At 37.7% G+C, this 72,089-nt stretch overlaps 1 protein-coding gene across 1 annotated transcript; it reads left to right on the top strand.

Annotated features, from left to right (window-relative positions):
- Positions 1-18,037: 18,037 nt before the first annotated feature.
- LOC137724353 (protein NRT1/ PTR FAMILY 4.4-like) lies at positions 18,038-22,380 on the top strand. Its single transcript, XM_068463091.1, has 5 exons — positions 18,038-18,167; positions 18,334-18,551; positions 19,153-19,608; positions 20,988-21,139; positions 21,489-22,380. The coding sequence occupies exons 1-5, from the start codon at positions 18,038-18,040 to the stop codon at positions 22,378-22,380; spliced, it is 1,848 nt and encodes a 615-aa protein (XP_068319192.1).
- Positions 22,381-72,089: the final 49,709 nt, after the last annotated feature.

The following is a 72,089-nucleotide window of genomic DNA, read 5'->3' as shown; positions in this document are numbered from 1 at the left end:
CTCTGAATAATTATAGTGGGTTATTCCCACAATTGCACACTTTTTCACTGTTTAGTATAATTAGTTCTAATTAGTTTTAAATTTATTCATTTTTTCACTTCACTTACCCTTATGGTTACATCACCTCATGGTGATGGCCAGCATGCTCCGACCTTCCTAGGTCAGGGTGTGTCAATAGATTTAAAAATGGTACATTACACTGAACTACCTCAACTATTGGGTCATTAACAGTTTTATACCTCGTCTTTAAAAAGTTTCAATGTCATACTTCATCTACGAATTTGTTACAATTTCATACCTTCCGTCAATTGTTTGTCAATTCCTCTGTTAAAACGCTGACGTGGCCAGGGCCAGTCCAGAGATTTTTGAGGTCCGGAGCGACGTTAAAAAATGTGCCGTTACTTTATATAAGAAAATTATTTGTTTTCACATGTAGGACATTGATAAAATTATACTTAGAAAAACACTTCAAACTTAATAATTTAGAAATAAGGAAAAACCAATTTATTTTGTATCGTGAGAAGGAACAAAAAAACTCTGGGTTTACAAGTAGATAGATATAAGTTTTGTTTTCCATCTGAACTTTTAAAGTGTTTTTGTATAAATTGTGAGATGTTTTTTTCTTATTTACTAACCTTGTCAATATGGGACTAAAAAAATAATGATATTTTTTATTCTTTAATTGATATGTATAAGTAATAAATTGGTACTAAATTAAACTTTTTGATGACACGTTATATGATTTGCAAATTTGGTCTAAAAATTTGGTCAACGCATTACTGTTAGTAGAAGATTAGGAACAAATGTTTAAAAATAACAACCCACATAGCTACTAGCTATTAATTAAAAATAAATTAATAACCAAACAAAAATTCGTAAAAATTGAAAAGAATAAACATGCACTTAGCATTTTGAACTTAGGATCTCTCGTTAATTTTAAACAACAAAAACCATTGATTCTAATTGAACTTCTTGATCATTTAGCCAAATTTTATATATTTATACTCTTATGAAACGAAATTTGTAAAAATTGAAAAACAAATAAGCACACATGTGTTTTGAACCCAAGAACTCCTTAGTAATTTCAAATGACAAAACCACCAGTTCTAGTTAAACTTCTTTGTCATTGAACCAAATTTTATAAATTTATACTCTTATGAAAACATATACAAATATACCACCCTAATAATTTTGGTGCCCCTAATTATTTTGGGTCCCGGACGGTCTTCCTGCTCGCACTGGGCTTGGGGCGGCCCTAGATGTGGCAAGTGATGAGACCCATTTTCTATTAAAATGTTAATTAAATATTAAAAAAAAAAAAAAAAAAAAAAAGGAAGAAGAAGAAAGAAACCGAAACCTAGATCTCATCCCCCTTCCCATCTTCCCCATCCGTCCCACCTTCCAAACCCATAACCCCCCCCCCCCACCCCGGTCCCCGACGCTCTCTCTTCCTCCCTCCCATGGCGCTCCTCCCCTTCATCCTCCTCCTCCTCCTTCTCCTCCTCCACCCTTGCACCCACCTTTTTCCCTCCTCTACACACCCTACTCCTTAAATCACACCCATTCCCTCCCATTCAAAACCCCCAGTTCATCTTCCCTCCACCTGAGTCCAACCTGCAACCCAAAAAAAAAAAAAAAAAACCCATATCCCTTCTTCCCTAATCCCCCCTCCCCTCCCTTTCCCTGCACCCACCCTCTACGGGAAGATGAAGATGGTTTTTTTATTTTTTATTTTTTTATTTTTTTTTTATTTATTTTTTTTTTTTTTCTGGGTTGCAGGTTTGGCTCGGGTGGGGGGATAGGTTAGTGAAGCAGGAGGAAGGGGAGGGGCGCCATGGGAAGGAGGAGGAGATGGAGGAAAAGAGGGCGCAAGGGGGGTGAGGTTTTGGGTTTGGAAGGCGAGGACAGATGGGGAGGATGGGAAAAAGGGATGGGTTTTGCGAGGGGGTAATGGATTTGGGTTTGGGTTTCTTTCTTTTTTCTTTTTTTTTTTAATATTTAATTTATATTTTAATAGAAAATGGGTCCCGTCACTTGCCACGTTAGCATTTTAACGGAGGAATTGATGGACAATTGACGGAAGGTATGAAATTGTAACAAATTCGTTGATGAGGTATGACACTAAAACTTTTTAAAGACGAGGTATGAAACTGTTAATGACCTAATAGTTGAGGTAGTTCTGTGTAATTTACCCATTTAAAAATTTAGTTGTTAGTTGTCGTTCAATTTTGCGCTTCATTCTTTTCATCGAATTTTGTTTCAAATTTTATCAGCAGATGCAGAAAGATGAATGGTTTGGATTATTAATATCACGTATAGAATTTTTCTGTTGGTGAAAATATTGCTTGGAGTTCATAAAGTCTCTAAAAATTATATAACATTGACTCATATTTCAGTTAATGGTAAATATCAAAATGTGATATCAACGATCCGAACAATTCATTTTTTTGCATCCTCTAAAAGATTATGTCTTTAAAAAATGAAATCTAGTGAGAAGAATAGAGCATAAACGCGGTTTATGGATTATGGTGTCAAATTTCAGAGTTGACATCTTCACGAAAGATGTAAAGCTTGTCATGAGTGACTGTATATATTTATTTATTTTTACATTTTCACACTTCTGCATTAATTATTATAAATTTCTATTAATCTTGCATTGAAACAAAGACCACTATTCATGAGGGTTCGTAGGGTTTAAAAAATCAAACGGCAATGTACCCATCTCAAAGCGTAGAAGATGCAATCACAAGTGTTTGCATATTTTTTTTTCATTTTTTACACTTGTAAATGAACTATTATGAATTTTTTAATGTGCTTTGGTATCTTTAAATTGCTTTGATATTTTTAATGTGCTTTGAATTTTTAAATCTCACTTATATGAGATTAAATATTGTAGCTATTGTAGTAAGGTTTTTTTAGTAGTTTAAAATTATCAAACAAATTTGGGTAAAGTACAAAAAACAACATCAACTATTGGTGTCACGACACTTTCATACCTCATCTTTTAAAATTGACAATGTCATACCTCATCTTACGAATTTGAGCCAATGTTATACCTTCCATTAGCCTGCCGTTAATTTGTCAGTTAAATGCTGACATGACTTGATTCAGGGCCCACTTTTTATTAAAAAAAATTAATAAAATATTATTAAAAACTAAAAAAAAAAAAAAAATCATTTAACATTTTTTAAATATTAAAATAATAAAGAAAAGTAAAAAAAAAAAAAAAAAAAAAGCCTTTCTTCCTTTTCCCCCCTCCTTCCCTCCCCCATCTACCTGTTGCAACCCAGAAAACAAAAGAAGAAGGAGAAAAAAAAAAAAAAAAAAAAAAAAACAAAAACAAAACAAAACAAAACTTCATCCCTACCCCCCCTCCCCCACCAGTCTTTCTCTCTTCTCCCCCATCCCCCACCCCCTCTTCTCCCCCACCCGAGCCCCTATATGCAACCCAGAAAAGCAAAATTTGAGAAGGGATTATTTTAAGCAAGATTAACTGACTAACCTCCCTCACATCCAGCACCAAACAACACCAAGTAACCAGACACAAAATTTAGGGAATGAGAGGCCCTTGGACATGGAAATCCCAATCCCCCATCTAGGTCAGAAAGTTTACTGCAATAAACAGAATCAACCTTAGAGACTTACTTGTAAAGCCTTATCCCTAGAGACTTACCTTGGTCGACGACGACAGGACGATCTCCGGTGGACACCATACTAGGAACGGGAGCTTCTGGTTCATCCCAAAGAAGCGGCGGCGTCGTGGATCGAGGTCGGTTTCCGGGAGGAGTAGTGAGCGGAGTGGGACCCGAAGGTGCTGCTCGGTTGGGGCTTCGGCGACATATGGGACTGATAGGAGCATATTTATGCGACTTAAATGGCTTGTTCTCGTACATTTACGTTATGTTTCTTTAGTTATTTTAGTACTTTAAGCTATTTTCGTGTGTTTGTAGGTCCAAAGGGCTAAAGGAGCAAAAAGATGCATTTTGGAGACTTTTGGAGCACTTTTGGGCTAAGGACGGATAGCTTATGCTTGAAGCCAAAGTGTTGGACGAAATTGAAGACCTAATTGGAGCCAAAGTGTTGGAACCTTGTTCTTTTTAGTTTTAGGACATTTAAACCTTTCCTAATCCCAATCATGCCATGCATAACACACATCCATTCTAACACATTGTCATTGCACATGCATTTCCTTCATTAGTTAACCCACATGCACTTATCACTTATCATCACCACATATCATATCACTTAATCACTTATCACTTATCATCACCACTTAACCACTTATCATATCATAACCACATATCATATCACTTGTCACTTATCACTTAACATAACATCCACCTACTTCACCTACAACATCCACTTCACCTACAACATCCACTTCACCTACAACATCCACCTACTTCACCTACAACATCCACCCACTTCACCTACAACATCCACCTATTTCACCTACAACATCCACCTACTTCACCTACAACATCTACCTACTTCACCTACAACATCCACCTACTTCACCTACAACATCCACCTACTTCACCTACAAATGACATAGCCATATGTTCCCTCCACTACTCCTATAAATACCCTTGCATTCATTCATTCAGATCATCTCATTTTTCATACACAACACACCACAAACACATCCCTTTCTCTCTTAGCCGTGAGTCTCCCCTTATAATCCAAACACCATTTTTCCATTCCCCTTCCACTTCTCAACCACTCCTCTTCCATTCCACACTTCCATCCCCCAAACCAATTATCCCTAGACCTTATGCTACAATAAAGAGGAAGAGAAGAGGGCCTAAACGTTCATACAATTCAAGTTTGAGTTGTTGGAATGTTTAGGCGTTTCTTTGATTTCAATGTTTAATTTCAATTCTCTTTGTTTTGTATGAGGAACTAAACCCCCCTTTAGCTAGGGGGTGATTCGAAATATATGTTTATACTTGCAATATAATTTGATTACTTCTAATTGCGTTTCATAAGTTGTGGATTCAATTTGTTTAACCGTTTGATTGATAACTTATTTATGTATGTTTATTGAGAATGCGCGCTTAATTTTCATGCATAAATATGACGCTAGAATATAAGTGAGTTTCACCTAATAGTTACGAACTTATATTCACAAGTAGTGGAGGTTGCTTATAAACAATCGCGTTAAATGAATTCTTGGCACTAGTTTCATGCGTATTCCATAGTAACGAATGCCTCGTCAACACTTATAGTTTTCATGATGCTTAATGATCTTTGATTGTATCTTTATTGTGCTTTTCACGTAAATGACTTTTGGAGAATGTTGTGAATTGCGTTGCGCTAACCCATCCAATTCATTAACTTAAGGAAAACTTGACGGTTAATTTAAGCGGACCTAATTGACCCAGGGCGTTGAGAATTAATGATTTGTTGAAACGCAATTGGAAATCTTTTTATTATGCAAGTGTAACATGTGTGGAGATGAACCCCTTGGCTAGCATCCATTCATTCTATTTTCATCATATTCATATTTACATTCTGCTTTAATTACAATTTGTTCATTTAGTTTAATTTCGTTCAAAACTCAATCCCCCTTTACTTTCTTATTCTTTAGTGCTTAGAATCTGTTTAGTTTATGTTTTAAAGCATTTTGAGTTTTTGGTTTGTCTTAGTGTTTTAAACTTTAGTTTTGCATTCTTTGAGTCTAGGATAGCGTTTTATATTGTTTTTACGTTTTTGTGTCAGTTTCCAAGAGATTTGCAATCCCTCCTAATCCCCGGTCCAGAACGATCCCTACTTGCATACTTACTACAATTGACAAAAAGAGGGTTTAATTTGTGTGCGTATAAATCTCGCATCAAATTTTGGCGCCGTTGCCGGGGATTAGCAACTTTGCTAATCTCTTGGATTGTTTTATTTTCGTTTGTGTATATATATATTTTTAGTTTTATTTTAGACGCAAGACATGGCACTTGATAGTGTTTCTCTTTTGTCACAGCTTATGGAAGAGTACCAAACGCAAAGAGTTGGTACATTTGATCATAATCAATCAAGGAACGACGTGTTTTCCAATACTTACAATTCCGATTGGAGTGATCATTCAAAATCTATATGGTGGGAACCTCAACATGTTCAAGAAAAAGGATATTGGCAGCCATATGAGGAGTTCTATTCAAGACCTATGCACCTACCACAACCTCATATTCAATATGCCCAACCAAATTTAAGTTCGTCAATAGATTATAATCAAAAGTTTGATGAATTAATTTGTTTGGTGCAGGGCTTACAAAATCAAGACAATGAGGCTCAACAAGAAGGATATTGGCAGCCGTATGAGGAGTTCTATTCAACGCCTATGCAGCCACCACAACCTGCCCAAAGTAATGTAGGTAATTCAAATGATAATGATACGATTTTTCAATTACTTACTACTCTGGAAAAGCAAATTGGGCAGATAGCGGAGTTCGAAGGACAATTTTGCGACCAAGGCGAACTCCCTAGTTCAACCATTGCAAATCAGAAGGGAGAATTTGAAACCACCAATGCTATCATGTTGAGAAGTGACAAGGAGGTTGGAACGGACCCTCAACCATCAAAATCAAATCACAAGGAAGAGGAATACACCCAACCCACGGAAAGGGTGGAAACACCTTTACCGCAGGCACCTATCGCTCCTACGCCATCTAATTCAGGTAAGGTTGTTCCAAATTGCATTATTTCTAACCCCGTTCCAACAAATATCCCTATTCCTTGCAGGTTCATGAATTCCAAGGAAGAAGAAAGTGAAGAAGACATCTTGGAAGCCCTTCCAAAGGTGCAAAGTATGGAATTTCATGAATTCATCAAAGAGGATATACTTGAGACAACAATTCCCAAAGAAGTTGGATTTTATGACACGAGACATGTCATAACTTTCGAAGGGGTGTTTATTCTTAAGTTCATTTCAGAGCACAAAGGTAAGCCGCCTCCCCGAATTTCAATTTTCTTTTATACTAATATGTTGTTAATGATTCAGGCATCCACTCTAGAATTTAAACCATTACCGGATCATTTCAAGTATCACCTTCCATTCAAAGATCAATTCCATGCCGTTTGAAAAAAAAAAAAAAAAAAAAAAAAAAAAAAAAAAAAAAAGAATAAAAATAAACATGGAGAAAGATGGAGCTTCACAAAGGTTGTTTACGTGAAGCCCCACTACGAGGCGTCGGAGCGGAAGGCATAGAAGTGGAAGGCATAGAAGCGGGAGGCATCGGCGCGGAAGCCATCGGAGCAGAAGGCATCGGAGCGGAAGGCATCGGAGCGGGAGCATTTCAGGCCCCAATACTTGGCCAAACGCTGGACGAGCCAGGAAAAATGTGCCTCTGGAAGTAAGCCGAAAGCCTTTGACGGTCACTTTGACGGTCACTTTGCATTCGAACATTGGATTCTTGCAGCTCATCAAGCTTCCTCTTCATGCCCGTCGAATAGTTGTTTGCAAGCACATGCAAACTTCTATTCTCATACTTCAGCTGCTTGATCTCTTGCTTGAGACTTTCCACCTCAGCCATCAATGATTCCACCTGACGGGAGCGGGCAAGTAGGCGTTGGCCCATATTGGACACAGAGCTCGCACACTGAACACTAAGTGCGAGGGACTCTTGAACGGCCAACTCATCGGACCGTCCTGACAGCAGCCTACTATCTTTTGGAGTGAGGAGGTTCCTAGCTACTATTGTAGCTGTTGTGGCGTCCTGCATCACGGAGTCTTCACCTGTGAGAGGACCGTTAGAAGAAAAGAAAGAAGGGCGCCATACGTTACCTTGACGCGGCGCGCCCGTATCACTGCTAAGGCTCAATTCCAAGCTAAGGTTCGATGAGTTTGCCATTTTTCAAAAGTGTTCAAAGAGAAGGGATGGAGTTAAATTTCAAAGGGCCGGAGTTGATTATCAAGAATGGGAAATCTTCAGAGTGTGTTTGTTGTGGTGATCGATAGCTCAATAAAAAAGCCAAGGCGACGCGTCCACCAATTCAAAAAGCCGGAATTTCCGGCGTAATTTAGGCGACGCTTTCTCAGCTTTTCAGAAGACGTGTTCAACTTTGTCAAAAGAGTTCTTCTTTTCAGACAACACGTGGAGGCCATCATCGCAACTACACATCTTTAGCCGACAAGCGCAAAGTTCGGCGACGCTTTCTCAGCTTTTCAGAAGACGCGTGCAGCTTTGTCAAAAGGAGCCGCATCTGCACTACCACGTGTCGTTCAGAAAGCGAAGGGGCGTCGTTCAGAAATCGAAGGGGCGCCTGCTCAGAAATCGAAGAGGCGTGTTCAGAGATCGAAGAGGCGCCATTATTTCAAAAAGCCGGATTTGCGGGATCAAAACGTTTGTCGACAAAGGTAAAAAGTACCACCACTTGATATTATCTCTATATATGTCGACCTTCGTCTTTTATGGCAGGGCAAACCTGAAGAAAATGCCCAACTCTCTCTCACCTCTGAGGGCGCACTCCCAGCAAAGCCTTTCGAATTACTCAATTTTTTCTTCTTCCCCAAAGATGATACCAGATGTCTGGAGTACATATGACCCAGGAGGAAACAGCACAACAAATACATGTGCTGATTCATTCACCGCTTCTTCAAAAGCAAAGGTATCTCATATCATCAAGGTCAAAAGCAAAAGTATCTCATATCATGCTCTTTCCCTGTCTTTTTCTTTGTCCTTGTTCTTACTCGCATGGCAAGGTAAAAGAAGCAATCAGCCGGCACTTGGAACCAGTCTTCCGATCTGGAGCCAACTGCCTGGAATCTATTCCTGATTGCTTACCTAGCATTGCTCTCGAGTAGTCATCTTCAACGGTTGATACACTTCCAGAGAAGGGACCACTCCTGCAAAGATTGAACAAAGAAACAGATAAAAGGGGAAAGCTCAGACCTCCGGGGGAGACCAAAAGAATCCTGTTGCCCAGTTCAAGAGTAGCACAAAGGAAAATCAACGATGGGAGGAACCCCTGTGGAATCAACAACATCAAGCCTCAATGAAATCAACAAGGAGAAGATGGAATGTACATTCCACAACCAGATTTGCGTCTCTAAACTCTTCTCTTTGTTATTTACATTCTGCCATGTTTAGTATGTTTAGTTGCTGTTTTTATGTTTACTTTTGTTTGGTGTGATTTTAAGCTTAAAACATTGAGGACAATGTTTGATTTAAGTGTGGGGGGGGTAACTAATGTTGTTGATACAAATTCGTGAGATTTTATCACCCATAACTTCAAATGTTGTTCCTTACTGTTTTAAGGCGTTTTTAAGTTGTTTTAGAGTATTTTAGTATGTTTTGTTTTTATAACTCCGAAAATACCATAAAAATTTGAAAAAAAAAATTGTTTTGAAAAGCCTAAAAAGAGTGTTTTGAGTCGTTTTTGTGTGTTTGTGTCTTAGGATACTTTCCAACACAATGACAAGGATTTGGTTTATAATTGCATGACGGTTAGAAAGAGTTATAAACATAGAGAAAAGTATGATTTACTCTTGGTATATGCTTGGTTATGGTTATAATGTATGACTTCACATGCAATCATAAAAGAAAAAAAATTCGTTTTTGTAACATGCTTGAAGGAAGGAACTCAAACAAACGCTACAACCCTGAGAGACTTGAGCCTATAACGTTCTTTGGAGAGTTTAATCTGTGATTTCTTGTTTTCTAAAGTCGTTGCATGATCTCATTATTCTTTGCTTGGTTACTACTTAGAAGGCGTTTCATCATATAGTTCCAAATGCTAGAACTCATGCCCATTTCATTCAAAGCATGTTATTGATTTGCATAACACATATTCAAGAAGAAGTTGTGTAGTGACCACCACCATAGCCAAATAGCCTTACTTCTCATACTTCGTATATGTTGTAAGTTTTAACCCCGTTGAGCCTTGTTTAGCCTTTATTCTTTGTTTACCCACATTTTCCTCACCTAGCCTAGTTTAGGACAATCCCCACCCTTGTTCTTAAAAGATAGTGAGCATGACTTAATTGAATTCCTTTTGAGTTACATTATGAAAGAAAATAAGTGTGGGGGAGAGAATGTTTAAGTGTTGATGTTTTGAGATTCAAAAAAAAAAAAAAAAAAAAAAAAAAAAAAAAAAAAAAAAAGAGAAAAGAAAAAAATGAAAGAATAAGTGATTGAAGAAAGGTTCCAAAACACCAATTCTGGGTGTAAATTGTCTAAACTCTCCCTTTTTGTTCAAAAGTTGAGTTTTCATTCAAAAGTGAATTCTAAAGTTGATTCAAATGCTTTGCTCACTATTTCTTTAAAAATCTTTGTTTTCCATATCCCTTCTTTGTTATCCACATACCCCAAGCCCCGTTACAACCCTTGACTTCTATCTTGAGTGTTGTGTATTTCAATTTGTGGAGTTTGAACTTGGTATGGGCTTATGGTGTCACTGGTTCTCGCGTCTAAGTAGTAGCATTCCATTCATGAGATCATATCTAAACATGCTTATTAACTCCAGAAAATGCTTTCCTTATTATAACATATGTGAGTGTTCGTCTACATGTTTACATCAATCTTCTCACATATACCTAGTGTAGGGTGTGTAGTCAGAAAATCTGTGTGAAAAACGAGAGTACATCTAGTAAGAAATTGAGGGAATTCTCTAAGGCATGTTACTACATTCAAAACATGGTTTTAAATGCTTAATTGTGAACTAGTATGTGGTGACTATGAGTAAGAATGTACTTAAGTGTAAAGATGGCTCAAATCTGTGAGAATAATGATTTTTAATTTGTCATGTGCATTGGAAGTCCCTGATACGATTGTTGGAAGGTGTAGGTTGTGTTTTGTTCGTTTTGTCTAGTTTCGTGTTCTTTTGTTGTTTTGTTTTGCTCGAGGACTAGCAAAAGCTAAGTGTGGGGGTATTTGATAGGAGCATATTTATGCGACTTAAATGGCTTGTTCTCGTACATTTACGTTATGTTTCTTTAGTTATTTTAGTACTTTAAGCTATTTTCGTGTGTTTGTAGGTCCAAAGGGCTAAAGGAGCAAAAAGATGCATTTTGGAGACTTTTGGAGCACTTTTGGGCTAAGGACGGATAGCTTATGCTTGAAGCCAAAGTGTTGGACGAAATTGAAGACCTAATTGGAGCCAAAGTGTTGGAACCTTGTTCTTTTTAGTTTTAGGACATTTAAACCTTTCCTAATCCCAATCATGCCATGCATAACACACATCCATTCTAACACATTGTCATTGCACATGCATTTCCTTCATTAGTTAACCCACATGCACTTATCACTTATCATCACCACATATCATATCACTTAATCACTTATCACTTATCATCACCACTTAACCACTTATCATATCATAACCACATATCATATCACTTGTCACTTATCACTTAACATAACATCCACCTACTTCACCTACAACATCCACTTCACCTACAACATCCACTTCACCTACAACATCCACCTACTTCACCTACAACATCCACCCACTTCACCTACAACATCCACCTATTTCACCTACAACATCCACCTACTTCACCTACAACATCCACTTCACCTACAACATCCACCTACTTCACCTACAACATCCACCTACTTCACCTACAAATGACATAGCCATATGTTCCCTCCACTACTCCTATAAATACCCTTGCATTCATTCATTCAGATCATCTCATTTTTCATACACAACACACCACAAACACATCCCTTTCTCTCTTAGCCGTGAGTCTCCCCTTATAATCCAAACACCATTTTTCCATTCCCCTTCCACTTCTCAACCACTCCTCTTCCATTCCACACTTCCATCCCCCAAACCAATTATCCCTAGACCTTATGCTACAATAAAGAGGAAGAGAAGAGGGCCTAAACGTTCATACAATTCAAGTTTGAGTTGTTGGAATGTTTAGGCGTTTCTTTGATTTCAATGTTTAATTTCAATTCTCTTTGTTTTGTATGAGGAACTAAACCCCCCTTTAGCTAGGGGGTGATTCGAAATATATGTTTATACTTGCAATATAATTTGATTACTTCTAATTGCGTTTCATAAGTTGTGGATTCAATTTGTTTAACCGTTTGATTGATAACTTATTTATGTATGTTTATTGAGAATGCGCGCTTAATTTTCATGCATAAATATGACGCTAGAATATAAGTGAGTTTCACCTAATAGTTACGAACTTATATTCACAAGTAGTGGAGGTTGCTTATAAACAATCGCGTTAAATGAATTCTTGGCACTAGTTTCATGCGTATTCCATAGTAACGAATGCCTCGTCAACACTTATAGTTTTCATGATGCTTAATGATCTTTGATTGTATCTTTATTGTGCTTTTCACGTAAATGACTTTTGGAGAATGTTGTGAATTGCGTTGCGCTAACCCATCCAATTCATTAACTTAAGGAAAACTTGACGGTTAATTTAAGCGGACCTAATTGACCCAGGGCGTTGAGAATTAATGATTTGTTGAAACGCAATTGGAAATCTTTTTATTATGCAAGTGTAACATGTGTGGAGATGAACCCCTTGGCTAGCATCCATTCATTCTATTTTCATCATATTCATATTTACATTCTGCTTTAATTACAATTTGTTCATTTAGTTTAATTTCGTTCAAAACTCAATCCCCCTTTACTTTCTTATTCTTTAGTGCTTAGAATCTGTTTAGTTTATGTTTTAAAGCATTTTGAGTTTTTGGTTTGTCTTAGTGTTTTAAACTTTAGTTTTGCATTCTTTGAGTCTAGGATAGCGTTTTATATTGTTTTTACGTTTTTGTGTCAGTTTCCAAGAGATTTGCAATCCCTCCTAATCCCCGGTCCAGAACGATCCCTACTTGCATACTTACTACAATTGACAAAAAGAGGGTTTAATTTGTGTGCGTATAAATCTCGCATCAGGGACGTGTTCGGATTTTCCGGTAGCAGTGGGGACGGACTCGAGTGGGGAGCTATTTGGGAATGGAGATGCAAATTGGGCGACGAAAGGTTTTGATTTTTGTGTTTTTTTTTTTTTTTCACTTTTCTTTATTATTTTAATGTGACAGCTCGTCCCAGAAATATTAAAACGTACGCATGAAAAGACGATTTTGCCCCTAGTACGTTTTCTTTACGTTTTGTGGTTGTTTTTGGTTCCTTGTTGGCATATTTTGGGCCACACACCATAACCTGCACCCACACCTTTTCCCTTACCCTGTACCCCTCTGTCCCGAGTCCCCATTCCTCCCCATTCTCCTTGAAACGTACGGACCACACCCAAAACCCATCAAACCTCCACAGATCGAAGAATCCAAGCACATATTCAGACTCGTGAGGCTTGTAGGAGTCCAACCATACCCATTTCAGGTAAGAACACCTTCGTTTTCACGTTGAACTCACGATGCCCGATTTTGGTACTGTTCATGCACACGTGATTTCTCACGTTTTAGGGAATTTCAAGCTTGTAGGAAGCTTGGTGAGGTCCCTAGGAGGCTCGGGGTGGTTCGTTTGAAGGTTTTGGACGTCGGAATCACTAGTTTTGAAGTTGGCCGGAGTTGGGTTGTTTTTGCAGGTGAGATTTCGTGAATTTTAGCCCTTGAAAGTAGTATGATTGTGTTCCTCTAGTTCTAAGCTTCATTTTGGTACCAATTTTGTGAAATTTGGTTGAAAAACGAAAAAGATATCAAAGTTTGGAATTTTCCCAGTTTTCCAGCGCCGGCGACGGCGCCGGAGGCTCGCCGGAGAAGACGACGGAATATTCCGTCAAGTCTGACGGAATATTCCTGACGCCGTTAACAGAATCTATTAAAACTGACGGAATATTCCTAACGGCGTCAACTGACGCCGTCAGCGTGCCAGGTTGAGTAGATCACGTTGGTGTATTCATACACCCCATTTGAGCATTGTATGAGAAGTTATTTCTAAAGGTTGGTTATGTGCTTTAAAATTGACGTTTTTGTAGTTGTTTCGCATATAGGTGATACCTATCCCGAGGACGAGCGTGGTCACTCGAGGCAGGGGGGCTACGACCTTTCCACATACCAGTGAGTGGGCTTTTGATTTTCCGTATATACCTATATACATATATTTTCCCAGAAATTGATTGAAATATTTATTAGTTTATACGCCATGCATTTTATATTGCCGTTGATTATGCTTGGTTAGTTGCATTCATATTTATATGCATATTTGGTGCTGTGGATGCACAGGTAAGTGCCAGGTAAGTATTATTCATGTTTATATTCAGTAGTGTTTCGAGATATTTAGAGAGCTCATAACCTGCACCCCCGGTGTTAGTGCTCCCGCCCAGAGTAGGGCACAGTCTTTCACGTGATGTTCACCTCCCGCACCACACGCTCAGCTTGGATCCAAGTTAGGTGCACAGTCCTATCGTACAGACCACTATAGGTGGTTCCGACTCGTAGTTGACCCGCGATTATTCGCCCAGCCTTCACGTGATCGTAGCACTAGAGCGTATATATATATATATATATATATATATATATATATATATATATATATATATATATATATATATTATACCCAGGCTTGTCGTACAGACCACTTTAGGTGGTTCCGACTCGTGTGCAGGTCCAGTTAGTGAGTTTGAGATTTGAGCTCTAGATGTAGCCGTACAGGTCACGTTAGGTGACTCCGGCTGCCAGATTATATGTTATCGATATGATTTACACCTGGGCACTTGCATTTCATTCTGAGGTTTTGGCATGGCATATTCTTGAGCATGATTGGTATATATATATATATATATATATATACACACGTATATCTATTTTCTAGGAAGTATACAGGTTTTACGGCGATGGGTTATAACGTATTTATTCATGGTTTTTGAAAAGCTTTGTTTTTGCCCATTCACGCTTTTGTTTTGCGCCCCTCCAGGTTCTAGTTGATTAGCAGGTTTGGTGGTTTCCCAGAGGGCTTCCCGGCATTTCTGACAGACATTCACCAGCGTAGGGCCACCTTCAGGTGTGCTGTTGTCGCATCATTTTCATTTGGACTGCTTTAGGCTAATGCTCTGAACTAGCGTCGCACTTATGTTGCACTTATCTTTTCTTTATGTAAAATCGGTTTTGATTTATTCATATTACTATTTTATTAGCTTCCGCACTGTGCACATGGCTACGTCACTTCCACGTGACGGCCAGCATGCCCTGGTCTCGATCGGGGTGTGTCATTTAATATTTAAAAAATATTAAATAATTTTTTTTTTTTTAGTTTTTAATAATATTTTATTAATTTTTTTTAAATAGAAAGTGAGCCTTGAATCAAGCCACGTCAGCATTTAACTGACAAATTAACGGCAGGCTAACGGAAGGTATAACATTGGCACAAATTCGTAAGATGAGGCATGACATTGTCAATTTTAAAAGATGAGGACTGAAAGTGTTGTGACACCAATAGTTGAGGTAGTTTTTTGTACTTTTCCCAACAAATTTTTTTTTTTTTCCTAATTAGATTGAAACGGATTACCTACACGTAAACCTATTAAGAACCCATTATTAATGGGTCCTTAATGTGTGACATGACAACAACCCGATTAGTTAACGTGTTGACCCGAAACCTGTTATTTTTGTGTCATTTTGGTCGGGTTAACATGTTGTGTAAGGAATTGCCAGTCTAGATAAGATATCCAATCCTCCTAGGATTATGATTATGTTGCTTAATCCCCAAAGATATCCTAATTTGAGTTGAATAGGGTTTTCGTATTAGGGAGACAAATAATATCTTTAATGGGCCTAGAGTTAATGGAGCTGTGCCGAACTACTGTGGCCTATGGTAATTCAAACCAGAATAATAGCTATGATCTCACTCAAAGGGCTTTCTGGTCATTCTGACAAACCTGAGTCCCATGTGTCATCGGCCTAGAAACTCACTGTCATACAAATGCCTCAAACTATTCTTCTAAGAGTGCGCTCTGCTCAAGGATGGATAGTTATCAACGGACCTTGTACTAATCTTTCCAAAACGACATTTTTTGGGATACTCATCGAAATGATCTTTGAACTACTTATTTGATTCGAAGCTAGCCAAGCATAACTAGTCATACTTGCTTGTCTCTCAAAGATCTATCTTTTGGAGTTCGGAACTGTATTGTAGACCTTTGGTCGGAGTTTCTGATACATTGCTGAAAAGATGAATGCAAGGTGGAATGACTATATATTCTTGGAAGGATTTAGATGCTTTTGGATATAATTTGCTAAGTTTATTTTACTCAAGACTTTAATCCTGTTAGATAAAACACTTAGAAATTTTCATCTACTGCTTCCTCGTCAAGAAATATAGCTTCATCCAACAATCTGTCCGAAGTAAGCAAACTTCGGAGTTAAGCAACAAAGTCAAGCATGAATAAGCTTGATAATTAGAATACCACCCTATTACGACTCTAGGTTCCAGACTTGTGGAAAATCATTTACTCTGAAACTTAGTTCAATGCATTAATCGAATTGAGGATGAGAGAGTGATAAACTTTGTCTGGAATGGCCTCCAGATCTTAATGCCAATTCGACATGTTCCAATTACCTTATTGGCAGTGTGGTAATGGCAAACACTTGCAGAAGATTAATCTAAGTGTTTGTGAGATATTTTAAGCATGACTTTATATCCATTTGTTCGTTTCACCTTGCCCCATTCGAGATGTGAGGATTTTAATAATCGCAATGTGTAACCAAGAAGGAGTTTCCTTTCCAGTTTGAATTGCATATCTATCCTAGTGAACCTTAAACAGAAGTTTTGTTAGGAACTTTGTCGCTTGCACATGGACCAACTGAAACATTTTTAGAATCCTTTTGTCATACCTTATATGCATCAGACATGAGCGTCTCTTATCAAACTACACTTAGTTGACTTATATAAAGCGTTTCTGTGCATCAGAGCTTCGTTAGAGTAAACTTCTATCTTAGGATTTTCCTTGTCTGGATGCCCCTTTTGAACCTGCTTTAGGCATGAGATCATTGCAGAATATACTTGACTTAGTACATTGGTCTGAGATAGAAGTAATCGTACTCAGGGACGAAGTTCAAAGCTACCACTCGGCTGATTTTCAATTCGCCCTTTCGATTATTCCCTCAAATAGCCCAGGTTTGCATAAACTTTTCAGAGGCTGGATGGTGCACTTGAAGCTTTTAGATCAAGGGGCCATGTCCTTATGTTCGTAGTCCACCTATTGTAATTGCGCTTAATATGACTTGAACTTCCTAAGCTACTAGCTAGAACACCATGGAATGCGCTAGGTCTTTATGTGCTGCTCAACCACCGTCTAGCACCTTTTAGAATCGCAAAGAGCGTAGTAGTAATGGAAGTAATGCTCCACTCTGGATCAGTATCACTAGGATTGTAGGCCCACTTGAGAGATGGTATGCTAAGTAGAATGAGCATGATTCACGAGTGACTAGTGTTTGGCGAAAAGTACAGCCCACGGTACCCGGAGCCACAAATCCATGGTAATGGATGGTGTATAGTCTGGAGATGGAAGTCATCGTTTATTTATATATAATATATAAATACATGGCTTGCGGGGTGTGGGTGTGTGTGTGAAGCTGACTTGTTAAGTTTTGTTTAGCGAGTAATGTTACACGTATATTTTTCATACTACATTTTTATCACCTTTCTAATAGAGATAGGATTCACACTTGTTGAGTTTTGTTTAGCAAATAATACTACATTTACCACTTTTTTTTATACTACATTTGTACCACCTCTTTAACAAAAGGTAGAATCTACCAACACATGTGAATCATATCTCTATTAAAGAGATGGTAGAAATATTGTATGAAAAATGTAATAAAAGTAGATTTTTTTTTGTTGTTCAGCTTTGTTTTGTGGAGGATGAATGGATGGGCCATGCCACTCCCCACTACTACTGAGTCAACTTGCCGAGGAGTCGAAAGATCGGCCCCGAGGAAATGCAGGCCGAGGTGACCGTGACACTATAAATATATGAGGCAAACGCACTTGTTAGATTGTCTCCAAATCACAAAAGGAAGTTTTTAAGGAAGTCACAGCCTTTGATTTCACAAAAGAGACGCATACAAAAATACACAAAGAAAGAGTGTGGGAGAGTGTAATAAACAGTCTATAGAGAGAGAGACCAATGAAATTAAGAGGAGATTCAAAGAGTGAGGGTGCAGTGGTGGATTCGGAGGATATGTCTGTTGATTGGAGAGGCAGACCCTGCAAGCCTACCAACCATGGTGGAATGAGGGCTGCTGTTTTTGTCCTTGGTCTCTCTCCCTTTCTCAGAATTATTTAGTTTACACCATATATATATATATATACACATACATTTGTGTAGCTGTGTGTGATCTTATTTAGCTGTCCCTTCTAGTTCTTGGCATTGCTGATGATATTAATCTAAATGGTAAATGATATATATACATAAATATGCAGGTCTGCAGGGTTTTGAGATGATGGCAATAGCAGGTGTTGGGAACAATCTGATTACGTATGTACTAAATGAGATGCACTTTTCACTGTCAAAGTCTGCAAACATAGTCACGAACTTCATAGGGACAGTCTTCCTCCTCTCCCTCCTTGGTGGCTACCTTTCTGATTCATACCTTGGGAGCTTCTGGACCATGATCATCTTCGGCTTTGTCGAGCTCTCTGTAAGCAGTCCAGTTCCCTCATTTTTCTTTTTCTTTCTGATTTTACGTTTATATGGTGGTGTCATGATTTCAAGCACTATACATACATGTGTGTGTGTATATGGTGGAGTTTACATATATATTCAAGATTCTCTGTCTCTCCTCAAATCCAAGTTTATCTTATTAAATGAAAAAAAATAAAATCTTATCTTATTTTACTAACACTAAATCAATAAAGATCCAAAAGTAGTCGACTCTTATCATTTCAGACTCCTATACAATATACACCACCAACTTAAAAAAAATAAAATGTACGAATGTTACATGTTGGTTTATGAAGAAAGTTGGGATTTCACCGTAAAACCAATTGACAATATGGGGAGTAGCCTAACCTCTTATAAGCCCAGGCAAGTCCCTTCTCCCTTCAATGTGAGACTCATTCTTAACAGTTTATACGGGATCCCATTGTTTTGCATCCCCAAAGAGGAAAAAAGCATATTTTATGTGGCATAATAATAGTGCTCCTGAATCTGAATGCGCAAACTATGAAGAGAATACTAATTTTTTCTTTCTAATTAGAATGATTAATGACTAATTTTTGGAGTAATTAAACTGGTTGCAGGGTTTTATATTGCTGTGCGTGCAAGCCCATCTCCCACAATTAAGGCCACCCTCCTGCAACAATATTATGTCATCCCATGAGCATGAGGAGGAGTTATGTCCTGAGGCAAAGGGCTACAAGGCCCTGATATTCTTTGCTGCAATATACCTGGTGGCCTTAGGAAGCGGTTGCCTAAAACCGAACATAATCTCTCATGGGGCCGACCAGTTCAGGAGGGACGACTCCAAGCAGTCTAAGAAGCTATCATCTTACTTCAACTGCGCTTACTTCGCCTTCTGCACCGGAGAACTCATTGCACTAACAGTCCTTGTTTGGGTCCAAACACACTCCGGGATGGATGTTGGGTTTGGAGTCTCAGCAGCTGCCATGGCAATGGGATTATTCTGCTTGACTTTTGGTACATCTCTTTACAGGAACAAACCCCCTCGAGGAAGTATTTTCACTCCTATTGCTCAAGTAATTAACCAACCTGATGATCTCACTAATTGCCTCCCTTCTCCCTGCTTCTCTAACTTCTCCAATGTTACCATGTGCTTTTTTTCTTCTCTACTTTATTTCCGTCCTTTTGAAATTGAGGAGCCTTTTATTTTTTTGTTAATTTAGTCCTTCCGTTTAATTGTTGAGATATATTGCTTTTGTTGTACTTTTTTTAAGCTAACTGAGCAAGTTTGGTTGTTATAAGCACTTTTAATTGTTAGAAAGCGTTTTAACTCAAATTCCGTTAAACACAGCCAAATGCAGTTCTTTGAAAAATAATAAAAAGTCTTTCGTAAAATTTTTATATTAAAAACTCTTCAACGACTTTCTTTTATCACTGAGGGCAACTTTTATTTTTTATTTTTTATTTTTTTTATTATGAAGGACGTTTGTTTTAATTCAAAATTCTTATAAAGTGCGACTCTTTTTTGGTTTTTTGTCCTTATAGCACAAAACATGTTTTTAATACGTATTTTTAATTGAAAAAAAAATTGTGAGGAACTTTTTATTAGTTCTCCCTGTAAAAAATCTATTTACTTGATCAAGAATTGTCTCTTTGAGTGTGCCTGGTGTGTATTGCTGTTAAGTGACTTTCTTATGGCTTAGTTTTCTATTATATTGTAATTATTCTTGGCCTGAGAGTAAACTAGTGTATTCTTTTTCTTTGCTGATTTATAAAAAGATCTATTAACAAAATTGGATAGAAGCTTTGCTAAACACACTACTATTGTTGTGTGATGCTTTCTTTCTTTTCTTTCTTTCTATCAAAGTGAAAATTTTGTATATGCCAGTCAGATGACTTGAATCCTTTTTGTCTTTCTTTTAGCACCCCCAATATATATATACACACACACTAGTCAATACATGGATATATAGGTTCGATTTGGCACCGACCTAATACTTTAAATTATGAATAAATTTAGAAAGTGGGTTTGATCACCGTCTCTTCTCAATCCTTTTAATCAATAGTGTTAGAAAAAACACTCCACCGACTATAAATTATAGCAAAATACTTCAACAACTCAATTGGAGGGAGAAAAAAAATCTCTCATCTATTAACAAGTCATGTATTAATTGATTTTAAGTTGTAAAATTTAGTTGGGGTTATAAAGTAAATTGATATTTCTTTATATATAAATTGTGATGTTATCATGAAAAAGATATATTATTTTTATTAAAGGAAAATGGATTGTTCGAAACCATTTTACTAATTTAGGGGAGAGGGGAAGTTTCAAACTCAAAATGCATGAGTGAAAACTCAAACACCTTATCCACTAGAATATTAGATCACATGTGTTATAGGTACTTAAATGAGAGAAACCTTTTAATTCACTTATCCATTTTTTTATGCTCATCAGGTTTTTGTTGCTGCGTTTACAAAGAGAAAGCAAATCTGTCCTTCAAATACAGAAATGCTGCATGGAAACCGAAACAGTGTGCCAATGTCAAACCACCTCTTTGTTCCCATGTCACCAAACGTCACTACTCTCCTCCACACTGAAAAGTTCAGGTGGAATTATTCAAATGCTTAATTTAAATTTAGTAAAGTAACAAACTAATAAACTTCTACTTGTTTTCTTTTTTTCCTTTTTGTTGTTTTTATCTTCCTTTATGTATGAGAATCTAAGATTAATACAATTTTTTTCCCTATCCCCTCTGCATTAATGAGGGAGAAAAAGTTTGAATTAATGTATCAAATCAAGATGCCTCTTCTTTTGCTAATGTCAATTTATGCAACGTCTTTGAAGAGCACTCTTTATCCTGCTTAATTTTGATAGAAAAAGTTGGGATTATGGAGCATATAGTAATCAGAACTAATTTCTATCTAGTGACTCTAACTAGTACTACTGATACTGCAGATTCCTGGACAAGGCATGCATCAAAATTGAAGATGGAAGTCAGCGGATCGAAAGTTCTTGGAGATTATGCACCGTCGCACAGGTGGAGCAAGTCAAAATCATTTTCTCAGTTGTGCCCATTTTTGCATGTACCATCATCTTCAACACAATTTTAGCTCAACTCCAGACATTCTCCGTCCAGCAAGGAAGTTCCATGAACACTAGGATCGCGAAAGGTTTCAAAGTTCCCCCAGCTTCGCTTCAAGCCATCCCTTACATTATGCTCATCTTCCTTGTCCCTCTCTATGAAATTGTCTTTGTCCCTGCTGCAAGAAAAGTGACAGGAAGGGACTCGGGGATCTCACCTTTGCAAAGAGTTGGCACTGGCCTCTTTATTGCTACTTTTTCCATGGTTTCAGCTGCATTGATTGAGCAAAAGAGAAGAAACGCAGCCTTGTATTCGAACCAAGCCCTTTCTATCTTTTGGATTGCTCCACAGTTTCTCATCTTTGGCCTTTCGGAGATGTTCACCGCGGTGGGGCTCATAGAGTTCTTCTACAAGCAGTCATTGGAGGGGATGCAGTCCTTTCTGACTGCCATGACATACTGCTCATACTCGTTCGGCTTCTATTTGAGCTCCCTCCTTGTTTCTCTGGTGAACAAGGTGACCTCAACTTCTTCAAATGGTGGGTGGCTCAGTGACAATGATCTCAACAGGGATAGGCTAGACCGTTTCTATTGGCTGCTCGCTGCGCTCAGCCTCGCCAACTTCTTCAATTACCTTTTCTGGTCTAATTGGTATTCTTACAACCCGTCTTTATCACCGAAAGAGTCCTCTTCCTCCTCCTACGGAAAGGACTTGGAAAGCAATAGCTTCAACCCTTCAAAGCCTGTTGTTGAACCTCACAATTAATATTCTAACTTGATGAACTAATTCTCATATTCATCGTCTCTTGTAGTTGTAGTAGTTGTACATGTACAAATTTAAAAGGAAAAGCTCCTCCATCGATTAATAGTATGATACATATATATATATATATATATATGGTACCTCTAATTATTTAGTGCAAATTATGCATCTGCATGCTAGCAGGTTTTATTTAATTAAATGCGAGAATTGAATCAATAATTTTTACGAAGCTAATTAACTAGGTCTATGATCCATCAACTAAAAGTCTACACCATTCAATGAACCCTCCGTTGTCCTACTTCTATTCTATAGATGGATATTGTGTTGAAAAATATTAGTATTTTATAATTATTTAATTATTTGATCTTAGGCCCAGCGCTAGAACTAGGTTTTTGTTTAGCGGTTGAGGCTTAGTTCAGTATAAATATAATGCTTGTTATTTGTTTGTGAACAACTTGTAGTTATTTGGTTGTAGCCGTCTTGTATTTCATTTGTTTGTCGTTTATTTTCAACTTGGTATCAAAGCAAGTTTAATCTTTCGAGATTTAATCTGTTCTTGATTCTATCAGTATGTCTTTTTTGTTTAGATTATCGCTGTTTTAGTTTGAAAAACCAAAAAAGTCTGAAAAGGAAAAACTGTCATTGGGTTGAGCCGCCGGATTCGCGCCGCACCGGAGCCAAGCTGAAACCTAAAGTCTGAGTAACCGAAGCCACCACGCCCAGCATCCGTGACCACCACCATCTTCCGCCCGCATCACGCAGGAAAACGTAACCCATGATCTTGCAACTCGACCCATCGTCACAGTACCTGCTCTGACTGCTGCCAGAATTCGTCCTGCCTCTAGTCGCACTAGTTCCCTGGTCATCGCCGATCTATGTCGGAAGTCGCCGTTTGATAGTGTCCGCATAGGAACCCAGAAAATCTCTGAGTTAGAATTCTGACGCTGCTGCTCGCTAGAATTTCTTGTTATTGCTGCGCTCTTGTTTTGTGCAATGTGAAGGATACGACTCATTATCCAATTAGCACAAAAGAGAAAAATAGAAAATAAAAAAAACGAGAGAAAAAGGGAAAAGGAAAAAAAAAAAAAAAAAGGAAAGAAAAAGAAATATTTGGTTGTTTAGTTTGAGAGGCCCACACGGGCAAGAAGGAAAGAATAGTGGGCCTTGTTCTGAAGACCCACATTATTCGGATATCTGATGTTGTTCTTTGCAATAATCAATCGAGTGTTTGAGCATGTGACTACTCAAGTGATACTGTTGTTTTCGTTCGTTTGTTGCTGCAATTATCTCGTTCGTTTAGTGACGAAGAGCACTCATATGTTTTACTTTCATACTCTTAATATCAGCATGCCTACATCAGAACTAGTTTGTCAATTTGCCATCAAGCCCAGTTTGACAGTTCAGTCCAGTGCTTCCATCGCCAGTCCAGTCTAGTTATGTTCAATCCGCCTAACGAAGTTAGTCCGCTTCTGCTTGTTGGCAAATTCATGTCATACATCGTCATGAGTTTGACGAAGGTGTTGAAAAATATTACTATTTTATAGTTATTTAATTATTTAGGTTTTAGGCCCAACCCGTTAGAACTAAGCTTTCGTTTAGCGATTAGAATTTAGTTTATTATAAATATGATGTTTGTTATTCGCTTGTGAACAACTCAGTCAATAGTTGTAATCGTCTCGACATTCTCATTTAATAAAATAATATTCATAGTTATATTTCGTTTGTTCGTCCGTTTATTTTCAACTATTGTTCACTCGTTTCTTCAACGCGTCTCTCCGTTGATCAGGTAAATGGAGGGCTCCAAATGCTATTCTTTTGGGAGGAAAAAGGAACATTCATGTAAGTGGTAGGGTTTCTGCTTTATATATGCTTTTGGTTACTTAAAACACGAGTCATTTTTCACAAAAGCAAAAGCTAATCTATCTAGCCATATATATGATGATATAATTCAGAATATTGTGCAAGACATATAGATTATTATTACTGCCTGTAACTTGTAAGCCTCTATAATTAGAGTAGTAACATTTCATAATTAAGCTTAAAAAAGGACAGGTATTGTTCCTGAACTGTCTTGTCTCTTTCTCAATCACTTTGGCGTTAAGAATGGAACAAGTCTCATACATGTCTTGTGTTGGAACGCATTATCATCTTCCTATCTACTGTCACTGGCTTTAAGAGAATTGAGGGCAGTCTAGCTAGCTAGTACTTCAAAATAATTTTAAACTTTTATATATGTTTGCTAAAGGAGTACTACTCTAAATCTATTGGTCCCCATAAGCAGCAATCTTTCCCAACAAACTTGTCCCCTTTCTTTATCACTACATCTCTAATTCTATAAGTAAATCTGCATGTAGGTCATGATATATGATCACTCTGGTGATAGATAGCTTACCCTGTACAGATATGATTGTTGGAGAAAATTGCTGATAAATATGGATATGGTTATGACGAGGATAAAAGATTGTTTCAAGATACGTGTAAAATCTCAAAAATTCTAACCCATGGGACAATTTATAAGAATCCAACGGTAAGTTATGCATCATCCGAGGGTGACGAATCCCAATATGTCTGTATAGACATAGCCGAGATAGCGATTGACAAACCTTATTTTTGCAAGGCACTGGCTCATGCTAGTTCCAAAGATGTCAAAACGTGGTCGACCTTTATTGAAGCAGCCATCAAAACATCAAAGGTATACACTTTTGACATCACCAAGGCTGATGCTAATTTTGACCAGCTACTACTTGCAAAGATCATCAAGCTTCAGACGGGGCATGACATTCCTAAGGCCGAAGATTTAAAAGGGAAAACATATTGCAAGTATCAGAACTCAAACAAACACACAACAAATAACTATGTTGTGTTCCGTGATGCCATCCAAAGTTGGATCGACAATGGCAAACTGAAGTTCCTAGAAAAGACACAAATGTTGGTTGATGCTGAACCTTTCCCTTCGGCAACGGTAAACATAGTAGATGCCCATCTGCCAAAGGAGAAGAAAAAAAGAAAGAAAAGCTGAGTACAGCCCAACATACCACGTCCCAAAACAAAATCCTCGGCTGCGTCTGAAAATCGATTTCTCATCCCAAAACAACCCACCTAGTTTCTTCTCGAATTCAATCTATGTCAAGCCAGTATCTGACTCCTGTTCAGATAAGTTTGAAAGCCCAATGATCATGTGCAGTAGATGCCAATCAGAAGTCATCATAGTCAAGCCAAAACCACAGAAACCTTCGGCCGAATCACCACAACTGGCACCTATGGTTTCGGCGAAATCTCAATCAGCGCTCAGCTCAGGTCAATGTCAGCAAAGGGTTTATAGACACGGCCCTCAATAGTAGAATTACAAACCGCCTTCAGCTAGATAGCGACTTGATTTCAATGGGCTATTTTATGATGAGGATTACTATGTACACAACTCTAGAAGTTCAAGTTCATCCATAACCCAGCGAACCTTCAAACCACCAGAACCATGCAACCATTGTTGGTATAGTTATAATTCCCCTACCAGCGCATATAATGTTTTGCCTAAGTCATAGAAACGTCATTGACAAAGGATAGACTCCATGGTCCGTCGGAACGGCTCAGGAAGTTTCAGTCACCAAATGGCAGCCCAAAGAAACAACAAAAAAGTAGGATGATCGACAAAATCTGGAGATCATGACTGAGTTGCTTCAAGGGAAGAAGGTAATTGATCGCAACTTTGAAACTGAGATTGAAGAATCTGAGAAACGAATCAAACTTATTCTTCAGCTTGGAGAAATGAAAGTTTGCTTCGAGCATTTCAGGAAGGAGGTCAAGAACAAACTTCCTCCACTACCACCACAAGAACCATTGATTAAAGTTAGACGAAATCGACATCCCCCATTTTTTGGCAAGGCTCTAGAATACATGTGCGAATTTCACCAGAAGAATTCAGCAAATGACCTATATAGCCTTCCAAAAACATGTCAAAAGTCTCTTGATTTAGCTTTAACTGGCCACGATGCTGAACAAATTATCCAAAAATGGTAAGATTTGGGAATGAAGGCCAGATTCTAACACATTCGCGAAGCCAATGTTCTTGGCTTCTACATCAACCCATATACCAATTTAAATCATGAAGATCTCATATTCTCTTTAGATGATCTGCAATATTTGTGACATCATTTTGACATTTTTTCGACCATATCATTATTCAGCCTCACGGTCGAAGAGATTAAGAGAGTTAAAAGATTAGATGTCTATCTGGACATACATGATGCTTGCATCGCATATCAGGAGCAGGTTCTCAAGGCTTTGCAAACGGAGAACCAAGTCCCATCACTAATAGAACCTGTTGTCGAAGTTGAAGATAAAACGGCCACACCAGGCACACTAGGTGCACATAACCTGTGGCTGAGGACGACGCAGTTGGTGTATCGAAGATCAACATATTCTGCCAAACAATCAATAAGATAATGATCGAGACCCAATAGGGCCCTCAGTTCTCGACAACATGGAAATTAGCATGGTCCATGTCCTATCTACAGAGTTCCAACCAACCACTTCTCAACCAAGCTTTTTAGATGGTGATGTAGTTGCCGAAAAGACCACACAAGTCGACTTCGTGGCTATCAAAGGAAAACAAGCTCAGAGCAACCTTAGCGCTCTTTGGCCATCAACATTCATCATCTGAAGCCTTTGTACGTAACGACCTATATTGAAAGGTATCTGATATCCAAAGTTTTCGTTGACTGTGGGGCAACGGTCAACATCATGCATGTTTCTATAATGAAAGCTCTGTGACGCTCCAAAGATGAACTCATTCCATCCGACGTGACCATGGGTAGCTTTGTTGGCTATAAATCTTAAACTAAAGGAGTCATACCTTCAGAAGTAAATATCACAGGTCGAAATCACATGACCGTGTTTTTTATAGTTGATTCAAAGACCGAGTACAATGCATTGCTCGATCATGACTGGATCCATTAGACTGGCTGTATCTCTTCTTCACTGTACCATATCCTTATTTTCTAGGACAACAAATCGGCCACAGTTCTTCCGGTCGATAATCAGCCGTGGTTCATCCGGCCGATAATCAACTGTTCGAGGCCAATATGATTCGAGCTCATTATTATGATGACCAGGTTGGCTATATCACTCTATAAGGTTTCAAGGAAGAGGGAAAGATGACCAAGATCTTTGTCCAAGAAGCCATCGAGGTTGGTGCCTAGACTATTCAGCAAGATTCGACGAGGGTTGGATTGGTCGATTTAGCTGATGGTCTTGATGACTGATACAACATGACATGACAGATGCACGGTCGCAGTTTCATCTATTATGGAACGACTGCTGGCCTATTGTTATACCATTTCTAAGCAACCAAATTCTGGCGTAAACTTAGTAGAATTCATCGCCGAATGAGATAACAGCCTAGTTTTATCACTAGATAAAGTCCGAGTTGCACCAACCCAACTCGAAGACAATTGGCTTGAAGTTAAAGATCATTTAGAAGAGATAAATGTTGGACCAGCCGATGAACCTCGACCTTTATTTATTAGCGCCTTGTTGCCCCAACCTTTGAAGACCAAACTTTGTAAATTACTCAAGGAATTCAAATATTGTTTTTCTTGGAGGTACCATGAGATGCTTAGACTTGACCGAACACTGGTCGAACATAAACTACATATCAAAGCTTGATGTAAACCGTTCCGCCAACCTTCTCGACAATTGTCGACTAAAGTTCAACTCGGCATAAAAGATGAACTTGTTCGACTTTTAAAAGATGGCTTTATTCGAACAGCCCAATACGTCGAACAGTTGGCAAACATCGTGCCTATTTTAAAGAAAAGTGGTGCCTTGCGTATTTGCATTGATTTTCGTAATCTAAATTTGGCAACTCCTAAAGACGAATACCCAATGCTAATTTCAGATTTGTTAATCGACACCGCAGCAAACCACGAGATTTTATCTTTCATGGATAGCCATGCTGGGTACAAACCAATCTTTATTGCCGAAGTAGATGTCCATTAGACTGTTTTCTGGTGCCTTCGAGCATTAGGGACCTATGAATGGGTCGTTGTGCCTTTCAGTCTTAAAGAACACCGATGCCACGTATCAGTGTGCCATGAATGCCATTCTTCACGACACTGTTGTTGAAGTATACATCGACGATGTTGTAGTCAAGTCTAAATGTCGCCGAACACATTTAGAGGATCTTCGGCAAATTTTCCTCTGCAAGTGCCACCATAAGCTAAAAATGAACCTTGCCAAATGTGCCTTTGGCATATCTGTAGGAAATTTTTTGGGTTTCCTTGTGCATCATCAAGGAATCAAGGTGGATAAGAACAAGGCTCGTGTGATTATCGATGCCCCACCTCTGATGACAAAGAAGCAGTTGTAGGTTTTGCTCGGCAAGATCAATTTTCTTCACTAATTTTTTTTCTAATTCGGTGGGAAAAATTAAAGCTTTTTCCATGCTACCTAAAACTTAAAGATTCCGACCGATTTGAATGGCGAGAAGAACATTAGGATGCCTTTACACAAATTAACGTTTCTCTTACTATCCCTCATGTTGTCATGCCACCTCAATAGGGCAAGCCTCTAAAGTTGTATATCTCAATTGCTGAAGAATTCATTGGTTGTCTTCTAGCACAAGATAACGATACCGGTCGGGAGCAGGCCATTTTTACCTTAGCCGAAATCTCAACTCTGCTAAAATAAATTATTCGGCCATCGAGAAACTTTGCTTGGCTTTATTCTGGCACATCCAAACTCGGGCATTACATGCTCCCCTCTGTTACTTAAGTTATTGCCCAAACCGATGTTATTCGTTATATGCTTACTTGGCCAATAGTCAAGGGCCGTATTGGAAACTAAACAATGGCTTTATTTGAATTTAGTCTGCAGTATGTGCCCCAAAAAGCCGTCAAAGGTTAGGCCCTCACTGATTTCCTTGCCCAACACCCTTCTCTATATGGATTCGGGGGCAACAATGTCGAAATTGGCATGGTGTCAACATGTGACAATTAGCCGGGTCTATACTGCAACCTTGGCCGGTGTTGGCATTGTATTTTTCTCTCAAGTTAGATTTTGATTGTACGAACAATCAAGCTGAATACGAAGCCCTTGATATCTATCTTAATATTCTTCACGACTTGAAGGTAGCCTATGTACTTGTCCTTGGCGATTCAGAACTTATTATTAACCAACTTAATGGGACTTTTCGTTGCATGAGTTGTACTCTGGTGCCTTATCATATGGTCGTCAGCTATTTAGCTAAATCATTTGCAGTACAACTCTTGAGGGTGAGGTAGGTCAGGTAGTACTAGTCAATCGACGTCTATACCCAGCCTTAGTTAATCATTAAGCTCTCAAACCGGACGGCGTAATCTGAACAAGGGTTATGTTTTTACCTTTATTACTCGAATGAAAGGTTCCTATAGACATCGACATAGTCAAAACGTTGCCAGATGATTGGAGAAGATCGATCATACGGTACCTCAATAATCCTAGTGGTAAGCACGAATGCAAGAAAAGGGTACAAGCTACAAATTATGTGGTATATAAAAATGAGCTGTACCGAAAAGGTGAAGATGGTTTGTTATTGATATATCTTGGCCCAGAAGAGGTCATTCAAGTGAATGCTGAAGTTCATGAAGGAATATACGGTGCGTATCGATCCGGCCGCAAACTACATTGGTTGCTTCAACGACACATATACTTTTGGCCAACTATTTTGAAAGATTGCATAGAATATGCATGCAATTGCGTACAATGTCAAGTACACGGACTCATCCAAAGAGTCCTGACCGAATTGCTTCATTTGATCACCGAAACCATGGCCATTTAAAGGCTAGACCATGGATGTGATTGGCAAAATTACGCCGTCATCTGGATCAGCAAAACATGCATGGATACTTGTAGCAACAGATTCCTTCACCAAGTGGGTCGAAGCAAAGTCGTATGTCGAGTTAGCATCTAAAGAAGTCTACGAATTTGTCGAAGAGAATATTGTAACAAGATTCGGCATCCCATAAACAATTATCATAGATAATGGTACGATTTTCATAGCTGATAGGTTCAAAGACTACACGGAAAATTTGAAAATTTGACTTGAACAATCCACGCCATATTACCCACAGGTGAATGGGCAGGCCGAAGCAAAGTAACAAAGTTTTGATCAAAATTTTGGAGAAAATTATGAAAACAAAAGCTTGGCATGTGGCATTTAAGATTAAACAAGGCTTTATGGGCATATCGAACTTCACTTCAATTGTCAACAGGAACGACTCCATATGCTTTGACATATGGGCACGATGCAATTTTATCAGTCGAGTTAAGTATAAACTCATTGTGAATTATTGAACAAAGTAATTTGTTCAGCGTCGATTATAGTCAAGCAATGAGGCAAGATTTAGAGGATCTAGAGGAGGTTCGACTTGATGCCTATAATATGTTAATAGCATAGAAAAAGATCATCGAGAGAGCTTATAATCAACGAGTAAAGCAAAAGACGTTCGGTGAAGGTGACTTGGTTTGGCAAACGGTGTTGCTATTTGGGATCAAGGATCCTAGGTTTAGAAAGTGGTCGCTGAATTGGGAAAGACCATTTATCATTCATAAGGTTCTTGGCAAGAGGGCATACCATCTCAAAGATCGAACTAGTTTAATACACAAGTTGCCAATCATTGGGAAATTCTTAAAGAAGTGTTATCCAATTACTTGGGAGATGCAAGAATGAGAAGATATTTCATTAAGACAACGAAAAGTACATATGTATATACATAAAAGTCAACCAGTCCATAAGTCGGCACCAGGAACATAATCTATGGGGTCAAGGGAAGAAAGGCTTCAAGTGTAGCTTTTAACTCTAGCCATTTTACTTCGCCTATAATGATCTTGGCATGCCGAGTCTTCTTGTTAGCCTTCAGCACTTGTATCCACTTCGCGCCGGCTGCGTACTCTGCCAATCGAAGTTTGCTTGCCTCAAAATCCTTTTCAAGCTCATAAGCGATGGCAGATGTTTGGGATTGAAGCTCAGTGATTTGATGATCGAGATCTGCCATTGATGGCCTCTAGGTGAGATAGCCTCATGAGCAGTCGTTGTAATTTTCAGGTCCTCGTTAGCTTGTACGGTCATCAAGTAAACAACACTTTTATTACTCATCAGACCGTCAGCTACAAGGTTGTTCAGGCTGTCACACCCCAATCCCGACATACGTCTTGGATCAACATGTGACATCACCAAGTATCCGTATGTCTAACATACCCCGCCTTCGGGATATGGACAAGCAAACTCAAGATTTGGATTGCGTAGTAATTTTTCGTATACTTTATGCCTGCATATAACCTCCTCATTAGACTGCCTACGTATCCTAAATAGGGATCAAGACATTCGTAGTTCACCAAGTATCCGTATGTCTAACATACCCCGCCTTCGGGATATGGACAAGCAAACTCAAGATTTGGATTGCGTAGTAATTTTTCGTATACTTTATGCCTGCATATAACCTCCTCATTAGACTGCCTACGTATCCTAAATAGGGATCAAGACATTCGTAGTTCACCATTCGTTAAACTCTGAACTTTTCCTAAAACACTTTCTAGATGAAAACATTGAATACCACACTACACATCAACCATAAGCCAAACAAGAGTTGTCATCATGCCATTCACACACACATGTGCTATCCAACACCATTCCACAATCACATCAATCAATAAACGTACAACACACCAAAATGCAGGGCTAAATTGACATAGTTCAGCCGAAGCCCACATCTCTGAAGAATGTGATTTCAGACTACTCAACGAAATCCAACTCCGGACTACTCAACGGAACCAAAATACCAAGCGAGATTCCAGACCACTCAATAGAATCCAAACCAGGATATGATTTGAGACCACTCAACGAAATCGCGAAGTAGAAGGGATTTTGTACCTCTTAATAAACTCAGAGTGGATATGATTCCGGACCACTTAACGGAATTGCGGAGTACAATGGACATCCGACCACTTAACAAAATCCAAAACAGGATATGATTCCGGACCACTCAATGGAATCGCGGAGTACTAAGGATTTTGGACCACTCAATAGAATCCAGACAGAGCAAGGAACCAGACCACTCAATGGAACCTAGTTTTGGATCACTTAACAAAATCGAGTGGAAGTCCAAGAAACATATCTACAGATCAAAGAAACAAGACATGAAACAAGTTACTCAATTTAGAAGGGCTTAATGAAATGCGAAATGAAACAATGAAACGAGATATGAAACAAGCACAAGTACTAAATTTAGAACAGAATAATGAAGCAAGAAATGAAATAATATCAAAGCAACAAATTCCCATCACAATGAGTTAACGGTCCACTACTAGCCCACACATTTCACAAACAATTCAACATGCATTTCAAATCACATTTCACAATATTCCCAATACACAAGTCAAATCACATTTCATAATAATAGATCGATGGCTAAATATTAAATAGAAATCACATTTATAAAACCAAGTCATGTCCACAAAGGATACTAATATAAGAAAATCAGGGTAATAACCATATCACATATATTAAAGTCACTTACCAACCAATGTAGGCCCACTAGACTTCACTTAGTCTCTAGTAGTACTAATTTCAGTATTTAAGAACGATTTGAAACATGTTGACCAAAAGTCAACTCTCTGTCAATGGTGGGTTCCACAACCCTACATAATTTGATCTGGAACATCCCCCCACGGATTTCCTATCTGTAACCTTCCAATAGTCTCATTAATCTTCTAGAACAATATCCTAAAATTTTAGAACGATCCAACGGTCGTATCTCCGCCAATTGCTAGAAGTAGGTGGCAATCAACAATTAGTCTTACAAACTTAATAATTCAATTCATCAAGATCCGTATGCCAGATTAATGATCTGTGGGTTTCTAATGTCCTAAAATATTATGTATTATAATGCACTAAAGTTTGGTGTCAATCCAACGGTCGAATCGTCGATTCATGTAATGATCACGTGGCGTTCCATAATGAAACTAGGTCCAAACAATTAAATCACATCATATGGATATCAAATCTGAAATCAGGACATCTAATTTAACTTAAAAAGCATCGTCGGCCAACTGGCTACACTTTACCGCAGGCGGCAGCCGATCTCCCTAACTCGTCGGAAAAATCACCTAACTCCAAAAAATTACCAAATTTTATAGAAATGTAGAGCAAACAAGGGGAAAAACTTTCATACCTAGGCCAAAGTCCACTTCAGCTAGGAAACACCTAAAAATCACTTTAATCCGCCATAAACCCAAAAATAGGTGATCTTCGATTCGAATTCCCCGCTGCACCATCGCCCCCAAGATTGTTTGGGCTCGAGGGGAGTATTTTGGTGGTGGTTATCGATGGAAAACATTTCAGAAATGGCGGATTCCGCCACCGTGCACCAGCAAAACCCATCGGTGCAATCTCACAAAATCGAGGTTAATTCCTGTTGATTTTTTGGGTGTAAAAGGAAGAGGGGACGATGGGGCATGTTTTCTAAGTGGTGGCAAGCCTTGGATCGCAGGAAAAATGCCAGAATTAGCGTCGAGGAGTGTAGAGGAATCGGGTTGGGGAACCAAGTCATCGGGTCAAAGGTTTTGAGATTCGATTTCATTCCTTATCTCCTCCCTCATTTCCCCTCTTTTCCTCTTTCCTGATTAGCCTGTTTCTCCCCTCATTTCCTTCATTTCTCTTCTCTTCTTCTTATGAAAGCCACACACCTGGCACCACAGATCATTGCTCCAGCAAATCTGAAGCCTTCCAGATAATGGTCAAATGACCATTTCACCCCTATCTTTGCTCGTTTGTATCTCATTCGTTGTAACTCCGTTTTGTGAACAATTTTCACCTACACACTCGTGAGGTCGAGCTCTATCCAAATGTGTAAATAAAAGTGACAAAACATATAAAAATTAAATACATCCTCAAAAAGTCCGTTTAGTTCATTAAGGGTGTTTTCATCGTTTTACTTATCGAAAAAAATAAAAACTATACTTTCTAATTATAAACGCTCCGAAACTAAGAATATGAATACGAAACACGCAATTTTAAACAATCAAATTCGAGGACGGAATTTAACACATGCACTATCCAACAGAGTTGAGACCTTTCATTTGAAGAGCTTGCAAAAGCAGAGAGGGATAGTCTCTTGTAGTGTGGTTAGAGAATTGGACTCGGCCGAGGCTACAGAAGGACCAGCCATCTCGGATGTGTTGGCAAGATAGGCATTGAGCTCTACTACTCCCACGAAAGGTGTACAAAAGAAAGGTTAGATGATGAAATCTAAAAGAATAAATGACGAAAGAAAAGTAGTTTTAGATATGTTGAGAGGTGACTTTGGCCATATCTTATGGGCTGTTGGTCGAACCCAGAAAGCTTAATGGTCGAACCCAATGTTTAAGACAACTCTTCAACTTATATGGCCGATGAAGGTTATCTATGTTCGATGGCCACTGAGGCAGTCACGAAATATAAAGAACGCCCTTTGGTGTATAGAATTTTCGATGAAATGAACGATTAGGCACCAGAAAATTAATAGTTTTACTTCATTTTAGTGTTCTAAGAGAAGTCAAAAGTAAAAGAAAATGTGACTTACAAAAGTCGAAGTGACGTCTTGGGCAGGGATGCCAAGATCTTGGTCCTGAGGATAAACTGGCATTTCTACGGTCGTTTCTTGTTCTGCAGAAACTGTTAATTCGTCAGTTGGCTCTTCAACAGCCATCTCATGATCGACACAGCAAGTTGCCTCGGCCATAGGAAGGCATCGCTTCAGCTTGGACTGGGCATAAAGGATGTGACAGCCTTGTCTTTATCTAGAGGAAGAGGAGCAATGCTCGGTCACCCAACCAGTGAGATCGCCTCACCAACAAATCTGTCTCATCATTGTTTTCTTGATAAAATAGGAGGGTTAGATTTTAATTGGAGAATCTTCAAAGATAGTTGAAGATTTGTACCTCTTCATCCAAAATGAGGGATGTTGGAATAACTTTTGGATCAGGAGAGGGAGTCACATTGGTCAAGTCAATTACTGCCTCCTCAGAAACAACGACAGCTTTTGGGTCAAAATCAGCAGTAATGGTTGGAAAGACGGTCGAGATTTAAGATGCAGGTTCTTCGGTTACTAGGACGCTCACTTGTTCAACCACAACAGTAGCTTACGTCGTTGGTTAAATAATGGTCGTCTAATTGAGATTTAGGGCCGAAGAACCTTGAAGTGTCCGGGTTTGAACCTCGACACTAGGAGTGGGACCGAAAGCATCAGACATTGAAGAGATTAAAGTGTTTAGAGTTTGAATTTTGTTTTTTTTATTCTTCTCCTTCGAGAAGGCTAAATAGAAGATACAACTTGTAATACAAGTAATATGAAACGAATTATAACTAAACTAGGAAACATAATTATATTCCTAATCTAATTTGGGCTCACTCCAACACTCCCCCTCAAGTTGGTGCATAGATATCACCTAGGCCCAACTTCTCGATTGAGTCTTGAAACCTTCTTGCAGAAACTGCATAAGTTAGAATATCTGCCAACTGTTCTTCTGTCTTCACGAACGGAATGTCAACCAACTTAACATCCAACTTTTCTTCGATAAAATGTCTATCCTCCTTAACATGTTTGGTCCTATCATGTTGAATCGGATTATTAGCTATTTCCCGTGCTGCTTGATTATCACAGTACAACAACATATAACCTTTTGGTTTAAACCCTATCTCAATGAGTATAATCCAAAGCCATAGAAGCTCATAAATACCATGTTTCATTCCTCTGTACTCAGCCTCAGCCGAAGACCTTGCCACCACATTTTGCTTCTTACTTCTCCATGTCACAAGATTACCAGCTACAAATGTGAAGTATCCCGATGTAGACCGCTGATCAGTAATATTTCTAGCCCAATCTGCATCGGTATACCCTATCACATCCATATGCCCATGCTTTCTATACATCAACCATTTTCCTGGAGCTCTTTTTAAGTAACTTAAAATCCACATTACTGCTGCCATATGATCTTTTCACTAGGAGCATGCATAAATTGACTCACCACACTTACTGCGTAAGCAATATCTGGCCTTGTAAATGACAAGTAAATCAACCGCCCTACCAATCTTTGATACATTTCCTTATTCACTAGGACTTGATCCTGATAAATTGCTAGATGATAACTCTGCACAATAGGTGTATCCACTGGTTTACATCCTAACATACCAGTTTCAGACAAAAGATCTGATACATACTTTCTCTAAGATAAGTATATTCTTTCCTGAGACCGAGCCACTTCTATTCCCAAGAAGTATTTAAGTCATCCAAGATCTTTCATCTCAAACTCAAAAGACAAATGCCCTTGCAGACGTTCAATTTCCATTGTATCATCACCTGTGACAATCATATCATCTGCATATATGATAAGCAAAGTTACCTTGTCATCCTTACGTTTAATGAAAAACGTATGGTCTGTGTTTCCCTGTAGATACCTATACTTCTTCATCGCCTGGGTGAATTGCCCAAACCACGCTCTAGGTGACTATTTAAGGCCATATTCCGAAGTCTACACACTTTCCCACTAGAGTTCATAGCCCCATAACATGGTGGAATATCCATGTACACCTCTTCCTCTAAATCACTATGTAGAAAAGCATTTTTAACATCAAACTGTCTCATAGGCCAATCATGGTTCGCAGCAAGAGATAATAAAACTCTAATGGTATTCATCTTTGCAACAGGAGCAAAAGTCTCCAGATAATCAACCCCAAAGGTTTGGGTAAAACCTTTGGCCACTAGCCTGGCATTGTATCTATCAATTGTTCCATCTGCCTTATGTTTAATAGTGAACACCCACTTGCACGCCACTAATTTCTTTCCTTCAGGAAGTGGGACCACACTCCATGTATTATTCTTTTGTAGTGCTTCCATTTCAACTTGCATTGCTTTTATCCATTTTGAATCTTTCAAAGCTTCCTCCACCCTGGTGGGTATTTTGATGGTTTCCATTTGCTGAACAAACGCACAGTACTTTGGTGAAAGTCGATGAGTAGAGACATAGCTTGAAATAGAATACCACACCTTTCCTTCTGGAGAGTAACTATCTGCTGGTTTTCCTCGATTTTGTCGAGGAGGCAACATATAAGATGGTTCAATAATTTTCGAGTGAGTACTTACCTCGGGAATATCTGTTGGATCATGGACTGTCATTGGAGAAGTCTAAGAGGGGCTTTTACTGGAGTTGTTACTTGGACAGATAGCAAATGGCCCATTTAGGCAATTCGGCCTAGTAGGAAACCTATTTGCGTTATTGGCAGACACAAGAGAGGGCCAAGCCTAGTTTGGTTGTCGCCTGGTGCAAGATACGGCCAACATGGGCTGTTAGTAGCAAGTGGCCCACTAGGCGTTGTTCCATCATGCACCTATGGTCTATCTACAAGCCCGTGTTCATTATCCTTTAATTCTAACCCGTGTCTTGGGCCTTCATTATCCTCTAGATCCAGCCTGTGCCTTAGGCCTTCATTTGGGCAGTAAATACTTAAACCAGTAGGGATATCAAACCAGCCATAATCTTCACCTATGGTTATCCCCCCCTGAGGAGTATGGCTGGGAACAAAAAATAATTCATCTTCAGAGAAGGTAACATTCATAGTGACGTAGACATGTCGGGTAGGTGGATGATAACAACGGTAACCCTTTTGTTGTGGACTGAATCCAATGAAAACACACCGTACGACACATGAATCAAGTTTGCTTCATTGATTTTTGTGAAGACGGACATATGCCACACAACCAAAAACTCGGGGTTTGAGATGAAAGGTGGAGGGGAGCAAAGCATGATCGGCAAGCATGGCCTAGGGTGTTTTAAAAGACAGAACACACAATGGCATTCGATTCATAAAATAAATAGCATAGGTGATTACATCAGCCCAATAAGTCTTAGGTGCACAACTACCAATAAAAAGGGCACGGGTAATCTCAAGTATGTGCTGATTTTTTCGTTCGGCGACTCCATTTTATTGTGGGGTCTGAGGGCACGAAGTTTCATGGAGAATGCATTTTTTCGTAAAAAACTGAGAAAGTTCCTGATTAAGATATTCACCACCGTTGTCTGATCGAAGCACTTTAATAAAGAGTGAATATTGAGTACAAACTATGTGATAAAAACTTCTGAAGATACTACCCACATCGCTTTTATTTTTCATAAGGTACAACAAAGTCATTCTGGTGCAGTCATCAACAAATGTTACAAACCAACGCACAGTAACTTGAGTAGTAACCGAAGATGACCCCCACACATTAGAATGAATTAGCTCAAAAGGAATTATTCTTCCATTCAAACTCGGGGGATAAGAACTTCGATCACTTTTGGCTAATGTGAAAACATTACACTTTAATGAAGAATCTGAAATATTACCAAATAATGACGGAAGTAATTTTCGCAAATAACCGAAGGAAGCATGTCCAAGACGAAGATGCCATAACTAAATGGTCTTCAACTTCCTACTATCAAGAACTTGAACTTGATGAACACGGTCTTATGCAACATCATCAACATAGTACAACCCCTTCTCTTAGTACCACGCCCAATGATCGCCTGAGTTCGGATATCCTGAAGTAAACAGAAAGACGGAAACATTTGCATAAGATAGTTTAATTGCTCGGTGACCTGCCCCACAGATAACAAATGGCTAGAGAATGTGGGAACAAGTAAGCAGTTGTGTAAGGAGAGAGCAGGAGTAAGTGCAATCGTACCTACCCCTGTAACCGAGCCAACACCTCCATTAGCTATGACAATATTATCCCGTGGTGGTGGTGTTGTAGAGTTAAATAAAGTACGATCATAAGTTATATGATCAGTGGCTCCAGAGTCAATACTCCAACCTGTATGAAGATCAACAAATGCAATTAAGGTTTTGCTCGTGTTAGTTGGATCATCAGATTGCTTTCGGGAAGCAATCAAATTCAAAAGTGATAGTGATGAGCCCAAATTGTCTGTGTTCCGATTTAATTCCTGCTTGTTTTCCGTTGGTGGGCTGAGTAAGTCCTTACCCAATCTGTTGTCGACATCATTATCCATGCATTGTCCAACCTAGTTGTGGGCTGCAGATGAACCTGTTTGCTACCCAATTGAACTACAGGTGCCAGACTCGGCAAGCCAATTTCATTCACACTGGAGGTTAGCTCCACAAGCAAAGGTATGTCCTTAACAATTTGGCCTGCGCTGGGCGTTGGTGGGTGGATTCATTTAAGGCAAGGATTGAACCCATGATAGGAATCATGGTTTGATTGTCAGACATTGAAGGTAACAGGTTTGTGTTTTCTGTTTTGGTTCTGTTTTTCTTTTTTTTTTTTTTTTTTTTTCCTTTTTTTTGGGGCTTAGGTTATTTGTGGAAGTCTCTTATCTCGAGACTTTCAAGATGCAATCAATTGTTTTGGCTTTTTGTGTTGTTTGTTTTTCTGGGTTTGGGTTGTAAAAGAGGTCTCTTGTTTCCAGACCTCTGAGTTTGATTCTAATAGCTGTTACGCAGACAACAAAGAGAATCACCAAAGACAGCGGTGAACAAGATTAGGGTTTAGAGAAAGAGACAGGCCGAAACCTGCTCTGATGCTAAGATAAAAGTGTTTAGGGTTTGAATTTTGTTTTTTCTATTCTTCTCCTTCGAGAAGGCTAAATAGAAGATACAACTTGTAATACAAGTAATATTAAAAGAATTATAACCAAACTAGGAAACATAATTATATTCCTAATCTAATTTAGGCTCACTTCAATAGAAGTCCCTATCTCCTAGCTAGAGAGAACAAAGGTCTCGCGTTCCCTCTTCCTAACTTTCTTCTTTAGCCACTGGATAGTTTGTGCAATGTCACCAGTCATCTTGGTTGGAGGATGAGGCCGTTTACCCACTATCGTTGACACAGTGGCAGCATCCGTTGAGCTTGGCATAGTTGAGGCCACTTTTTTAGGAGAGGTCGAGGTAGTTGTGGCCTTCACAACGGCAGCAACAACCTTTTTTGTGGGAGGAACAAGCTTTTTCTTGGTTGCCGCCATTGCTACCACTTCGGCTCGCCTTATTGAACAACCACCTGGAAAGACTAATCAAGAGTCAGGTCAAAGATGTTTGGTCGAATATATATGCAAGCAAAACATTGGGAATAAAAATACCTTAAACCACCTCATTTGATTTCAAGACATGAGCTTTTTTCGACCAATCACCAAAGACTTGCTTTATTCTTTCTTCAAGTGGTCCACCAGTCAACGAAAGTACTAGTGCCGTGAGTTTCAAGGGCATATGGTTAAAGACCGAATTTAGCACACCGTTCTTCGAATTCCTTCTCTGCTTCATTGCACTCCCTTTTTGCGGAACCGAAAAGACATTGTCGGCTCAAAAGTGAGTGAGAAGTGAGCAAAGGCAAGGGGCAACCCTGGAGGTAACCGAGTTGCCGAGCTAAGAAGTGAGGATGGTATACTTCCATGTTAGCTCGACGTGCATCGCAACCAAATGAAAGGTCACGAGCTAGCAGAAAGGATCCCTAGTTTTACCAAAGAACAGTGTCTTCTGCTTCTCCCTAAGCTTATGTTGGGAGATAGATGGATGGATGATAATTTCTTCGACGGCAAATCAAGAATTCGTCATTAGAAAGGTCGTCTAGGCCGTAGTATTTGAATATTTTTTGACTTAGTGTGTTGGAGTTGGTATTTATAGACAAATGGAGAAGAAGATTGATGGTTTCAGATTTGAGGATTGAAGGGAAAATCCAACAGAAATCTTAAATAATTATTGCAAAATTCGCAAATCCAGGCAAAAAAGCTGAAAAGCAAGCGACTTAAGGTTGCATGATTACGTGTAATGGCAAACTTTAAGGCATGATCTTTATGAAGAGACGTTTCAACGTTTATGCGCTTCGAGCGTGGTGCGTGTGCATCGTCAAAGTTAGACAGTTGTGATAAGAGGCGGCCACATGTTAGGAATTTGGTGCTTTTAAAGACTGACATGCAGAGTAAGGGTTCGTATCTTATAAATGCATCTGACTGGGTGGATAAAGAATATTCCTTTTGTAAGGATCGTTGGTTTGGCCATATAGTGTAGGCCGAAGGTTTATTTTTGGTTGGTAACTATTTGCTTCTTTAAGGTCGAAGTTCGGCCGGATGTTGTAGGTCGAAGACCTCAGAAGCGAGAGGGCAATGTTTGGGTCCAAAATAACACTTTGGGCTAAGCCCAGGATTGTTCTCGGTCCAATAAGGAATATTGGGAATGTACTCTGCAATGGGTCGAGCCTAGTAGAGTTAAACCGAATCTTATTAGAAAATGGTTTTATCTGGATAGGGGTGAGGTGGTCGAATCCTAGTACAATAAGGATTCTTCGGAAACTAAGGATGCTTCAAATTAGAAAAGATGCCAAGAATCAATGGTTGAATCTAAACGATTAGGGAGCTGGGTTCAAAGTCTTATGAATGTCAAGATTGGTCGAGATCTATGTAGATTAAGTTAAGGAATCCTAGTTCGAATGAAGTTCTACCTTGACCATTGAGGAAATCCCTACTACAAATAAAGAGGGGAGTGCATCATTCAAAGACCCTCCAAATCAAAACACAATTTCTTTGTGCAAACTACCTCTCAAAGACCTTGAGATTTTCATTTTCTTTTTTCCCGCCAACACACCTTCAATTTGGATAAATAGCATTGCGAAGGCCACCAACAACATCCTCAGTTTGGGTAAACAGCACTGGAGTTGTAGAATCAGCTGACCGAGAAACACCTTTAGTTTGGATAAACAGTACTGCTTCACGACCAACTGGTTACTTATCCAAGGCTTAGCCGATGAGTCAACACGCCTCACATTCGATCGAAGGACGTAATTAGCTCATTAATTACTCGACATGCGCGCCACATAGACTAAGCAGTTTTTAGGGTCAACAATAACCTACAAACAAAAAACTTAATAATTATTACAACCTATTTAATATTAAAAGATTACAATTAAACGCCAAGGATTAGAAATAGTTTTTAATCTTAGACAAGGCTTTATTCAAAAGGTAATCTTAGACAATGCTAGAATAGAATTTTCCAATGATTTTGTCCCATATCCAAATTTCCAAACCTTTTTAGGGTGATTTTTGGTGTATCAAATCTTCAAGTATATACAAATATGTCTGATGGTTAGATATTGAAAACTAGTTTCGTCAAATGGGTGTCCTGTCAAAATAATAGATTCCAAAACACTTAGAGTTTATTCTATACTTTAATTAAGTAGAATGTAACCCTTTGTTGTATCCATTACTTTAAATATTTTAAATTGATGATAGAGTTTGTTCGTTGTATTCTTCTAGGGTTGAGGCTTATATTTGTTAAAAAAAATATCACAATCGGAGCTAAAACAACCGTTAAATCATGATTTTTCATTTCTAACCATTGAATGATTTCGTCCAGTTACATAATCTTTGAACATTTGTTTTTGGTGACTTTTGGCGTATGCGATCTTGAAGTATGTACAAACAAGTTTGACGATTAGATTGTTGTAATTAATTTTGCACAATGCGAAAATCATCGAATGAATTGAACATGCGAAATTAATTTCAACATATTCAATTTTCCAAGGCCAAAGTAAGGCTAATCCGAATACAATTACCTCATAAGTCCGGTCATGGACTCACCAACTCCGAACGGAGCGGTGTCACCATCACTCTACTCTAGAACACTAGGCGAAGTCCTAGCGACTCCATTGGATGACCATACTTGTTTTGCAAGACACGCGATCTAATCTGGATATGGACACAATTTTTTTCTTTGATGACAAAAGAAGCACAATCAGCTCCTATAAGTCTTAGAGTTCTTACAATATAGGGAATCGTGTGTGTCGCAAGTAATCATAACTCATAAGGGGATGCAATATCTACTTCTAGATATCTTCTAAGATTTTCCCAGCTTAGAACGATGATTTTATCCCAAAAATGTCCCTCTGCCCATGGTATAAATACACCTATTTGGGTTTCACCTATGGCAACGCAATCTAAACACTTGAATTCTTTTGCCCACTGCTTTAGTCTAAAATCATTCATTAACTTGACCGTCGAAGAGCTTTTGGCATGCACACCCCCTAGGCTTGCTTACGATTGTTTCACTATTTTGCAGGTTGCTCGAATTTGTGCTCAACCATTGCTCATGGAGCTGCACGAGTTTGGTTCCAACAACATTCATAATGCAGCAATCACTCACAAGGCGTTTGAGAAAACTTACGTCATAAGTCGTGCATCATATCACACTATTTCATTCATCAAATTACGCTTCCTTTCCCACTTATAAAATTATTGAGTTACCTTGGGTGGTGTAGGAACAAAAGTTTCAAACACTCTTTGGTGAGGAATCTAATTCAAGCTGGATTGTAATATGAGTTGTCCAATAGTTTTGCGTTGTCACTACTCAAAGGAACATGGTTTGATATCGTTGCTTTTCATTTATGTCGGTAGCTACCATATAATTGAAAAATCATCAACGATAATCTCATTCTAATTCAATATCTCACTCAAACTAGTATATTGGACCAAGAACTTCATGTCTCGGGAGTAATCTGGATTAATCTTATGAGATGAAAATGATTAAGATAGCGATTGAATATGAATTCATTTTTGTGTCATACCCTTCCTATTCTAAGGAAGTAAATCCAACGACAAGTGATATGTAATGATTTTAGCCAAAGACAGATTGGTTGGCTATTCGTCGATGTACTGAACCATCTAATAAGGGCGACCAATCATTCTTTAGAGGTAGCACATCCTTCGAGGATTTTAACTTGATGTCTGTTAGGTATTTCTATCCTCACAATCATGTTTACAACTAGTATATGGTCTCATCACTTTAGCTAGATCATAGAAATGTCTGGAGCATCATTAGGAAAGGTAGAATACATTGCACTTGCTTATCATACTTGTGTGATATGGAGATCAGGAAAAGACATAATGGGCCACATCCACGCTAATTTGTGGCGTTCTTAAAAGACATCAACATTCTTATCTCCCCTAATGTAAGGAAGATTGTCCTATTAAAATGACAATCTGCAAGATAAGAGGAAAAGAGATCGCTTACAAAGGCTCTAAAAAGCTAGTGCAAAGGAGAATTGATAAAGATTCACATTCTTCTTTGAATACCCATAATGATACGTTGCATCGTACAACTTGGTATATAGGGTGCACACCTAAACACATAAGTATGAAACGTTAAGTCGTACCCAGTAATCAACTTTAACGCCAAAAATAGGTGGCAATGAGCTTCAGGCAGACCAACATATTGTCGCACAGCTAGCAAGTAGGCATTGGAGGGGCAAAAGAACTTCCAAAATCTTTCATTGGTTATTGACCGAGCACTCTAGGGTTAGGAGTAGGAAAGACATGTGTCTAAGTAGGATACACTGCTTTAGGATTGTAATTTCTGAAGCCCTGATTAAATCTACCTTTGCCTTTGTTCTTGTTCCTATTATAAGGTTTAAAACCTCCTAAAGCAAACTGAGACTGACCAATGGTAGCAGGGAATTGCTGAGAAGGAAAATTTGTCCTTTGGGCCCATATTGATTATTATTAGCAACCATAGCAATTAGAAATGGTGCATTAGAAGAACTATCCACAATTACTTATTCAGCAAGTAATTGTGATCTAAAGACTTTCAGTGATACGACACTCTCTTTTCCCTTCACTAGACACCTAAATATGCTATACTCCACAAGTAATCCATTTAAAGTTAGAATTACTGTATCCTCATCAGCAAAATATACTCCAACAGCAGACAAGTAGTCTCTAGCCTCCTTGATCTATGAAGATGCTGAGATAAAAAGTCTGAGCCCTTTTTAATTGTCTGCAAATTAGATTTCATCTGAAAAATACTAGTCCTAGACGCTGTAGAACATTGTTCCTTTAACCGAATCCATAGATCTTTGGAACTTGTACTACTAATAGCACATGACATCGCAATAGGACTTAATGTGGCATTAATTAACTGCATTATAGCTCGATCATGCATTTTCCAAACAACGAAGTCATCATTCTCAGCAAAAGTATAGGAGTTTTGAGAATTAGTACCAGATTCACCAGATTAAGATGCATGTTAAGGAGGACAAGGAGTGGAGCCATCCACAAAGCACATAATTCCATTACTTTCCAGCAACAGTTGCATCTAAAAGTGCCAATTAAGGTGGCGTTAACAGATGTGGAAATCGAAGAAATGAGAGCTGTGATCGGAGATTGGGAAAGCTGAAGTTGAGATGCAAACACCATTTTTGCTAGATCAAAGATCGTAAGTTCTTGAATTTAGAGAGAATCTCAACTGGGAATTGCAACAGAATCCTTCTGCACACAAGAATTAAGAAGTTGAAGAAGAAGAATAGAAGTCGTCAGGCAAACAAAACGAAGATTATTCAAAATAATCGAAGTCTAAAGTCATAGAAATAGAAGCAAGAAAAGATTGAAAATCATACGTCAGCAACGATGGCTCTAATACCATGTTAAGCTATATGAATTGAATCAATATGTAATTTGTAATCTTTGCAGAAGATGTAAGAACATGAGAGAGAGAGAGAGAGAGAGAGAAAAAGAAACAAGAGGGAAGAACAATTCTTGAATAACTTTCTTAATGAGGAAGTTAAACAAAGAAATAGACTTTATACTCTCTTACATTACAAGCTTCATAACTAACTAACTAACTAAACCTCTAAGATGAAGACAAGTGTCAGAATCTAAACATCCACACATATAGTCTAACATTGTGTGTGTGTGTGTGATTTTTTTTGTTCTTTGGTCAAATGGGTGGGCTTGGGTTGCTAATTACTATATACATATGTTCTTGGATGTTTGTAGGCCCATCTTACATAGGTATACCAATGAGGATGTATCATTGGGTTCTTGGTTCATTAGACTTGAAGTTGAGCACGCCAACGATCACTCCATGTGTTGCGAGACCCTTCCAGCCTCCTGGTATGACTATGCTAATCACGGAGTAACACTAATGCTTTGGCTCATTGGATAAATTAAAGAAGAATTAAAGTATAAACTGTAATTATGATGTGATAATAAATCGAATTTGTTATTCATGTGTTAATTAATATGGGTTATCAAGAAAAGAAAAGAAAAATAGCACAAGTGGGATTTTAAGTAACAAATTCGTCAAAACTGTTTGTGCATATCAGCTGACTTTGGAAGCAAGTTGCAAACGGATCAGAATGAATTAGAGAATGAGCCTTAGATATAGATGTCTATTTTTTGGAGAATTTCTTGGATTATTAATATCATTTTCCTAGAAGAGTTATGGCCATTTTAACACTGAAAGGTTCACAAGAAACTGAGCAACTTGTAACTGCAATGAAAACAATAAACCCAATAAATCTAGCATCCAAAACTGATGCAGTGAAGAACAAGCCAGCTGACACCTATTCAAATATCAGAGGAAATGGAATTATGTTCGTTGACAACGATCACATGTTGCACAAAACTCGTACGCATCCTTAAACAAACTAGGCCAATAAAAACCACTCTCTAACACCTTAAAAGGTTGTCCTTTTTGCTCCAAAATGGCAGCCACATGCATAAGAATGACAAAAGTTTGAACAGATTTAATCTCAGATTCAGGGACACACCTTTTAATCAATTGATCAGGGCAATATTTCCACAAATAAGGATCATCCCACTCGTATTATTTGGCGATTTTGACAAGCTTATCTTTCTGAGCACGTGTAAAATCATCCAGAATCTTTTTGGTGACCTTGTAATTGATAATATCTACATACCAAGGGTCATTGGCCTTTAATAAAAACAATTGCTCATCCAGAAAACTCTCATGTAAAGGGATGAGATCTTCCTCTGTGTTTGAATGCACAAGTCTGCTAAGATGATCTGCTACAACATTCTCACTCCCTTTCTTATCCTTGATCTCCAAGTCAAACTCTTGAAGCACAAGTATCCATCGGATGAGTCGCGGGTTTGCATTATTTTTTGTGAGTAGATACTTCAAAGATGAATGGTCAGAAAACACAATAACTTTAGTCCCAATCAGATAAGATCTAAATTTTTCTAAAGCAAATACAACAGCTAGAAGCTCCTTCTTTGTTGTTGAATAATTCAATTGTGCATCATTGAGTGTTCAAGATGCATAATAGATGACATGTGGCACTTTGTTGACACGTTGCGCTCGAACTGCACCAACAACATAGTCTAAAGCATCGGACATCAACTCAAAAGGTAAACTCCAATCGAGTGGCATGATCACATGACCTGTTGATAAAAACTCCTTAAGCATGTTGAATGCTACAACACACTCTTCATTCATATCAAATGTTGCATCATTTTGAAGCAAACGGCACAAGGGTCTAGAAATCATTGAGAAGTCCTTCATAAACCTACGGTAGAAACTTGCATGTCCAAGAAAAGAACGAATCTCCCTGACAGTAGTAGGGAGGGGTAAAGAACTAACAAGTTCTACTTTAGATTTATCAACTTCAATTCCCTTTTCAGATATGATATGTCCTAGAACTAATCCATGCAAGACCATGAAATGACATTTTTCCCAATTTAAGACTAGATTAGTTTCTTGACAATTTTTTACAACTAGGGACAGATTATGTAGACATGTATCAAAAGAATCACCATAAACTGAAAAATCATCCATGAACACTTCAATGATTTTCTCAATCACATCAGAAAAGATACTTACCATACACCTTTGAAATGTGGTAGGGGCATTGCAAAGTCCACCAAACCTGCTAATTGACTTATTTGGCGCTCAGGGTTTTCAATTGCTTTGTCTGTTTTCTGTTGATGAGATTAAGTAGAGTTAGCTAAAGAAGGAATTAAATCCTCAAAAAGACTTACTTGGAGCTTATTGTTGTTGAGGTTGAAATGGTGCCTGCGGTCTTGCTTGAAAGAAGCCAAGTGGACGGTTATAGTTGTTGGGAACAGATTGTTGTCCGTTGTCTTGATTGTTCCACTTTAAGTGTGGATGATTGTGCCACCCCGCGTTATAGTTGTTGGAGTATGCATCATACTTTTGCCTTTGTTGTCCCTAAAACCCTCCTAACGCATTAGCTTGGTCAAGAAAATAAATAGCTCAAAAATATAAGGAACTAACTAAGAAAAAACAAATGAATTTGATGTAAAATATATATAAATATGAGCTTAACAGCTTCAAAGCAGCCCCTAACTACTAAAAATTTAGTTACACATAATTCTCAAATTAAACCAAAAGTACAACATGGGTTTGAGAAGATAAAATTGAAAGAAATCGAGTGAGGCCTCCTCTTCTTTCCTTCCTTCCCCAATGTTGCTGACTTGCCTTTTTTTCTTCCTTTGCACTGCAACCTGCCCTTTTTTTTTTTTTTTTTTTTTTTTTTTTTCAAAATTATTTCTGTAAAACCCTCCTTTATTCCCTCCCCCAATATTCCTTTAAACCAATTCTTGCTGCATCATTTTCTTCTCCATAACTCCACCCACTACTAGCAATTTAGTGATGACAATAAGTGAGAAAAAATGGTAAAACAATTGTAACTCTTTGGGTAGCCTTTATTCCAATTACTCCCACTTAATCCTCATCTTTAATTCCATTTCCTCTTATATTTGAATAGGTGTCAGAAGGCTTGTTGTTGGCTGCATCAGTTTTGGCTGCTAGATTTATTGGGTTTATTGCTTTCCTTGTAGTTACAAACTGCTCAGTCTCTTATGAACCTTTCAGTGTTAAAATGGCCATAATTTCTTCTAGACAAATGATATTAACAATATGCGAAATGCTCCATAAAATAGACATCTGTAGCTTCCAAGCGTATAAGGCTCATTCTCTAATTCATTCTAAGTTGTTCGCAACTTGCTTCCAAAGTCTAATTTGCACAGGCTGTTTTGACGAATTTGTTATTTAAAATCCCACTTGTGCTATTTTTCTTATCATTGCTTGACAAATCCTACAAAACACAAAAACAAAGTATATAGCTCAAAAATATAAGGAACTAACTAAGAAAAGACAAGTGAATTTGATATAAAATATATATAAATATGAGCTTATCAGGTTAAATGTATGTATGTATGTACATACATACATGTATGTACATATGTATATATGTATGCATGTATGTGTGTGTGTGTGTGTGTGTATGTATGTATGTATGTATGCATGTGTAGATTACGGAAGGAGTGCAAAAGCAGGGAAAGTATGCATGGTGTCATTTGATTGGAAGTGAAATGGAATATGCAACTCCTTGGCGAGGATGAAGGACGTAACTTGTGCGGGGAAGAAAGTGGTGTTGTTTGGAACGTTAAACTTTGAGTTTTAGCTTTCACTAGAAATTGAACCCGCACGATGCTGCGGCTTTTAAAACTATGTTAAATGTGTAATCCATGTCAAAATTTATTTACATCCTAATGTTCAATAAAGAACCAAAACAGTCCACAATCATGTTATTTGGCCCCTCAATATGCAGACGCCATCCCCATCTTCATTCTACAAATGAATTTATTCATTTTTCTATACCGAAATGAAAGCTTTCTTAAAAAGCATTAATTTCATGAAAACCATTCTTACATGATGATTTTAGAGATATATGCACCATAACACAACATTCAGACATCCAGTAGTTGAAAGTGCAATAATCTGTTGCAATTGGTAAGTAATACTTAGTCACTCAACAACTACCAAATGGACCAAATAATAAAGAAAAAAACAATCTTGGTTAATTCATTTTACTAAGAAGAAAGGCTATGAAGTTCCTAAATGAAAATGCAACAATCTTTTGGAATGTCAAGACTTATTCATAATATTTAACCATGATATACAGATTCTCTATGTTTTCATCTTCTGGATTACATGGAAAGTAGTGTTTCAAAATATGTTAACATCAAAACTCATGATTTGGCCTGAAACCACTAAAATTCTTTGCTTATATTGGAAAAGGGTTTAACAAATTAGGCATGATTGAGGACACTAATTCAAAGGATGGTTAAAACTCTCCGACAACTATAAGTTTCATACAAAAACACTTAAAGAGCTCAATTGGATTACACAGTATCTCAACACAGATCACACGAATGGAAAACATCATTCAGACTTGCAATGCCCAACACTACACAATCCTACAATACTGTGTGAAAACCCGGCCAAATTGTTCAACATTATCAAATTGAGCACAGTTCTGACTGATTTTATACATAATTCATTGATCCAGAACACCGCAACCATAATTTGAACAGTCTGCATTCAAATTTCAGTAACTAAATAAATAAATACCTTTTTCCTCCTTTTTCCCACCCATATGTTATATATTCACTTTCTAGAGAAAAAAGTACCAGTGACTTGAAAAATTAAGAAAAACCGAAATGAAAGAACCGGAATTTTCATGAAGAGGTCCGAGCTGTGCCACCTTTTGAAACGGTTGTTTCAAAAATCCTTGTGGGCATCTTCAATTTGTTGAACCTCTTTTGGTGTTACAGTCTTTTGGTGGAACTCCCACACCTGGGACTTGCAGCCATGTTTCCAATTGCTGCATCTCGTGCATCCCATCCCTATTGCTTAAGGGAAACATGGCTGCAATTGGAAACATAACTGCAAGTCTTAGTTGTGGGAGTTCCACCCAGAGACTTAACCATCTTAATTGGATTCCCTACAATTTGGTAGAGGTTCATTCCAAGTTATTGGAATGGATTTTTCCTCTCATTGTACCCTTGGTAAATATAAATAATCATTGGAGACCAAGCAGCACACACTCATCAATAAAAGATTAGCAACCTTTGGCTCCGGATAAGCATAATGCATACAGAAAAATAAAACTATAACAAAAAACTTGCACACAAACTTTTGCACTGAAGATGATGAGAATTAAAAATATCACACCAGAACTTCCACTTTCAAAAACAAATCATGGACCTACGAATTAGGGAAAAACCTTAAGGCACTTCATCGCATTTGTCTGGGTCTGATATCTGCGAGCCGTTCACATATACCTATCAAGGTGAACAACACCATTAAATGCTAGGGTTGACATCTATCTGTACATCCACAAAATAGAAATGGTGAAGGAGACACAGAAAGCAAACCAAAAGTAAACGAACTCCAACCAAGGACAGCAGAAAGTAAACGAACTAATATCCCAACTGATTGGTTAATGTCCTGTAAACCTTCCACTTCTTGTTTATATGAGGATATCACTGCAACAAAATCAAATATAGTTATAATAATTTCAACCAATACGGCATGAAAACCATGGGAATTAATCATATGAATTGAGTCAATTGCCTGAAAAACACAACACAAAACATATCAAACCACCAACAAAACAGATCGATGTCCAAAGTTTTCAGTGAAAAACACACAGACTTAAAAATTAACAGGAAAAAATAGTGACAACCATTGTTAAAAATACACTCAAAAGTGTTGGTAAGATTAGATACAGAACATATAAGCATTCATAAAACAACATGAATAAATAGAGGAAAAATTAACAACTCACCCTATAAAAATTAATCAAACTTTGTAAGCCTGCAATGAACAAAACAAACAATGAAATTTAAAATAAAAAAAAATAAAAAAAAATCAAACATGCAAAAATTCAAAACAAATCAAACATGCAAGAATAAAAATTAAATAAAATTAAACACCACATCAATCCAAAACCCAAATTTTATTTCTTTTCTTTTCCTCCAAATCAGACCCCCCAAATCCAAAATGGATCGAGCCCAGGGGAGCTGCAATTTCTCACCGGTTCCAGAACTCGCATGCCCTGCGATGCTGTAAAGGAATTGTGACATCCCACATCACCCAGGGGAGTGATCATTATATGTATATTTCCATCTCTACCTAGCACGAGGCCTTTTGGGAGCTCACTAGCATCGAGTTTCATATTCGGGTTTCGTAGGAACTCCGAAGTTAAGCAAGTAGCGCGTGAGAGCATTCCCATGATAGGTGACCCACTAGGAAGTTCTCGTTTGAGCTCCCAGAAACAAAACCGTGAGGGCGTAGTCGGGGCCCAAAGCGGACAATATCGTGCTACGATGGTGGTGCGGGCCTGGGATGTGGTGGACCCCAGGCCAGGATGTGACAGTTTGGTATCAGAGCCTAATCCTGGTCGTGGTGTGCCGACGAGGACATCGGGCCCCTAAGGGGGGTGGATTGTAAGATCCCACATCGCCCAGGGGAGTGATCCTTATATGTATATTCTCATCCCTACCTAGCACGAGGCCTTTTGGGAGCTCACTGACTTCGGGTTCCGTTGGAACTCTGAAGTTAAGCGAGTAGCGTGCGAGAGCACTCCCATGATGGGTGACCCATTGGGAAGTTCTCGTGTGAGTTCCCAGAAACAAAACTGTGAGGGTGTGCTGGGGGCCCAAAGCAGACAATATCGTGCTACGGTGGAGTCAGGCCCCGGAATTGGTCCGGCCCGGGCCGGGATGTGACAGGAATCGTCACATATTACTCAATGAATATGCATACTATAGACTACAGAATTTCCAGAAAATAAACTTCATAAATTATGCATAAAAACATTTACAAATGGCAAAGATTCATATTTGCAAACGGAAAAAAACACAAATTCATTCAAGCAAAGAAAGCAATAATTTCAAAAGAAATGAAAAATTGTAGAGACCAATGATTTATGGTAATAATTATTATGAAGAAAGAAATTGTTTTTACTTTTCTACTGGCTATCAATGTTGTTACAACCATTGATAAGATTTTTTAAGAGCTTTCATAGTTGTTAAACTAATTGACTTTTGCTGTTGAGAAGGGTGCCTTCTATAGGAAGAAAACAAAATATAAAGTTAGTTATAAACTTAATGCACAATATAATGAATGTGTGAAATTACATTAACTGTGAACTTACCATTGATACCATTAAAAAGGCATACGGATAATAGTTTAAAAAAATGTAGGTTGCTTTCTTTCTTCCTGTGTTTTAACAAATTCAGTGATGAATGGTGTGAAGGTGAGGCCATAAAAGATGAAATTACCATCAGGAGAAGCTTCCTTTTAAAAGTCTTGAATGAAAGTAGAAAGAAATAATTCATACTGCACATCATGCCAAAGCTCATACAAATTCTCATGAACACACATCAATTTCGTTTTAAAAATTACACATGAATTTCAAGAGAATCTAATAATCCACGAATAAACTAATCTCAAGCAAAAAGAGTTCAGCCATAAGTTTTACCTCCATGGTAATACACAGTAGGTGGATAAGCGTTCGAGAGATAGCAAATAACGGATGTACGAAATCATGTAACAAAGGGGTAACAGAGTGCTCTGATGGGATCTGTCCATTTGCATTATTGATTTACTGTGTGATTCCAAGGTCTTTCCGGTTCTGCATAATAAAGAAGATCAAATAAAACTCATGATTACCCGCTGTTGGAAACAGATAATAAATATACAGGGAATTTTATAGAAAATTAGGATTACATTTTAACGGTTCTTACCCAAATTTGGCCAAATTCAAGCCTACCCTCAACAATTCTAGTTCGTATAGCCTCAACTCAGCATCACACAGAAGAATGTTAAACATGCAACACGGAAATGAACCAATTCCCTAAACTTTCGAAATTGGGGATGTTCTGAATATGAAATAAAACCTAGAATAACTTACCATGAGTACAGAAGGTTTTAGAAAACAATTGAAGCCCATGATTTAACGCAACAGTGGCCCCTAGTGGTCGTGGTGGTTTCGCTGCAAGAGAGAGTAATTGAAATATGCAGAACAAAAAATCATAGAAACAACAGAAAGAAAAACTTAAATTTTTAGTATAATTAAAAACAAAAATCACTAATCACACAACCAAAATTAATAGAAATAAAAAATCAGTATGCACGAAAGACCATAATAATCTTTGAGGGGGAGGAAATCGATGAAACACCGAACCTTGAGAACTTGATTTTCTGGGCAGTGAGTGGAAGAGCAGAAACGGGCTTGAAGAGGGTGAGTTCGGTTGGATTCTAGGGCTTGATAGGTGTGGATGCAGTCGAAATCGGTGATGGGGAGAAAATTGATTTCGTGCAAGAGATTTTTTATTTGAATCAAGTCGAGCAGGAAGGAATAGAAAACTGAGTTTCTCGCTTCAGGTTGCTAATCATGGTTTTTAGCAAGAAAGGGAGAAACAGAGAGAGAGAGAGAGAGAGAGAGAGAGAGAGAGAGAGAAAAACAGATAACTGGAGATCGGAGAGCCATCAGAACACAAAGAGCTTTTGTTAGGCAGAGATCAAAATGGGAATAAAAAAAAAGGAAGGCTCGAGAACTTCTGTAACCATGCAACGCGTCGACGTCTTATAGAAGTAGAGGACTCGTGGATGATATTAGGGGCTCGGCTTCCTGAAGAAATCAAGAGACTTCTATTGTACGGCAGGGACAAAAATGTCATTTTACTGTATACTAAACACAACAAGTTAAACTTAAAGAACTAAAGGGCAAAAACGGAAGAACACTGGTTTAATGAACAATAAAAAGGACACAAAGGGAATTAATCAGAAAGTTAGGCATTTAGTATATACTAGTAATTGTGTCTGTGCATTGCTTCGGGTTTTAAAAGTGTGCAAAATTTGTAAAAAGTTGTACATATATGTATATTTGTTCATCATATTTATAGCAAGGAACAAACATATAGGCATAACAGATGGTTGGGGAATTCATACAGATCGAAAAAACCCTACTCACATCGAGATGAGATCTTTTGGAAGCCGGACAAAGTAGTCATGTGGAAGATCAAAGCTGTTATGTAAAGGAAATAACAAAAACTGAAAAAATCAGAACTTTAAATTACAACTAAATTAAGCAACGTCAATAATTAAAGGTTAAAAATTTGATCTAAAGGATCAAAATTTGAAATGGATATGGATGCTTGCGGGTAATTGTTGTAGGAAAGATCAAAAATTTGGACCATTGGGTTGTATGTAAATTCCTTTGCACAAAGTTTAAAAAATATGGCAGTTTGTGGCATCTGTTGAATGACATAGTTGAAAGATTTAAAACTGATATGTACAATCAATTTTTATGTCTAAAACTATAACATTAGCTAAAGATGTTGGGTCTATATACCAATATCAATCATGTGTTATTAAAAGTTTATCGACCTATATAGATGATTTCAAACATGTGATAACAAAGTTCCCTATAAGTTTGCTAGAAGCGGGAGATGTATTCAGTTTTTGGAGGTAAGACAATTTTTAACTCTGAGTTTATTAATCAAAAAACTCTATTTGCTTCCAATTGCTTTATTGCTAACTGAATCCAGTTCTTCTCTTCCTCTTTCTCTAATTGAAATTGAATTATCTAGTGAAGTTTACATAAGCGTCAAAAATGAACTTCTTTGCAAGAGAACACAATAATTTATGATGAAAATCTATAAATACCAATCAAAATTATATAGGGGAAAGAAACCTTATCAAATTTAAGGCACAAATGATCAAACTTTGAAGCCCTTCATTTCATAGTTTTTTTTTCCACAAACCAAATAAACTTTAAAAAAATCTGTAGAATCCAGAGCAAGCATGATAACAGAAGGATATAACAAAAATGATTTACCAAAATATATATAGGACAATCACATCTTTATCTATCCCTATTACAAAATTCAAGATACAAAACTAACAAAAAGTCCTCAAAAACTTTAGTTTTAATGAAAAGGAAAAAATAAAGGTGTAAGTGAATAGTATCAGGAGTGACTTTTAAAGATAAAAATGTCATTTTCATTAAAAGTGAACAATACTGGGAGTGTTTCATTAAAGATCCTATAAAAATACTGTGTATAACATTCTCTCCAAACAATCCATTGTCAATATTGGTAAGTATCGTTTTTCTACTTGCTCTTTATTATATATTTGTTCACATTCTACTATTCTGGAAAACATTTTGCTATTATAAACCAATTTGGTTCATTTTTGACAATTTGATATTTCCAATTCGATGGATATGTTTTATCAAGAGATCTGGCCACAGTTGATCGTCTATGCACAGCTTTCAAATTAGTTAAAAAAAAAGAAAACAAACGCTTGTTTAAACCTTGAAAAAACATACAAACTATTGATCTACACACAGCTTTCAAATTGGTTCAGCAAAAACAAAGCCAACACATTCTTTCAAGTTTTCAGCCAACTATTTTGTTATCTAAATCTTACCCTGAAACAGTTTAAAGATTGAAAAGTTGCATAAACTGTTGCAATTCTAACACAAAGACAACCTGCAAAACAAACAGATGAAAAAAAAAATGAAGAGTAATAAAACTTACAGATCATAATAGACAAAATTCCTTAAACACAACACAAATTACCATGTAAGTCCTGAATCAATTTTTTAAAAAAAAAAAAAAAAATTCCAGATGAGGTCAATCCATTCTTGTCTTACACTCTTCTATCTTTCTTTTGTTTTTCTACCACAAATTATAAATCTTTTCCCTACCCTTGCCACTTCAATTTTATCCCACCTTAACATTTTATATCTACCTTGCAACCCACCGCTCTTAAATTAAAAACAACTATTATTTACACAGTTTATTTAATCAGTTTTTGAGTATAAACAGTGTTGTCCTTGATTAAATAATAATGTCAAACAAAATTAAGAGAAAAATATTGTGACAGCCCGTCCCGGACTTTTTGTACCGTAGGGGTGAAATGACGGTTTTGCCCGTAGTATGTTTGTTTCGTTGTGTGGTCGTTTTTGGGTTTTGATTGGTCGATTTTGGACCACACACACACTCACCCTCATTTCTCTCTCTGCCCTGTCCCAAGACTCTCTCTCTCTCTCCCTTTCCTATCCTTTTCGTACGAACAACACCACAAACCCTTGAAATCATCACGGATCGAGGAAACAAACTACATATTTGTGCTCGTGAGGTCCTTAGGAGTTCAACCATACCCATTTCAGGTAAGGATACCTTCGTTTTCACGTCGAACCCGAGATCCCCGATTTTGGTCAATGTTCATGCACACGTTAATTCTTGTGTTTTTGGGAATTTCAAGCTTGTAGGAAGCTTGGTGAGGTTTTTAGGAGGCTAGGGGTGGTTCGTTTGAAGGTTTTGGACATCGGGATCATGAGTTGCAGGTTTGGCCGGAGTTGGTGGTGTTTTCCCGGCGAGATTCCGTGGGTTTTAGTGCTTGAAAGTAGTATGGATTTGTTCCTCTTGTTGTAAGCTTCATTTTGGTACCAATTTTGTGAAATTTGGTTGAAAAACGAGTGAGATATCAAATTTAGAAAATTTCGCGGTTTTCCGGTGCCGACGACTGAGTTTGGCTGGAAAAGATGATAGAATATTCCATCAGTTTGCACGGAATATTCCTAACGGCGTTAACGGAATCAGTTAGACTTAACGGAATATTCCTGACAGTGTTAACTGACGCCGTCAGTGTGCCAGGCACATGCCTGCGCGTGGGCGGCACGTAGGGGCGCGTGCGGTGTCGGAAAATTATTCTAAAAATATGGGGATGTTCGTGAGGTTGAGTAGATCACGTTGGTGTCTTCATACACCCCATTTGAGCATTGTATGAGAAGTTTTTACCTAGTTTGGTTTATGTGCTTTAAATTAACGTTTTTATAGTTGTTTCGCATATAGGTGAGACCTATCCCGAGGACGAGCGCAGACACTCGAGGCAAGGGGGTTACGACCCTTCTACATACCAGTGAATGGGCTTTTGATTTTCCATATATACCTATATACTTGTGATTTTCCCAGAAAATGAAATGAAACGTTTATGTGTTTTAAATGCCATGCATTGCGTTTGCCTATTTAATTATGCATTAGTAGTTGCATATATGTATGTTTGGTGCTGCGGACGCATAGGTAAGTGCCAGGTAAGTTATGGTTTATGATTGTGATTAGTAGTGATGTGAGATGCGTAGAGAGCTCATAATCTGCACCCTCGGTGTTAGTGCTCCCGCCCAGAGTAGGGCACAGTCCTTCACGTGATGTTCACCTCCCGCACCACACGCTCATCTTGGATCTAAGTTAGGTGCACAGTCATGTCGTACAGACCACTAAAGGTGGTTCCGACTCGTAGGTGACCCGTGATTATTCGCCCAGTCTTCACGTGATCGTAGCACTTAAGCGTACTTATTTTACACCCAATTCTGTCGTACAGACCACTTTAGGTGGTTCCGACTTGTGTGCAGGTATAGTTAGTGAGTTGGGGATTTAAGCTCTAGATTCAACCGTACAGGTCACGTTAGGTGACTCCGGCTAACAGATTATATGGCATTGATTGACATTACCTGAGTACTTGCATTTTATTTAGAGGCATTCGACATGGCATATTCTCGAGAATGTTTTATATATATGTGTATATTCTATTTTCTGGGAAATTATAAAGGTTTTACGGCGAGGGGTTAGAACTTTTGTTATTGAAATGATTTTGAAAAGCTTTGTTTTTGCCCGCTCACGCTTTCTGTTTTACGCCCCTCCAAGTTCTAGTTTGGATAGCTCTTTTGGTGGCTCTCGAGGGATTCACAACATATCTGACAGATTGTCACCAGAGTAGGACCACCTCTGGGTGTGTTTATTTAGTGTTTGTTTCTCCCGGACTGTTCTAGGTCTTCCGTGCTCTGAATATTGTTTTCACACTTTCGCTTGCACTTGTATGTTATCTACTTGGTGTATTGCTTGGTTTTTATTTATTTGTACTTTTATTATTCTTAGCTTCCACATTGTGCACATGGTTACATCACCTTCGCGTAACGGCCAGCACGCCCTGATCTCGGTCGAGGTGTGTCATCAATGTTCTGGAAGGTAAAGATTTTTTCCTGTCTTTATATTTTTCTTGAACAAAATTATTGGGGTTTTTTTTTTAATAATTTTCAAAGTTTTCCATTTTTAATCTCTTTTCCTTAGAAATTTTTTTATTCCAACCTTGGTTTGTGAAATGATTAGGTTTTGATTACCCAGAAATATGAATTGCTAGGTCCGAATTAATAATTCTCTAGAGGCAAAAACAACAATTTCTTGTAAAGGACAGATCAAAAGAGCAAAAAAAATATTTCGAACCCAACCAAATAGTAGCAGAAATTAACAATTCGAACAGATAATCGAAGAACAGCAAAGCAAAAGCCTCAAGATTTTGAACAAAAAAAACCTACAAAGAAAGAGGGAACATATTTTAACAATTAAAATTGAATAAAACCAAGTCCACAAATTTGGAAAAACAACTGGCAGATGCAAGAATCGAATAGCTCATCGGAAAATGATGAAGTCACAAAACCACTGAGATCGACATAGAAGACAGCGAGAGAGAGCAAACGACAGCAAAATCCGAGAACCAAAAAGAGCGAAAGAATAACTGGACTTGATCCTTTTTTGGAAGAAAGCAAGACAGAGCGAGAAGTGGAGGTCAGAGAGCAAGGCAAACTAGTAGGAGGCACCAAGGGAGGACAAAACTGTAAATTCAATGTTCAAAACAGAGGAAAAAAAAAAACCCCTCAAAATCAGCAGCAGGGAAGGGCTTTTTTGCCATTTTACTGTCCATGAACAGTACACCCGAGTTTGGATATTAGTATATGAATAATATAATATAATTTCATTTCATGTATAATTTTAAAGAGACAAAGAGGGAGAGTTGAAATGAAATCCTTAACAATATGGGTCTCGAGGTTTTTGAGGCCCAGGATGATGCCAAAACTGTGCCCTAACTTCAAATGAGAAAAATGATTTATTTTCACACATAAGATTTCAATAAAATTATATTTTGAAAAACACTTTAAATTCAATAATTTATAAACACAAAAAAAACCCAATTTATTTTGTATTAAAAAATGTGACCAAAAATGTTTTCACACGTAAGATTTCGATAAAATTATACTTTAAAAAATAATTTTGAGGCACGTTAATACATTTTTCTTAAAGTGATATTTGTCAAATTACAAGCTAAGGTTTCTACAATATTGGAAAAAATACATGATGCAGTTGTGAAATGTAAATCGACCACTGTGTTAATTATTGTCATGCTCGTTACCATAAATCTTGTATGTCACAAAATTGGATCCCATCTAAATCCACTTTGTAGGGATTCTAAGGATCTCTACATCTTAGTCATTCATCGTGTATCGTGCAATCAAAAATCATTTGATTTTTTTATTTAAAATTAAACACAAATAGTATCTAACAAAAACTGACCGTACATTATACAATAAACGATTAGAATGTGAAAATCCCTAGGATCCCACAAAGTTGATCCGAAGATGATCATTTTCCATCCGTCACCATCCATCCGCGCGCCTTATTTACAAGAAGTCTGGTGGTGGTGGGTGGGGGACCGGGCCCCGGGGTTGTTAATTCAACAAAGGAAAACATTCAACACTTTCTTTTCCCTTTTTTTATTTTTTATTTTTTAACTTTTAATTTATTTAATTTTGGTGGGTGAAACGGGGACCCTCGCTCCTCAGCCAGAGGGATTTGGATCCTATTTAGGATTCAAATCGTGAAGATTCTAAGAATCATCATATTTTAGTCATTCATCGTGTATCATACGGTAAAAAATTATTTGATTTTTTATTTAAAATTAAATACAAATAGTTGCACGATGTACGATAAACGATTAAAATGTAGAAATCCTAAGATTTCTGAGAGAGGATCCTCTTCCCAGCCAGAGTGCCAAGCCACTACAAACAAACCAATCCCGGTCTACCCACAACCCCTTGAATAAAGGATGGTGTTGGACCAAAACTAAAGCAACAGATCGAGATTAAGAGAGGTGCATTTTAGTCATTTTGTATACAGTCATGACTTCATTTGCTCCCTCTCAAATTTCTGCGCTGCGCTGCTCTGCTGAGATCCACAAAGAAACCCTCTCTCCCGCCATTATAAATAAACTCATGGTCGACTATGTATTTTAGTTTAAATGAGTTAATTACAGCATGAAATAATGTTACAGCCAAATACAATGCCAACAGGCAACAACCTTCATCTTATCCATTACTCCAATCTGAATCTGCATCTGATAAATGTAAAAGGTTGTATGTGGTCCTTTCTTTGTGTTTATTTATTGTCGTTATATCTAATTTCCAAATAATCTACTCATCGCTTCTTATTTTATTTTTTATGTTTATGGAATTTAAAAACTCAAGTCATTATTTTAAGTAGGGTGGTGCTTTCCAAACACCCCATTTTTTTTTATCTTTCACACATTTTTATTGACCGTCAAATCGAATGAATTGAAGAAGATAAAAAAATTTAAATTAACAAAATGTGTGTTAGAGGTAAAAATGAGTGCGAATAGCACCACCCTTCTAAGGATAAGTCTCTTCAGGCAGGAGGCTAGGAGCACATTGCGTCCAAGAACTACTTATTATCCAATAGGATCCTCTTCGGATCCTTTTGGTGAGGATCTTGGGGATCCGTACATCGTGTGGTCGATTTTTATCAGATACTATTTATATTTAATTTAAATAAAAATATTTAAAATGATTTCTGATCGTACGATGTACGATGAACAAATATGATTCATGGATCCTCGCGATTCTCACAAAAAGGGTCTAACGAGGATCCAGATTCTACTTATTATATCGAAGAATTTATTTATTTATTATAATAGGATGCTAGAACAAGGCCTACTCACATAGAATTAGACAAGATTAAGAGGAACGAGGATTCTCTTCGGATCCTCTTTGTGAGGATTTTCTCGAGGATCCTGAGAATTCTCCAATCACATTCGTTCATCGTATATCGTGTGATTAGAAATTATTGTAAATTTTTTTATTTAAAATTAAATATAAACAGTACTTGACGAACATATGTGATTGGAGAATTTCCAGGATCCTCACAAACAATTCAAAGAGTAGAGAGAGGGTCAAATGGAGAAAAATATAAAATGGATTGGGATTGTGTGCAATGACTACAAATGTTTACAGATAAAGAAATGCTAAAGTGATTATTTTAAAGTATGACTTTTCGCTATTTTATATTTTTGATACAATATTTTATGATATGAAAATTATGTCAAAAATATAAAATGACGCATAATATATGAAGAATTTTACTTTTAGATACTCTACTTAACATTCTCTTAAAAAACAAAAACAAGAAGAAAGAACACAACTTGTAAAAGGCACGCACACCTGACACATTAGAGGCTTTGGGTAGTCTCGTCTGCGTGCACTTAGTCAACATAGTACAGGTGCACAGAGAAAGGATCGGGATTTCCCCTCACTACGCTTTTTTTTTCTTTTTTTTTTTAGGATAATTCATAATTTGAAGTTTTATTATGATTGTTTGAAGAATATAAAAAATAATTCAAGAGCTTATAAGTTGAGAAGAAAAGCTCGCATTTCTGTATTTGTCACGATATACTTCATTAATATGAGTTGTGTAATTACTTTGATGTCTACATCTCATTACCAAATTTTTCCTAAAATATTATGTTCAAAATGTTAGGTTATCAAAAGAATAATTGTAGGTAAGTGGCGATTTATTAGAGCAAGCCCAACATTGCTGGTTGCTCGGGGGACGAGCAAGAGAAAAAGGGCCCGAGGCCCTGTGGACCGGCTCCAGCGTTGGAGAGCCCGAGTGGAGGTGGAGGCCCGAGCTTCGGGCCCGTGGAGAATTGCCAACCCAAGAGCTCGAGGCCTTGTGACGCCAGCGCTGACGCCAACCTGGCGTCAGGCCTTTTTTAATTTTTTTTCTGTCAGGCGCATGCACCCCGCTCGTGCATGGGGGCACGTCGCTGACACAAAATCAGAAAAAAATTGTTTTTTCAGTTACCGTTGGGAAGCCACGTGGCTTCCCACTGTCCATTCGATCTCAACGGATCTTTAATTTAGACTGTTCGATCTCAACGGTCAAAAAAAAAATTCTTATTTAATATCCACCGTTCGATCTGAGATCAACGGTGGATATTAATATGCTTTATAAATAAAAAAATAAAAGAAAAAATAGTTTTAAAATTAAGAAAAGTTACCGTTGTGACACGTGGCACAATCTGGAGTGTTGGAATTCAAATTTTTTAATATCCAACGGCAGAGATTAATTAGTTGAATAAAAATTAAAAAAAAAATTGTAAAAAATTCAAAAAAAAAATCTGAATTTTTTTTAAAAAAAAATTGTTTTTACTTTTCTATAATTTTTCTATAAATTCGAAGTGGGGAAAATTACTCGGATCAGGTAACAATATATTATTTATTTGATACCCAAATTTACATTATAATAATTTGTTTGTATTATTTATTTCTTGCCTACTTACATTATAATTATTTGTTTGTATTATTTATTTGTTACTTATTTTCATTATAATTATTTCTTCTCCCGCATTGTGTAGGAACTTCAAGCACAAGCTTGGTACGCTGCCAAAACCAAAAGCAAAAATAAATCATTCAACCAGTGGGAATGTTGGAATATTGTCAAAGATTGTCCTAAATTTAGAGTTGTGCCAGTCGGTCCAGAAGTTTTCATGAACAGCACCCCTCTACACTCTACACCCGATCATGTCTCGCATGTTCATGAAGATGATGCAGAAGAAGTGCCTGAAACGCCCATTCCTGAACAAGCGTCGGGTTTGACCTGTTATCCAATTAGACCTCAAGGTAAGAAGGCTTCAAAGAGAAAATGGAGTGCTTCCAAGAATAATTATGCAAAGTTCATGGAAGAACTTACTTGCCAAGGTGAATTGACTTTGGCGAGGGAACTGGCGAAATATGAGGCTAATAAGCTAGAGAGGATGCAAAAGTTGCAGCTATTGAGAGAGAATTTCAAGCTAATGAGAGAGAAAGAGAGCTACTTAGGCAAGAAAGGGAACATGTTAGAGAAGAAAGATGGGCTCAACGAGATCGTGAGATTATGAACACGCCTTTAGAAGGGAAGTCTCCAAATTCTAAATTTTTTTGGAAGTCAGAGAAAGCGGACGTGGTGCAAAGGAGGCGTGCAAGAGAAGCGAGAGCAAGCCAAGATGGTCCTAGCACCACAAGAGAAGATCATCTTAGCATCACAAATTGGTTAAGTGATGATGAATAAAGTAGTTTTTGTAATTGGAGCCCATAATTTTCCAATCATTTTGGGTTGTAATTTATTATTTATTGAATATAGGTCTAGGTCTTGTTGTTTCCAATTTATTGAATATTTATTCAAATGAATTTCGTAAGTTGTTTATACTAAGAGAATATTTATTGAAATGACAAAAACACACCAAATAAAATTACATAAGCATACCGAATAATAAAACACACCAAATAAAATTACATAAGCATACCGAATAATAAAACACACCAAATAAAATTACATAAACATACCAAATAATAAAACACACCAAATAAAATAACATAAACATACCAGATTAAAAAAAACACACTAAATGAACTTAATTATCTTCAGCTTGTTTCAATGCCCACTGGTGCTCTATCAAGTCAATTTGCCAGGCATTGTGCATGTCTGGCATTTGAAATGCAATATATCGTTGAATGAGCTTTTCATTGTAACGTCTATCCCTTTATAATGGCTCATGTTGCACAGGCTCATCGGAGACGTCATGAGCACAATATATACGTGTTCTTGAATTGTTCATCGTGTTTGGCTCATATTCATCAATGGCTTCATAATCATACTCATCTTCCACAATCATGTTGTGAAGAATGATGCACGTCATCATGATGGATCGAAGCGACTCTACATCAAACAATCTGGCAGCACCCCTGACGATCGCCCAGCGAGCTTGGAGGATACCGAAACAACGCTCCACATCCTTCCTGCACCCCTCTTGACAACTTGCAAAGTGTTTTTCCTTTGCACTTCGCGGACATGGCACTGTTTTGACAAATGTTGACCATCGCGGGTAAATGTCGTCAGCTAGGTAGTATGGCCCGTCGTACATACGTCCGTTGACCTCATACGTGACTTTTGGTGCCTTTCCTTGCAGGACATCGTTGAACACTGGGGATTGGGTAAGGACGTTGATGTCATTTTGAGCTCCCAGAACCCCGAAAAAGGCATGTCAAATCCATGTATCAAAAGATGCCACCGCCTCCAGAATGATACTTTTTGCTCCTTTTCTGTCCCCATAAGCACCTTGCCATGCACTTGGACATTTTTTCCACGTCCAGTGCATACAATCAATGCTTCCAATCATCCCAGGAAAACCACGCATCTCGCCCTTCTTCAGCAGCCGTTCCAAGTCTATGTTTGTAGGTTTGCAGAGATACTCAGCGGTGTAGATAGATTCGATTGCTCCGCAAAACCTCATCAGGACTTAAGAATGGTTGATTTCCCCATCCTCGTTATCTCATCCACTTGGTCTGCAAATGCTCCATATGCAAGCATCCGCAAGGCAGTAGTAATTTTTTTGCTGAGGAATGAGACCCATAGCACCAAAAACATCCTTCTTTCATGGTTGCAAACAGCAATCATGATTTTGTTGAACAAATGTCGTTCCATTCTAAAACGACGTCTAAAGTACGTATCAGGAAATGCACTATTAGGGACAAAATAATCGTCCAAAAGTTCCATACCTTGTCGTTGCCTGCTGATGCGAGAATTATACGCACACAAACTAAACCCTATTTGTGACAATTGTAGTAATGATGTAAGTAGGGATCGTTCTAACCGGGGATTAACTAGGGATGCTAAACACTTGACTCAATTAAATAAAACTAACTTTTAAAACACTAAGACAAGCTAAAAGACTCAAAACAAGTTCAAAAGACTCCAAATACTTAAAAACATAAAATAAGACAAATCAAATGATTAAGACTTAACAAAATAGGGGGGGGATTGTGGTTGGACGAGATTAAACTAAACGGACAGATTATAATTTAAAACAGATAGTAAAGATGAATGTGATGAAAATATGGATGATGGAATAGTGATAGGAGCATATTCATGCGACTTAAATGGCTTGTTCTCGTGCATTTACGTTATGTTTCTTTAGTTATTTTAGTACTTTAAGCTATTTTCGTGTGTTTATAGGTCCAAAGGGCTAAAGGAGCAAAAAGATGCATTTTGGAGACTTTTGGAGCACTTTTGGGCTAAGGATGGATAGCTTATGCTTGGAGCCAAAGTGTTGGACGAAATTGAAGACCTAATTGAAGACCAAAGTGTTGGAACCTTGTTCTCTTTAGTTTTAGGACATTTAAAACCTTTCCTAATCCCAATCATGCCATGCATAACACACATCCATTCTAACACATTGTCATTGCACATGCATTTCCTTCATTAGTTAATTCACATGCTCCATACTTATCATCACCACTCATTACTTATCACATATCATCACCACTTATCAGTTATCATTCACCACTTATCATATCATACATTCATTTATCACTTATCATAATCATTCACTTATCACTTAACATATCATACACTTATCACTTATCACTCATAATCACCTACAACATCCACCTACTTCACCTACAACATCCACCTAATTCACCTACAACATCCACCTAATTCACCTACAACATCCACCTACTTCACCTACAACATCCACCTACTTCACCTACAAATGACATAGCCATATGTTCCCTCCACTACTCCTATAAATACCCTTGCATTCATTCATTCAAGAACATCTCATTTCATACACAACACACCACAAACACATCCCTTTCTCTCTTAGCCGTGAGTCTCCCTTAGAATCCAAACTCCATCTCTCCATTTCACACACCACAACTAACACAAACACTTCCCCTTAGAATCCAAAACCGTGAGTCCCCATTCCACCATTCCTCATCCATTTCCATAATTCCCCAAACCTCACCTTAGACCTTGTGCTACAACAACGAGGAAGATAAGAGGGCCTAAACGTTCATACAATTCACGTTTGAGTTGTTGGAATGTTTACGCGTTTCTTTGATTTCAATGTTTAAATTCAATTCTCTTTGTTTTGTAATATGAGGAATGGAAGAGAAGAGTGCCTAAACGTTCATACAATTCAAGTTTGAGTTGTTGGAATGTTTAGGTGTTTCTTTGATTTCAAAGTTATGAGGAACTAAACCCTTTTTGGCTAGGGGTGATTTCAATACCATGATTATTTATGTGATATGAATTGATGAATTCCGGTTATGAACTCTTGATTCGTGAATGCAATTGGCTTAACTATTTGATGATTAACTTATTTGTGTTTGTTGATTGAGGGTCGACACTTAATTAGCATGCATGAATATGTGGCTAAAGTTTAAGGAGGTTTCACATAATCGTTACTAACTTATACTTGAAAGTAGTAAAGGTCGCTTGTCACGATCGCGTTAAGTTTAATTCTTAGCATGAGTAACATGATGTCATAGTTGCAAATGCTTTGTCAATGCTTATGGTTTTCATTATTCTTAATGATCTTCGATTGTATCTCTATTATGATGACATGTAGGGAACTTTTGAGAATGTTTTGGGTTGTCGAATGATGCCATCCAATCCAATAATATAAGGAAAATCTGAGGGTTAACTAGTGATGTCACGGTTAATTTGGGGCATTGTCGTTCATAATTCAATGAAGGAATAACTGGAAATTGATTCATATGCATAAATATCATGTGTAGAGAAAGAACCCTTAGCTAGCTTCCCATCCATTCATTTCCGTCAAATCCATATTTACAATTTGTTTTGTTTCCAAGTATTCATTTTAGTTTAAATTCGTCCAAATCCAATTCCCCCCTATTTCGTTGAAGTCTTAGTCTTAATCTTCCTTATTTTTAGTTTTGCTTTCTTCGAGCATTAAATAGTGTTTTATATTGTGTTTTTATGTTTTTAAGTCAATTTAGAAGGTTTTAGCAAGCCCTCCTAATCCCCGGTCTAGAACGATCCCTCACTTATCCATTCTACTACAATTGTCAAACGAGGGTTTAATTTGAGTGTCAAGTAATTCTCGCATCAAATAGCTAAGGGGTTTTTCTCCACACATGTTACACTTGCATACAAGATTGATTTTCGGTTGGTCTTTCGATAAATTATGAAACTCAATGCTCCAAGTTAATTAGGTCCGCTTAAATTAACTTTCAGATTTCCCTAGATTCGTTGGATTGAATGGAATACGCATTACAACCAAATTATTCTTAATCAAAGTCCCTAACCATGGAATACGCATGATAGAGACATTCAACAAAGATCATTAAGTTCAACGGAAATCATAAACATTGACGAGGCATTCGTTACTATGGAATACGCATGAAACTTATGCCAAGAATTCGCTTAACGCGATTGTTTATAAGCAACCTCCACTACTTGTGAATATAAGTTCGTAACTATTAGGTGAAACTCACTTATATTCTAGCGTTATATTCATTCAAACGGTTAAACAAATTGAATCCACAACTTATGAAATTCCAACGAAAAGTAATCAATTCATATTGCAAGCATAAACATGTATTTTGAATCACCCCCTAGCTAAAGGGGGGTTTAGTTCCTCATAACTTTGAAATCAAAGAAACACCTAAACATTCCAACAACTCAAACTTGAATTGTATGAACGTTTAGGCACTCTTCTCTTCCATTACAAAACAAAGAAAATTGAATTCAAACATTGAAATCAAAGAAACACCTAAACATTCCAACAACTCAAACTTGAATTGTATGAACGTTTAGGCACTCTTTTCTTCCTCGTTGTTGTGGCACAAGGTCTAAGGTGAGCTTTGGGGATTATGTGAAGTGTTTTGGAGGGATGGGAAGTGGTTGGATAGTGGCTGAAATGGAGGATAAAAACTGCACAGATTGGAAGGGGATTTGCGGCACAAGGGTTGTGTTTGTGTTGTGTGAAGTGTATGAAATGAGATGTGTTTTGAATGGGGGGTGAATGAATGAATGCTAGGGTATTTATAGGAGTAGTGGAGGGAACATAGGGCTGTTTGTTTAAGGTGTTTGTGGCTGCAATGATGAAGAGTTAGAGCTGGAAATGAAAAGGGAAAGCTGGAATGTGGAATGGTGCCCACGGCAAAGTGTTTTGGTGCATGTGTTGGCTGTTTTGTTTGTTGGTTAAAGCTTGTGTTTGCATGTGAATGTTGTTTGTGTGAAGTGTGTGTGAATGCATGTGAATTAAAGAGTGAATGGTGGCTGAAATAATGATGGAAAACAGCTAGGAGAAGTATGGAATGCATGTGAAATGTAAAGGGAAAAACTGGAAATGGCTAGGAAGGTCACGGCATAGACTTGTTTGTTTGATGATGATGCATGTGATGGGTGGGAACAAAGGGGGAAACATGGCACAAGGGTGCTTGAGTGAATGATTGAATGTGCATGTGGATTAAAGAATGAGTGGTGGTGTAATGATGAAGTGAATGCATGTGAAGATGCTAATAAATAATGCATGTAGGGTTAGGAAATAAAATCATAACTTAAAGGGGGATGATTAAAGGGTGTTGAAAGGTTTTGCATGGCTTTGAAGTGATTGTGGATTGGGCTAGAGTTTAAGTACATGAAATGGACCCAAATTGCTCATCCTTGCATGGCAAGGAATGGTGTTTGTGTTAAGCCCATGGCAAGGTGTTATGTGATTGGGTTAGGGCCATTGTTTTGTGTCTTCAAGTGCATACAAGGCCTTCAATTTCATCCAACACTTGGGCTCCAAGTATAAGCTATCCATCCTTAGCCCAATAGTGCTCCAAAACACTCCACAATGCATCCTTTCGTCAAACACGTCTTATTATCCTGAAAACACACAAAAGAAGCATAAAGGACTAAAATAACGAGAGAAACATAACGTAAATGCACGAGAACAAGCCATTTAAGTCGCATGAATATGCTCCTATCAAATACCCCCACACTTATCTTTTGCTAGTCCTCGAGCAAAACAGAAAAACAAAATAAAACGAAACGAAACAAACCAAACACAATCTTAAACCTTCCAACGTTGCCTCAGGGATTTCCAATGTACATGACATGTTAAAATCATTATTCCCACAGATTTTGGTTATCTTTACACTTAAGTACATACTTAATCATAGTCACCACATACTAATTCACAATTAAGCATTTAAAACTATATTTTGAATGTAGTAACATGCCTTAGAGAATTTGCTCAAATCCTTACAAGATATGCACTCATTTTTCACACAGATTTTCTGACTACACACCCTACACTAGCTATATGTGAGAATATTGATGTAAATATGAATTCTAACACTCACATATGTTATATTAAAGAAAGCATTTTCTGGATTTACGACAATGACATGAATATGATCTCATGAATGGAATGCTACTACTTAGACGCGAGAACCAGTGACACCATATGCTCATACCAAGTTCAAACTCCACAAATTGAAACACATAACCCTCAAGATAGAAGTCAAAGGGTTGTAACGGGGCTAGGGTATTGGCTAACAATGAAAGGTGAAGGATAAACAAACATTCTTAAAGCAATAGTGAGCAAAGTATTGAATCAGGCACTTAGAATTCCCTTAAGAACGCAGAAGTCAACTTTGAACACCCAAGGGAAAGTCACACAAAACTTAGGGCCATATTCACTTTTTGGACCCTTTCTTCAATCACTCAGACTTTCTTAATTTTATTTTATTTTATTTTATTTTTTTTTTCTATCTTTCTTTTCTTTTGAATCTCAAACATACTTAAGAACAAGCATTCCTTCCCCCACACTCATTTTCTTGCATAATGTAACTCAAAAGGAATTCATTTAAGTCATGCTCACTATCTTTTAAGAACAAGGGTGTGGATTGTCCTAAACTAGGCTAGGTGAGGAAAATATGGGTAAACAAAGAATAGAGGCTAAACAAGGCTCAACGGGGTTAAAACTTACAACAAATACGAAATATGGGAAGTGAGGCTTTTTGGCTATGGTGGCAACTACACAACTTTATCTTGATATATGTTATGCAAATCAATAACATGCTTTGAATGAAATGGGCATGAGTTCTAGCATTTGGAACTATATGATGAAACGCCTTCTAAGTAGTAACCAAGCAAAGAATAATGAGATCATGCAACGACTTTAGAAAACAAGAAATCACAGATTATACTCTCCAAAGAACGTTATAGGCTCAAGTCTCTCAAGGTTGTAGCGTTTGTTTGAGTTCCTTCCTTCAAACATGTTACATAACTAATTTTTTCTTTTATGATTGCATGTGAAGTCATACATTAAAACCATAACCAAGCATATACTAAGAGTAAATCAAACTTTTCTCCATGTTTATAACTCTTTTTAACAGTCATGCAATTAGAAACCAAATGTTTATCATAACGTTGGAAGGTACCCTAAGACACAAAAACAACTCAAAACACTCTTTTTAGGCTTTTCAAAAAAAAAAAATGTTTTTCAAAATTTTTATGTGATTTTCGGAGTTATAAAACAAAACACGCTAAAACAGTTTAAAAACACCTTAAAAACATTTAAAACAGCAAGGAACAACACTTGAAGTTATGGGTGATAAAATTCAACGAATTTGCATCAACATACTTAGTTATCCCCCCACACTTAAATCAAACATTGTCCTCAATGTTTTAAGCATAGATTCACACAAAGCATAAGTAAATACACAAAAAACACTTAAACATACTAAACATGGCATAATGTAATTAACAAAGAGAAGAGTTTAGGGACGCAAATCTGGTTATGGAGTGTAAATTCCCTCTTCTCCTTGGTGATTGCATTGAGGCTTTGATCTTTGTGATTCCACAGGCTTACTCTTGAACTGGTTTCTGCCCATCATTGATTTTCCTTTGTGCTACTTCTTGAACTGGGCAGCAGGATGGTTCTTTTGGTCTCCCCCGAAGGTCTGAGCTTATCCCTTTTATCTGTTTCTTTGTTCAATCTGTGCAGGAGTGGTCCCTTCTCTGGAAGTGTATCAACCGTTGAAGATGACTACTCGAGAGCAACGCTAGGTAAGCAA

Source organism: Pyrus communis, chromosome 2, assembly GCF_963583255.1.
Source record: "Pyrus communis chromosome 2, drPyrComm1.1, whole genome shotgun sequence".
NCBI lineage: Eukaryota > Viridiplantae > Streptophyta > Magnoliopsida > Rosales > Rosaceae > Pyrus > Pyrus communis.
This window is presented reverse-complemented; position numbering and strand designations above follow the sequence as displayed.

What these genes read in the sequence shown, in the direction of transcription:
- LOC137724353 (XM_068463091.1), top strand. Translation starts at nt 18,038, where the DNA reads ATGAAATTAAGAGGAGATTCAAAGAGTGAGGGTGCAGTGGTGGATTCG. An exon ending in TCGGCTTTGTCGAGCTCTCT is followed by an intron (nt 18,552 to 19,152) that starts GTAAGCAGTCCA and finishes AACTGGTTGCAG; the next exon opens with GGTTTTATATTGCTGTGCGT. An exon ending in CTCCACACTGAAAAGTTCAG is followed by an intron (nt 21,140 to 21,488) that starts GTGGAATTATTC and finishes CTGATACTGCAG; the next exon opens with ATTCCTGGACAAGGCATGCA.